Raw genomic sequence first — 72,089 nt, forward strand, 5'->3', positions numbered from 1 at the left:
ACTGGCACTGGAGGAGAGAAGGGAATTTAGTTGACCCATGTCCGTATAGCTTTAAAACCAAAATATTTGCATATCTTGAAGGCAGTTTCCCTTCAGACAGACCCAAATGAAGGGTCTGGATCCAAACACCCCCAAATGAAGGACCATCTGTACTGTAGCTCTGTTGTAGCCTCTTCACAGAAAAACTGCCAAAGGATGCTCAGGATGTAGCCCTTCTGCCAGGTGCTGTCAGCAGCAGTGGATGCTGGGTTCGGATGTCAGGAGGTTCCTCCTAAAGTTAACAAACACACATACTGCGCAGATCCCCAGGCGAGTGAAATGGCTCCCCTTGGTGCTCTCAGGCAGCAAACTTTCCTCTTTTGCTAAGGCCTAAGTTTGTGCATAAAGCAAAGAAAAAGCTGCTGAGAAAAAAGAAGCATAAATGGGGAAACACAACCACAATAACAGATATGTCAGTTTATAATGTTACAGCTTGTAAACAAGATGTATGTAAACTCCCCCTCCATGCACGCACACATATGTGCACACTGTATTTTGGGCAGCAATCCTTTTCCTCACTTCTCTTACCCTCTGGCAGGAGTGTTCAGTGCATATTGTCGCTTTAATGTTTCTTTTTGCTCCTCGCCAGCCCTTTCCCCCAGGCACCCCACCAGGAGTTGTTGATGTTGACTAATAGAGATGCTGTTTCTCTACCACAGGGTTAGACTCATGTTCTCCTGCTCTTACTCAGTCATACAGATGCCAGGGATAGGAGTGCTGGTAGAGACATGTTTTCCCCTTCTCCCAGCATCTCCTTCTGACTTTTCATTCTCACCAAAATGCCAGACTTTGATTACTTAAAGGATCTGCCAGCCAGTAAAACCCATTTCTTCTTCCTCTTCTTATTAGTGAGATGTCAAGCAGAGGATCCCCCGTGACAGCCAGCACTACTGCCAGGACCTGATACAGAGCTGGGGGCTGCCTGTGGGTGCCAAGCTGTAGCAGAGCGAGCAGAGTCTGGGGCGCTCGTGTTGGCAGGTAACTCTTGGAACTTCATTGCCTAAAGACATAAATTTCAGTGTGATTCTTAGGTGTAGGTATTTAACTACTAATGATTTAGGATCTTGAACAATTTTAAAATATTCTTTTTAATGAAATCTTTGCAGTTAACCTTTAACTGCTTCCAGTTCACAGAATACTTTACAAGAAAGGGCAGGAAATCAATAGCTCTAAAAAGCAAAAGCAAGAGCCCTAGCATCAGCATGTGCCATATCATACTGGTGTGCCAGTGCGAGCAGTTGCCTAGAGCAAGCAGGAGGTGACACAGAAGAGCCATCCCTCTGCCTGGGTTACTTTTGCATTATAATCTGGCTCATAAGCAATCCTATAAGGAAAAGGGAGGATGAAGGTTGGTTTCATCACCAAGCCATTATCAGGGGAACCTGGGGCAAGTGATGTTTGTCCGCACAGGAATCCCTAAATCCATTGATTTCTGAGAGCTCATTAGTGTGAGCAAGCAAGATTTTGACCTGCTTTTGGTGTTGTACTGGTCCTGGAAATTGTTGTTACTTTTGTGACTCTACTACAAGTACTATAAAACAGGAAGATGCTTAAAATTAAGCTAGCTGCTTATCAACCTCAATTTCTATGCAAACAAATAAAACCCCCACACCCCTATACACCCCCTGTTCAGTGAACTTTCCTGCTTTCCTTTGTTCAGCTTTTCCATGCTTTTGTCTTAGATGTTAGAAGGTTGGACACAAGGTCATTCACTAACCATTTCATGTGGATACAGCAAGTCAGTTCAGGTCTTCTCGCCCTCCCCTCAATTCATCTGAAATCTCTGCTGTGCAGTAATGGGCCTGAAAACACAGTCATCATGGTAAAAAAATAAAAAAATGCTGCAGTTCCACAGGAGTGCTGGGAAAGGATGTCCCCAGTGGGTGTCTGTGCAACTCAGGATGGGTTGTTTGGATGTTACATATTACTTAGGCAGTAGATTAGCATGAGTTTGAACCCTTTTAAGCAGAAGCTGGGAAGGGGTTAGAAATAGTTCTGTCATCAGTGACTACAGGAACTTCTGTTCAGCCTTTGCTGCTGCTTAAGGCCTAGGACATACTTCTTCTGGACCACAGGGAAGGGCAGTTCAGGGAGGGTATTATTCACAGGTGTCAAAAATGCCAAGCATGTGTCACTTGCTGATAGCAATTATTGTGGTGGCAGGGCTCTACCCAAATATTGCCATGGATATGGACTGTGATCTCCTGTGAGTTTTTCTGCCCAGTTTCTGGAACTGACTCCTCTGTGTCTTAAACAATTATTGAAATCTATATGCTCACTTTCCCCATCTGTAAAAATGGGCTGACTCCCCTCACTAGCATATTTGGAGAACAAATTAATAATGTCAGGCACTCAAGAGGAGAAGTTTTTCAAAGTATATTTGCTCTGCAAAACTGCTCAATATTGTTATTATTTATTATTCTATGGACTCATCACTCTCAGCTCTCTTCTGCCAGAAGCTGCTTTGAAAGATGGATAAGTTGCACAAAAATTATTTTCCTTCAGTTTTCTTTGTGAGAAGGTTTTAAATATGGTGTGGGGAGGGGTGTTTTTGTGAGGGAGGGCAAGGAAGACAAGCTGCTGTGATGAGATGGGTTTGAAAAGGTGGAACCAGGGAAAAATAACTTCTAACCTAAAGTTCAGACTGTTGTATTACCAAATTTTTACCCAGATAAAAGGCACAAATACATAAGAGTATAAACAATCCTTTTACTACCTGCAGATATATTTATAACATCTCGGTTTTCTCTCTGTGCTGTCTCGCCCTCCACACTGATACAGCAGATGTAAAAGGCAGGGATAGATGTGAATAGCCCTAATTACTGTTTGTGAATTCTGTGTTTGATGTAGCTGATAGATACCAACGTTGCTCCTGTCTCAATCTCTACTTCCAGTGACTTTCCATCTGGTGCAGCTCGTGCTGTATGCTCCCTCAGGTTTATGTGAAAACTCCTGTGAAAGCAGAGTCATTGATTTTTGTAGGTTTAGTGCCAGAGCAATTTTAGATGGCACAAGGCTGATTTCCTTGACTTTCGCTTTCCTGCTCTTGATACTTCTGTGTCAAACTCAACACCTTTCCCAACACTATCCTCCTCCTCATAATAACAAAGTACTCAGCACCTCCTCCTCCTCACTAGCACTGTCAGCAGGAGTGGTGGAAGGGTGCTACAGGCGACTGTGTTTGTTTTGACAGTGCCAACTTTCAAAAGAATCTGCTGAGTTAGTGGGAGGTCTCTATGTGTTTGTGTCTCTAAACATAATCGTTTAATCCCGTTTTGGGGATATTTCATCACTGCGCATCTCTTGTGCAATGGGAGTGGTAAGTTACAGCCTGGACTTCAGATCCCTCCTGTGTTACGATAGCCATCGTTGTGAAGAATTTGATCTGCTGCAGCTCTCTCATCTCATAGACAGCTAATGACATGGAGGGACTTTTCCAGGTCTTCCAATTAGTCTGTGATAATGGAATAAGTAGTGGGGAGATTATTTTCCCGTGCTATTGTAAAAAGTCTGCTGAAGGCTCCATTTTGATTTTACGTATATGACCATTTATCACAGTAAAACGTCTAAGTTAATATGCATGACCAAATCAGTGAGATCAGGATCAGACCCTGAAGCAGGGCCATTTGGGTTGCAGCAATGGTGTTTGCAAACACACTGAAAGGCCAAAGTGATTTCGCCTGAGTTAAAGGATATCGTTATAGACAGATTCTCACATTTTGTCTTTCAAGTGTCAGTGACGCAAGGTGCCATGATTTATGACGTGGCACTGGAATCCCTGATTCCAGTCTTACACTGCTGATGTGCAGAAGATGATGTGCAAAGTGTTTTTCCCAAGCATTTTATAAAACATAGTAGGCAGGGAATGGACTATCAGAGACTGAAGTTCAGACATTGTGACTGCCTGCTCACAGAAAGCATGTTAAATCATTGTGTTAGTCCTCCAACCTCTCTCTCATTCCACTTACAGGTCTTATCCCTCTTCTCTGACCACATAGGGAGATCAGAGTCCTAACCCTGTTCCTCTGAATGGTGTCAGTTACATGCATAGAGCAAATGCCTTCAGCAAAATCTCTGTTGCAAAGGAGACCATTTACATATAGCGAGTGAGGCTATTTAGGTAGGTGCCAACCTGAAAGCTCCTTATGTCTGAGCTCTTTGAGGACTCAGACCTTGCGAGATACCAAATATAAGTGGATAAATGGCTTTTGCATGTGTAAGTCCAGTGGCCCCTTCATACAGGTGATAGAAGCAGTCTGGGAAAAATGGAGACTCTGCCCAAACTCTTTTGAAATAAAATCCTGCATTTTAATTGGTGAATTTCCTGCATTTATCTGCATGCTATTGTTTCTTTTTATTTTGCAGCATGCCTGCTCAATTCATGAGACATTTTTGTTTCGTTTCCACAATGTGGAATAGGCAGTGAACTTAGCTTTAGAGCTATAAGCCTTTTTCTTCCCCACCCCCAAAAAATCCCACCTGCTCTCTCTTTATATATTACCACCCTGCCTACGGCTGAGATAGGGATGTAGGGAGACAGAAAGTGTGTTTGTGAGTGTGTTGTTCATGCTTATATTCAAATGAACATGACATTATCTTTGAACTTAAAACCACTTCTTTGAATAAGTACATTTCTTACATGGCACAACAGTGTGCCACAGCTTATAGCAAAAATACATCTGCAGAGGGAACTTAAGTTTAGCCTGTGGAGACTGAAACTGCCTGTTTATCAGTTTGTGCTTACAGGGATGAACCCTGCAGTGGTCCTTCCCAAAAATAAAACTAAGGCATTTGCTGCTCAGGGAGTTGTCGGCAGCTCTGCATGCAAGGGGGCTAGGGAGGGGGAGGACTTCCAAAGGGAAAGGCTGCAGCTCAAAATTCAGTATTACTGGGGCACAGCTCTGCACCCAGGCAGTGCAAAGGGTGTGTGATGTGAGGGGTTCGCCGGTTCTTCCTTCCTGAAGTTTGATAGCAATTGAGTCTGTTCTAGTTTCAGGCCGGGACTATTCTCCCTCCTGACATCCCCACTCCTGTGCATTTGACAGTTTGTGGTCTGATCATCTGTATGAACTCCTCAGAGACAACCATACACGTTGAGCCAGAGGACATATATCTTTTGCTCTCTCCTTTTGTGCACTGAAAGGATATTATTTTGAAAGTCACACTACACAACAGCCATTTCAGAGGGTGACTCTTAGCTCCTCTGCAAACAGAAGAGAGCTTTGCATGCAATTTAATATAAAACAAGGTTATGTCTTTAATTAAATTATTTAATCCAATTTTTTGAGAGAAAAGTCTTTTTTATGAGTTTAGAAACAAGGAGGCAAAAATTCTGGGGTTTTGTTTTTTTCAGTCTTGAATTTCTTCAGTCTCCTTGCATTGCTCATTTAACTGGTCTGTGTTTATGCTTCTCGTCTGTGGAAAGGGGATAGCGCTTATTTGTCTATAAGGTTTTGGGTATGTGATATAGTCTTATTTAAAAATTATTCTGTGCACTGCCAGTTGTAAGAATGAAATGTAAGCTCCAAATATCTCTGTATTATTAATTTTGGCATTAGCAAGACATCTAATTTTTACAGCTGAAGATGGCTTCTCCTTTTTAACACTAGTCCTTCCCATTTCACAAGGTGAGCTGCGTTATGCTCTCTGAGGGAAATGGCCTGGAATTCACAAACCAGAGTTGCATGGCAAAAAAAGGGACAGAGAAATTAGGAAGAATGGCCAATAAGCCAGGCATATGCACTACATTTTTCTTTCACATTTCAGTCATGAGTCACACTGTGGTCCTCCTTTCCAGATGAGCTGACCGAGGCAGAAAGAGGAAAAGTAACTCCGATCACATAATAAGCTAGAACTTGAACAGGAATCCAATTAGCTCTTTTGTTTTAACGTTAAACTACGTTCCCTTGACCTCAGCCCACAGGTAGTGTTAACATCCATGGCTATTGTCAGGCAGTTGTATGAATGTGTTACAAAATTAAATAATGTGGCATTGTGCTGTATGACTAGCACTTACGCACTAAATTATCACAGCTCTTCCTGACCTTGGCAGCATCACAGGGTTCATATTTTCAGAAAGATGAATTGTTCTCAGAACAATTTCTTCAATGTTTTAAACACACACACTTTTATTTAACCTTATGGACACACAGTTTTTACCTTCTTGTACTGTTATGATTTTAAAAACACCAGTCCCAATACAATGCCAACTGAAGTCAATAAAAGGGCTCTTATTGACTTCTGTGCTCTGGTACTTCATACTCAAATGAAACTATAGGATTTGGGCCTAAAATAGGAGAAAAAGATGAAGTGTAAAGCTTTATGGACTTGAAAATACAATTTTCTAGCCATGTTTTCAAATTCTTGGCCACTTTTTTCTAGGGACTAAGAGCAGCAGGGCAGGACACAGTGATTCTCTTTCAAGGCTCAGCATCCACTTGCTAACTTGTAGTATTTGTGTAATCTTCTCAAGATTTGCTCATAGTTCGTAGTACACTATGAAGAGTTCAGAGCAGGAACAAAGGATCAATTTGCATATTTTTTAACATGAATATTAAGGCCATATTCAGGGAGTTATAAAGTCAGTACAGAGAAGCAGAGCCTCCTTGTCTATACTGCCTGCTACTGACGGCTGCTGATGGTTTTGCTCCCCAGGCAATACAGTAAGCCAAACTTAGCACTGGGCAATTTGAACCAGCCATTGCTCTCTTTAATTTAGACAGCAGGGCAGAAGATGACCTCTGCTTTTCAGACCATGTGTTGGGTTCCTATACAGTACTCAGAGTGTTTCTTCTTGTGAGAGTTTTGTTACAGGCAGCAGGTACAGAGGCCATACATGCATCATGAGTGTCAACATTTCCAGAGTAAAACTTCCTATCAGGTATTACCATGACTCAAGCAGTCTCCATGGACTATACTGCAGCTAAGGGCTCTAGTTTACATTGCATGCTTGTGGCAAGTATGGCTTAGCTCTGTTGTATAACGTACAAAATAGTGACTTCAGCCTGTTCTGATGACTTACGTTGTCCACATTCAAAATTGCCTTGTACTAGACCTCTACTGTTTTGGCAAGCCATATTCTGAGAGAAAATAATTTGCAGACCAGCTGCACCTTTGGTCTCTGGGTTCCTGTATGTTCCCACTTATCCAAGGGACTGGTCATAGCATAGGGAGTTTTTCAATGCTGTGTCCCCTGTTCATGCATAAACCCATCTGAAATGTCCATGCATAAGGCACATAGGTGCTAAGGAATCAAAAGTGTTGTAGTATTTTTAGTCAGGATTACAATAAAAATGCCATGCTATGCACAGTTCTTGTCTCTGCATCTCAAGAAGGACATAGTGCAGTTAGAAATGGTCCAGAGAAAGGTAAATAATGCAGTTAAAGGGATGGAGTACTTGCATTTATGAGGAGAAACTAGAGAAGCTGGGACTCCTCTGTTTGGAGAAGGCTGAGAAGGGGAAAGGACTGAGTTTTACAAAGCTAGTGGATGATAAGGTGAAAGCAGAAGGACGATCCATCAAATCCTGCAGTATGAGAGCTAGGAGGCACTCTATATTTGGTAAGAGGTTGTCTGAAAACAGATAAAAGGAGGGAACTTATTTACAAAGCTGTTAGTGAACTGGGATGCAATGGCAGTTGTGGGAGCACACAGTATCAACAAAAGGGGATTAGGCAAATTCACAGATAATTGATACATAACCTGATACCGAGGGGGATAGGCACAGATACCATACCCTGTAATATCCCTGATCCAATAACCACAGGCACTGTGGGGATGTGAGAGGTGTGGATGGCAGGCAGTGGGTAGGCTTGTATGCTCTCTCCTCATCCTAACAAGGTTGCTTTTTAAACCATGTAGTTTGTGGTTTGGGGGCTTTTTTGTTCATTTGTTTTTCACAGACTGCTTATTTAAATTATATAACTTACTGCCACAAGATATAATTGACTCTAAGGGAGGAATAGGTTTAAAAATTACATGACATCAAAGATTCAACATGAATGTAGACAAAGATAACGGTCTATATGCATATATATATATTTATTTGTTTAAATGAAGGGATATCAGCTCTCACGGTGGGTGCATGTGCAAGCAGTAAGATGTGTGTGTTAAGAACCTCAGGTCCCTGCAGGAAGTTACGCTGTTATTGTTCATTACAGTGCTTCCTACGCATTGCTTTGAAGCATCTCCCGTTGGCCACTGTCAAAACCAGAATGGATCATTGGTCTGACCTAGTGCAGTAATCCCTAGGTTTATATCTTTGTTAATTAAAAACTGCTTTTGACTTGCTGTCTTGTGAATAGAGATAAAAAAGAAGAAATCAAATCATTTAAACAAGTTATTAATTTAACATTAAAAACAAAGGAAAGGAGTGGAGAATACATACTTGTAGCCTTTTCTTGGAGATAGTTTTCCAGTGCAGTGTAACATAAACAGATTAACTGCAGTGTTTATTCAGTGTGAAAAAGCAGTTCCAAGAGCCCCAGGTGCTTGCCAAGTCCATAATTGTACCTCCTTAAATACTTTCATTACTTGGAAGTACAATAAGAGAAGCAGAGACACATGCTTTCTATTTTCTTGTCAAGAAAACACCTCCAAGAAATTAAACTCTATTTTCTCTAGAAATTTCCAGCAAGATTCCCCCCCCATCTTGAAGAGGAGGGGAAGAATGCCTCAGAGATGATGGCAGAAGAACACCCCCTTGGAGTGATTTCTATGTGCAAAAAGAGGGACTGAATTGAAACAGTGACAGTCACTTCTATTAAAGTTTCAATAAATTGTGGAGACCATTAAAGGCTGCGGCATTTAAACATGGGTCTAGATTCTGTGTCCTACAAAAATAACAGCAAATAAAAGAGATGTTGTTTTCTGTAGAGTTTAGCTGTACTGCTGTCCTCACAGCAGAGCTAGACTGAACCAGGGAGTGTCCAGAGATCATTTACTCCCTCACTACACCAAAGCCATCAGTCCTCAGGTATACAGTGAAGACACCTCAGAGAATGGCTCCTGTGCTAATGTCCATGCAAGGCTTTAGCTGTCCCTGCAGCTTTGTCTCCACTCTTAGCTCTCTCTCTGCCCACTGGCTGATCCATGTTGGCCATGGTCAAGTAACTTCCGTCTTTTGTCCTCTCCCCTGTCTCCTATGCCAGAGAGAATCACAGAATCCTAGAACAGCCTGGGTTGGAAGGGACCTCGGAAGATCATCTGGTCCAACCTTTTGTGGGAAAGGGAGCCTAGCTGAAATTATCTAGCACCCTGTCCTATTGCACCTTGAAAACCTCTGGTGTTGGGGACTCTATCACACCCCTGGGGAGGTTGTTCCAGTGAATGATTGTTCTCACTATAAAATTTTTTTCTTATATCAAGATGAAACTTCTCCCTGAGCAACTTGTACACAGTGCCCCTCGTCTTCTCCATCTGGCTCCTTGTGAAGAGAGAACCTCTGTCCTCCCTGGAGCTGCCCTTTCAGTACTGGAATACTGCAATGAGGTCCCCCCGAGCCTCCTCTTCCCCAGGGAGAAGAGACCTAACTCCTTCACTCTTTCTTTCTTTATAGGGCAGGTTCTCCAGCCGTTTGATCATCTTTGTGGTCTTCCTTTGGACCCTCTCCAGCTTGCATCTTGTTTGAATTGTGGGGACCAGAACTGGACACAGTACTCCAGGTGTGGCCTGACAAGCACTGAGTAGAGGGGGACCATCCTGTCTCTCTCTCTCCGCCTTTGCCCCCGTAATGCCCCTGTGGATGCAGCCTGGGATCTGATTTGCCTCTGCTGCTGCAGCGGCACATTGCTGACTGTCTACAGCCTGTTGTCCACCGGGACCCCTGGGCCCCTCTCAGCGAGGCTGCTCCCCAGCCTGTACTGGGCCTTTGGTTATGTCGTCCCGGGCGCAGGACCTTGTGCTCCTCTTTGTTAAACTTCATACGCTTCTGGCTAGGCCGCTCTTACAGCCTGCCCAGCTCAAAATAAAAAGGGGGGGGGGGGCGGCGGCGGGCGGGGACCCTTGTGGGCGCTGCTGCTCCATCCCCCCGGCCTCCCCACAGCCGCCCCGGGGCCGGCCCGGCGTCGGGGAGAGCCGGTGGGGCTCCGGCGGAGCCGGGGGGCCCTCGCCGGGGGAGCCCACTGCGCCGAGGAGCCCGGCTGACAGCGGCCTCCTTCGGGGGCTCTCCGGGGCCGCTGGCGGCAGAGGAGCCCCGAGGCGGCGGCCCCCTCCCGCCGGCACACCGCAGCCCCCGGCTCCGCCTCCTCCCCGCCCCCGGCCGCGGTGCCAAGAGCGGGCTGAGGCCGCGGTGAGGCCGCGCAGGTCTGCTGCGCCTGGCCCAGGACGCTGGGGGGGCTGCCAGGCCCTCCGAGATGGTGCCCACCACTATCGCTGCCTTGCCATCCTCTTCCTCCCGGCGCCTTTGCCCCCAGGCCAGCCCGAGAAGCCGCCACTCGCCACGGCCTGCAGGGCCTTCATGAGGACCTGCCGGGTCCTCCTGCCACAGGGGCCGCGGCTTCTCCTCCATGGGGACAAGCTGCTGCCCTCTGACCCTAAGTTACAAAATTTCAGCTAGTTGCTACAGTATTGAACCCAAGAACTTGGGCTTGTCAGGAGCATGCTGTCTTCTGGAGACGTGTAGATTTTATCTTGAAGACATCTGTGATAGCTGGTTCCCATGGCTGATGACCTTACTGCGTTTAAAAATACCGATTCTCTGGGCAGTCCAGCAGTTTAGCCTATAAGTGATATGCCTCTTCTCTTTTAGCTTTGCCTTCTGTTTCATTAGTTGAGAAAAAAGGCAAGAACCTTTCCCAAGGCAGGGGCAAGTGCCTTTCTTCAGCCTTGACCTAATGTCCTGGTGTAGAGCTGTTGTTCTGCCCTCCCCCTCAGCTAAGGAAAGAAATACTAACTCGGAGTGAAATACTAACTTGGAGTGCAGTTGAAGTGTTCCTTCTAAATGCATAATGGTAAAATTGGGCATCATTAAATGCCCACAGGTCATCTGCAGATAAGCCTTGGTGTAATCTGATCCTCAGCCCTAACCAGGCCTTATTGTTCAAAGAATATGGGCAGAAGTTTTGCTCTGAGGGTTTTATGTTTGAAGGAATGCCTTAGTCAAACAAAACTCTGTGTTTCTGAGCTTCTCCCTCCTGAACGCCAACCATATGTAGTCTAACCCAGCTCTTTGGGGAAAGGCATGTGGCGGGTGAGATTTCTTCTTCATACCAGTCCAAAAAAAAAAAAAAAAAAAAAAAAGTTCTGCTTCAGAAATTGCATCTGAACACAAGCGTAACAAGAATTGCTCATCTCACAGTGAGAACAAGCCCGTACAGTTACAAGAAATTTGGTCTTGAGAAAAGCAGTCTGAATATCTTATTTATTCCTCTCATATCCCTTTATGTCTCATCCTTGATTACATATCTAAAAAGAATTTCCCTCATCTTTTTTAAGAGAGGTTGTGTTGTCTCTCTCCAACCAGTTTCATATTGCACTAACCTGTGGTAATGAAAAGCGATGCTTTCTCAGTGCTCAGTGGTAGGTGAAAGAATGATATCCATCCGATGATCCCAGTAAGAATTCAATTGTGTTATTATACGACGCTTGGGGATATACTGAACAATACGCACCTGAAATCTTAAAATTCCTCCTTTCTCACTGAAGGGGGGAGGTCTTTCTCTCAGAGGAACTTGGTTCAGAAGTAGCCCCCGCAGGATAGGCGAGACAGTGAGGTTCCCGGAGTGTGTTTGTAAGGAGACATCTCCCTTCCCTGGTACCCTCGGAGCCTGGCGTATTGTGATACGCTCCAGTCACAGACCTGGAAATACAAAGTGTGAGAAGACACTTGCCAATTTTATTTCCCTGAATCCAGCAGCCCTTTTTAATGGCAGAAGAATGTCTGCATTTCCACATCAGTTTAATAGTTTGCCTGTAGATCACATCCCTTCCTATCACAAAGAAATCATTTTATCCTGCTGTGTAATTAATACACATGTACAGTGTGGCAAACATTTTCCTGTAGACTGCCTATTCTGCCTGTAAATTACAGGAAATCCTATACAATACACCTGGGAGCCCTGCAGCTTGAAATTACAATACAAACCGTCCCCACCTCCTCTTGCTTGGCCAGCTTACCAGTCAAATTTCGAAACTCTTTTTTGTTTGGATGTGTAATACATTCTGATAGTGATGAACTCACTTCTATTCAGCTTAAAATTAATACAGATTTTAATTCCAAATTGAAACCAGTTTATGGCTCACAGAATTACTACAAAGGGATGAAACTGCATGGAGTTTTCCAGTTGTGGATTTTGTTCTGACACACATGCAACATACAAATTTGTAATAAAATCCCTACAGTTTAAGGTATATTGGCAGTAAAATTGATGGCTAAGCCTTAGTTCTGTGTGATGTCACATCTATATGAGCCCTGAGATAGTATTAAAATAGCAACAGCTGTTACTTGGTGTAGACACATAGACTTTTTAAAGGGAGGCTCCATATTTTCCCTTCCTCACTGCTACTCTGTGAATCTCAGTGACAAAAGAGCCTGCCAGGAAAACGGTAGTGCCGAATGCCAGAGCGTAGTGACCACCAGTCCTTATTAGTTTGGTGCAGACTAATTACAGTGCATTACCTTCATTTCATGTATTTTTGGTATGTGTGGACAGAGGTTTTTCCGCTAGCATGGGTTGCAGAAAATACCTCCAGCCTCTCAATTGTTTATGACCTCCATGCTGCAAAATGCGCAGCTTTAGCTCTGCTGTTGAATAAATATTCCAGTTCAGGAAGGGTACAGGAGTTTGGGGAAAAGATAGCTTGTAGCTCTCCAGTACTCTGTGGGCTGCTGATGGCTGTGGTAAAAGCTGCTTCCCCAGAGTGCCCTGCCAGACTTAATCACATCCTTACAGGTGAGAGAGGTAATTCAGTCTCTTTGAAGCTCTCTCCTGGCTCTGGCTCCTTCTCTCTTAAACTGGGAATGGCAATTGCATCTGTTTATTTGCAAACATCAGAGACTAGCAAATTTCCATCACTAAGAAGATCTGTTAAAAGCAGAAGCAGGCCAAATCCCACTTTCTCTTTCAGCAGGGTAAACCTAGTCAAAACCAAGGTTCACACTGTATAGCTGTTGAGCTGCCTTGAAGTTTGGTGATGCAGTTCAAAAACATGTTCTCCTGAAAGCGTAGTAAGAGTAGGTTTGTATGCAGCTTTCCCGGGTAACTGTGCTTGGTGAAGCAGTCCCAGTTGGTATTCCTCCCAGGCATGGCTGGTCGATTTGGGTGAGGAAGCAGGGAATAGTGGAAAAATAAAGTCTTACAGGTTGAACCCAACTATGCATTTTTTGCTATTGTATTTTTAACTTCCCTCCATCAAAGGGTACCCTCCTGGCCCTGGGCACTTTAGCGAGATGTTATTCGCAAAGTTTGAATAGGCGTTTATAAATGCATAGGAACTCGGCTGAGCAGGAAGATCTACTCAGGTCTAGGCTTCATCAGCGTCTCAGAAAATCAGAAACACCAAATGCTGTTGCTTTGTAAGGCTTCTGATGCACTGGTGTTACTGGAAGCTGTTACTTTAAAGCCATGATGTCACTGTAGAAAAATATGATGTCAGGGCCGTAAAAGAAGGAAATAAAACTTGCTAAAATTCCTTTTCACATGTGGAAGTTTCTATTTTCCATTGAACAGAAAATACTCTGTTCTCTTCCCTGTGACCTTCACCTTCTTTATAAATACCCCTGCCAAGAGCGCTAAGGGTACACAGGAACCACCATTCCCCTTCTCCCTGTGGGAATATAGCTACCTTTTATTACTAGAACTAGTTCTTTCTTTAATGGTTTTGCAGTAAAAGTTAAAAAAAAGAGTGTGAGAGAGAAGAAGAAAGTGGCCCTTTTAACTACTACAAGAGGTATTAAATAGTCAGCCAACCTCTGGAATCACTTCTCATTTTCCATGAAGCTGGGTAAGGAGTGTTATGGAGTTTTTTGGGTACAGTTTATTGGAACTTCACAGTAGGACTACAAAAATGTGGATACTCTGGTTGTTTTTGTTTAATAAGACTCAAGGCTCCTGGCTCTACCTCATTTTAAAGCCTTATTGCCCCTTAAATTTTCTCCAGGGTTCGAGTCCATGGTTTAAAAAAATCATTCACATGAATATCATTTTGTCTTATCCTGCACGGCACTGTGTACCTTTCATATTTACTCAGCTCAGTGAAACTATGTGGCTTCTTGTAGGGTCTTCTGGTGATGTAATGAGTGACTTATATGTCCTTTTCATAGATCACTTGTCCAAAAACCTGGGAAATCAAAAGAAAGTTTGAATCAACACCAAAAGTTACAGATCTGGGCTGTGACTATGTATCTGCAAGTTTGATTTGGGTGGGTAGTTGCAAAAAGGTAAACCATAGTTTGGCTTTCAACTGCTTCCTCCTCTTCTGGTAATGATGTAGTCACAAGCTTTGAAATTTTGGACTGTTTCCATCCTTTGACATGACAATGGCTCTCAGCTCTCACCAGGAGTGAGCAAAGCAATTAGGAACAGATGAAATGACTCAAGGTCCCATTAGGCTTAAACCGAGCCTCTTCTTAGGAGTTTAAATTTGTTGAACTTCAGTCTTTTTCTTTATTTCCTGTCCATACTTTTTTCTTTCTGGCTTAATGTCCCCTATGAGGTTCTGCTACTGGTTCTGCCACTGGAAGCAGGGATATTTAAGACAGTAAGAAACAGGTAGTGAAATAAGAACTGCAGAGAAGCCACATTTTGTATGTCTGAGAGTCCCAAATAAATATTGATATTTCCTGAGCTTATCTGAACCAAATTCAAAACCTTTTGGTCTCGTCCTTTGCTAATTCTTATGTTCCCTTGGTAATGCTGAAAATGGAGTAATGTTTAATCATTGTTTACTCTGTCCTTACTTGCTCTGTCTGAAGGCTTATTTCAGACATGGGCTTGACACAACTCTGTTGAAAAGCTGGTTGAGTCAGAGATATGCCTGTGGCTGGCACCACCATATCACCTGTTTTGGGGTGTTGGGAGTTTGAATCACAGGTTTGGAGCCTCACCCAGCTATATGTGGTGCCTAGAGCCCCACCAGACCTCCTTCATTTAGTGAAAACAGTTTATAGGCATTTACTCAAGGACTAACAAGACCTACTTCCTTATGAAGGATGTTCTCTTGAAGGTGGAACCAAGTTTTGCATGCTGTGTTTGAGATCGGTTTGTTTGGGCAGTCTTTCAAGCCCTATCCTAAGCCTCTCAGATTTTGTCACTGATGAAGGCTGACTTTTGCTCATATGTTTGTCTTCTTCCCGACTGGGTACTCCTCCTTAGTCCTGCACACCATACCTGTCAGACATTGCTGGGGAGACCACATACTCAATCTGTTACCCTACCCAAAAATTTCACTAAGTGTTGAATCCAGTTCTGATTTAGAGCTGCCACTGGAAAGGGAACAGTCTGGGTTGTGTTCATCCAAGGAAGAGAAATTAGCAATTAATGACAGAAAAATGTGATACAAAGCATGCTTTTGTTTAAGAGTGGTTCAGTGTTTGGTAAACCTTGTTCTCACACAGGTTTTTGGGGCAATATTTTAGACAGAGCTTCTTTGATGATGCTGTGGATGTGAGATTAAAAGAACAAGTAAAACAAATATTTTTTTCTATGTGTTACTGGTTAGATTATCTTGTTTAAAATAATACTTTTATCATCTAGCTATTTTTCTAACCAGCCTAGAAATGCCAGAGGCTCAGCAAGCTTGGTAGTTCTTCTGGTAGGTGAAAGAATCATGATAGGAGTGGATATTCCCAACCTCGCACAACTCTAATTAAGAGTAATTCTCAGTAATGGACTTTGGCTGCAGGCTAAATAAATACCACTCCTGAATATTTTTCTTAAATCATCTAGGATTGTGTTAATTGAAACTCTCACATCTTCTAGATTGAATCCAACTCCGTATTCTCCAATTTCTGTCTTCTTGGGTGTGTTGCTGAAGTGCATCTGCTAATAGCAGCATAATTAAAAGCATGGGTGTATTACCTTTCAAATCTTTTGTTACAGGGGTCGCATATTGCCTGGCCCCAAAAAACTGTCTCTGAGCTGAAACATGGCATGCAAAGTTGCTGCAAAAATGAGATCTTTGTTTCACCAATTGAAAAATAACTACCTCTAGTCCTTTCTGACGTATTGGCTGCACCTCTACCTGTTGCAGAATCTCAGGCATAGGACAGCAATGAAACCTATTTAATATTAACATTACTCTGCAACTTTCAGAGGACTGAATTTGTAGGCCCTCATATTTTCCTCAGGCAAGCTTCTTTTGGGGGTTTATTTCTCAAGAAGGGGAGGAAGTAGAATGACTGAAACCTGTTTTTGATTGAAAGACTTTAAATGAATGGCAAGCTTGAGAGGAGAGGGACACCTGAGACCAGCTCCTCAGCTCCTGCAACATTGCAGAGCACTGTTGGCATCAGTAAAGCTGTTGTTTCTCTTTCCTTCCTTTCTTGGATGAATTTTAACTTCATTGTATTGCCGCTGATCATCCATAAAGGACCCCTACTGAATTCACAACTTGCAATATGTTCCCAGTCAAGTGCAGGGAAACAAGGAAGCACAGTGATGGTAGGTGGAGAAGGCCATGAAGGAAAGGCAGCAATGTCAACTTTTGTTTGCTAAGTGCACTACGTGCACACATACAGAAGGCTGGTGATTTTGGGGAACCAAATGGAAGGGAAGAATGACTAGTCCTGCCCAGCAGAAGACAAATCCACCAGGAAATCAGCAACATTCTCAGGTTTCTTAAGTGTGCTTAGCACAGGATTTGTATGAAAAAAAGAGATTAGGATTGAGTTTTCAAAGGCATAGGCAATGCGTTCCCCACCTCAGTTTTGCAGAAACGCATGTTGTTCCACAGCCATTGGCATATGCACATGCAGACCCGCTTTTGTGCTTACAGGACCCATGTTAGGCAATGGCGGACTGCACGTGGATGGTTTGCCTCCCTAGGATAGGACTTGCATTTGACCATTCACCATGTTCGTGTCCGTAAAAATTCTGGAGGCAGATTTGGCTCCCAGAAGCCTGTCTCTTTTGTGCTCTTTCAGAAGAGCAAATCCAAGGAGCAGGTTGGTCTCTGGGGAGGTTCTTGCAGCACAGAAAATTGGCTCATGGCATGAATTCCTCTAACCACGCAGTGCAATGCCACCAGCACTCCTGGGGTCACCTAGGAGAATTGGGCCATTTCTAGCCCAGCGAGCTAGAGAGACTGCCAGCGGCTGCACACAGGCCAAATTGGGCCTTACCTGCCTCCCGGACTGAGGGTGTGAATGTGGGAGGGAAGTAAACATGGCTTTGCCTAGCTCTTCCATACAGAAGCATGTAACACAGCTGCAGCAAAAGATTCAGCCCTAGCTCCTTAGCATTATGGCTGAAAATTTTCCATCTATGCCTCAGCCAGAGCAAGAAGCTACGGAATAACAGGGGCTCTCGTGTATGCCTGAATGTCAGGCATGACAACAAGAAGTTAAGGATACTGCTTAAACCATACCTGAAAACTTCCTTGCTTTAGTGAGTTCAAGTCAAACATTGACAGGTATTTGATCAGAAGGTGGACTGATTTTTTATTATTATTATTTTTTAATATGGTTTAATTATATTGACATTATATTGGGGGTTCTGTAACCAGTGGCTTGAAAATTAACTGAATTATGAAAGCTGAAACGTTGCTAGCAGCATCAGTTAATGACAAGGTCGCCACCACTGTCATATTCAAAAGAAATGTCACACATGAATGAGGCTGAGATGACTGCACTGTCCCATGGTTCCAGGTAGAGAAAATGAAGCAAGGGCTCCTTGGGTACTGTTTTATCTCATGTTTGAATCTAATGCATTCTTTTTTCAGCTCATTTTGGTTCTGCTGTGTTCCCTCAACATATGGAGTCCCCAGATATTAAGCCGTAACATGGAAACTTTGGGGGCTGGGAATTACAGATCATGAATAGATTGAAAAGTCCCACTAAATGCTCCCTTGGGTTGTTTGTGTAAAGATTAATTTTTGTTGTTTCTGCCTTTTACAAAAATCAAGTAAGTCTAGAATTATTTTTGTCTTACAGGCTATGATAGGGATCGGACTTTTAGCATGCCCTGTACATCAGCACACAAATGCATAGAGATGCATCTCAGGAACCGACTCAAAAAGGTGTTGTTAATTGAAAAGGGGAAGTGTAAGAGATCTTGTTGGAGATATGGGAAAAATTAACTGTTAAGTTCTTGATGTTTGCACACTATTTAATTTAAAGCCTCGATTTTATAATTTTGTGTAAGTCAAACCAGAAGGTAATGATATTGCACTTGACCCTGTGCTACCAAAGTCAGCGAGAGCAGGATTAGTCCTGGCATTTTTCAGCTGGTGACAGAGTAACTAGGCGGGGAGATTACTCAGAGCCTACTCTCTTGTCGAGCTTGCTATTTGAGCTACACTATAAGGCTGAAATTAAGCAGTACTGTATTTGTCTGCTGTGTTTTTGATAAAATGAGTTAGTGGCAAGTTTAGGAAAATAAGAGTCGTTGCAGAACTGAAGCCATACTTTGACCCCAAAACGAACCTCAGCCATAATTAGGGCGCACACCTTGTTGGGAACAAACTGGAACAGTAACCCAGCTGGGTGAATGTCTGATAACTCCGTAAGCTGCTTCAGCACAAAAGTCAACAAGCTGCTTTCACTGGCTATTTAAGTTACCAGCAGATAGGTGATAACAATCAACTGGAGGGCCTTAAAATCTTAACCCATGCCGGCTATTTGCAGAGTGAATGTATCTGTCATTAGACTGAAAGAGGTCAGTGCACTTCGCTTTTCTTCCCCCACCTCCCAGCACGAAGTCTTATTTGTTTGAAGCCCTCTGTGAAGCTGCAATACATCTGACACTCTGTATTAAACCTCCCAGCTCATTTCCCTTTCCAAACCTTTTTGGGACACCAGCACACAGACAGATGCTGTCAGACCTTTCCAGATGAGTGTCAGGTAGAAAGAGCAATCCAAAGGGAATGCTGTGGCAGACTCTCACCAAAAATTTGGAAAAGTCTAAGAAGCTTAATACAGACCCTGAAGAAGGAGCTGAGAAAATGGTCAGTGAGGATGAAGAGTATAGCCAGGGCTAGGGAAAGAGGTGAGCAGCAACTTTGGATGGGAGGAGAGGCTGTGGGAAAGAGATGGCAGAATAATAAAACACTGTTTAGGTACAGAAGACAAAGGAAGAGCGTATTTTAAATAGAAAAAAAGGCTTGGAAGTGACATGGTTGAACTTCAGAAATTTTGTTGTTTGTTCCTGAGAACTCTAGTGGTGAATGTTCAAGGCAACTTTAGTTGAATGCTTTGTTGGACCTCCACAATGTCCTGGTAAAACCATTGAGATTTCTACCCTGAAGACACTGCTTATTTACTTATTTACGTATCTTCTTTCCCTGTCACTGTGCAAGGGTTAGAGCAAAGAATGGATGTTTTCAATCTTCTCCGTGAAGTGAAGTACTTCTCCAAACTGGGAGCACCTCAGAAACTCATTTATCAGTATGCCAAGGTTGGCATGGTTGTGCATTTACTGCCACCCATTTCCACGTTTCCAGTATTTGCAGTGGGAGACAGGAAGGTCAGGATGTTTAGAAGATCTTGTGCTGTAGAAAAGGAGCCAGACAATATAATAAAAGATAATTTTACCCTCATAATAGTAATAATAATATGAGTTATTAGTAATAAGAACTAATTATTTAGCTGAAAAATCCTGTTAACGCTGGATAGAGCAATTGCATTTACTCTTTATGTAAACTACTTGGGTTACTGTTAACTGTTCATTAGTGCATCTTAGAGGTCTGAATGTTTCAGTCTACAATGTTAAAAACACGTTTGTTTTTTTCTAATAATAACTAAACTGCAAGGGTGGGAGTGTTCCCTACGAATTTGAGCGCGCCAGCATTTCAAGAATGCAGCCATTTCTTTCAACAGACAAATGCATTTAAAACTGTGGCTATCTTTTCTGTTGCTACCCACTTCCTCACCAATTTTTGTAAAGAGCTGTAGTTCCAGCTTTATCTAGATTTTCTCTGAGCTTTTGCGAGCAGGAGCTATTGCTGTAAGCTGAGAAGTGTTAGAAGCTGCCCCTTGTATGATAACAAAGTGCATCTTCAAGTAAAGAATTTGGAAGATTTGGGCTCATAAATTGTTTTTATCTGAACTCTCCAGTCCACACAAACCAATATTTTTTCATGTTCAGTTACTCTCCAGACAGGTATATGGTTGCAGTTCTCAGGCTTATAAAGGAAACACAGTATACAGTGCACTGGAAAGGGATATAGCAGAGGCAAACGAATCCAAACCACGTGTGTAGGCATATGTGTGTGTGTGCGCGCGTGCGTAAGCCTGTATGTCTGTTGAGATATTTATTTGCTTCTGAACCTGTGTTTTTTCACAAGGGGTTCAAATTTGGTCAAATCACAATGTGAAATGTGAAAGGTGAGCTTGACTTCAGCTGTAAGTGGGATCTACGTGTCTGGCAATTGCCAAATACATCAGAGAGCTTTCTCTGCTTGAAATCAGCTCTCTTCTTCCTAATGGACAGGGAGCTAGAAATCATGATAAGAACCCCTTCCACTCCTGGGTTTTTATGGGTAGTCTCTCCATAGTTAATAAATGAGTTGGGCTTGATGGAAGTGTGTTACAGTGTTTTGGTTTTCAGTCCGCTTGGGGCCCAGGGCTGCATTCTTCTTGCTCCCTAGACTCCCCTTGAACTAAATGGGAGGTGTGGGTGAACAAGATCAGACCCCTCGTCTGCAGGCACTGAAGCCACATGCAGCCTCCAGTGACCTCCCTCACTTTCCACAAACACTAAATTCATTGCTAGTTTAAAAAAAAAAAGTAAGGCACTTCAGCTTCTTTTCAAAATAGAGAGAAACAATAGGGCACACTGTAGTGAGTTCCAAGTCTTTTATCTTTCTACAGATTCAACCACAGTATTGATTCTTTATTGACCTAAACTGTCCTAAGCGTGGCTGTGGTTTTTTCTCATATAGTCTACGGGAGAGTTAAGGCAGCTACTACTTTAATATTGATTTTTGTGAAAAAGGTGCAGGAAAGGGGGCAATTTGTGTCTGCAGTTGCTCTTCGCTATAAAAGATACCATTGTTAGGAGCTTATAGCATTATATCAAGGGTCTTAATCTGTAGCAATCTTTTTTTACAACTTAGAAATAGGCTTGGGCAAATGTGTTATTGGTGTTAATGATATTTTGAAGTGAAGAAAATTTGTCAGCCTTTCCAAGTAAAATGCTCAACTTAACCATTTGAGAACTTGACAGGTTTGTTACATCTGTTTGCAGGAATTATGTCTTTTGTTACCCTGGAAAAAAAAAAGAAAAAAGAAAAAAGAATGTCCGTTTGAATAAACAGTGATAATAATGTTATCTGAATAAATCTTTAATAAATTGAAATTATTACTGCAGGCTTAAATAAGCAGTAAGTTTTGACAAGAAGGGCATTATCATCTAATTATACTTACTTTATGAAAGAGAGGGGCAAGGGCCAACCTGTGAGCTGTCTTAACCACAGTAATAGAGTGATTGCCTCTGCAGACTAAAGAAGGAGCCATCAGACAACAATAAAACACAGCCAGCACGCTGAAAATTGCAACTGAACCCCTGATTCACACAGATACACCATCTTAATTGTTACAAAAACTACCAGAGCAGTATGATAAGTGCATGGCAGAACAGCCTTTGCTAAGCGGATGAGAGAATCCTGTGCCAGATATTTTATGGTATTCTTAAAGGTTTCTTTAATTATCAATTAGTCACTACTGTACATTAGCTTCCTATTGGCTAAGTGCTCGATATAAGGGTCTGTATCAGCATTTGCAAACAGGTGTAAAGATGTAATTGATACGTAAATTGCTTTCTTCCTGTGGGCACCTGGTTTGCTAAGAACACTTAAGAAATTCCAAGACGACACCTGCTAGCTGCTTTATTGGTGTATATCTCATATATTCTGCTGTTAGTCTGATCCACTGTGCTGAATTATAAAGAGCTGTGCCTACTGAAACATGTTGCTTTATTCATACAAGCCATGGGCAAAGCTAGGTACACTAAATGGAGAAAACCAAAAGTATTCACATGCCCTCCTGATGTATTATGTGTGAGCTGGTACATGTGGTATTCCTCTAATACCTACTATTTAATTTTTTCCTTACAGAGAATCAATAAACAGAAAAATCATTATCTGCTAATATCCGTAATCTTTTTGAACGTTTGATTTGTTTGGCAAATAAGGTAGACTTGTTTAAAACCTCCACTGGCTGCATTTATTTCACAGAAGGCAAAAAATTTTGATCATAATAATCTGCCAGAATTAAGAAAGTAGCATAACTCTTGCTTGTCTTAGGTAACTTGGATTTGGAAGTACACTCTCCACAAATCAAGTCTCTTGTGTATATACACATAGTTTTGTTTTGCATATATATAAAAAATATTATATTTTAAAACTGTTAATCTAGGCCCTCTCCTGCATGTAGTTATGATATATGTTTATTCATATGCACCTGACTACATATGATTCCCCCCCCCATTAGAATCTTGTCTTATTTAGCATTCAGGATATTTCAAGGATGAAACAACACTGCAGTAGAGACAGGCATTGTCCTTAATCCTCTGCAAAAATCAGTCAGTCATTTTTGGCTCCTCCTTTCTAGGCCTGGATCACTTTTAGTCACCCTGTGGAGATGAACATGAAAGCCTAGGAAGCTTGTAGGCAGTAAGAGAAATACCCAGCCCCATCAGAGGGCTGCGAGGGTGCAGGGAGGGACACCGTGCTCTGTGGGAATGGCACGTGCACAGACTGGTAACATGAACGAGGGCACAGCATTGGGAGGTAGTTCCAGAGCTATTCACAACAAAGATAAGGATGCGGAGAAAGTAATGACTTTTCCTCTTCTTTGTCTTTTGAAGACCGCTCAACAGCTCTCGTGGAATTATCCCAAACCACTTCAGCTTGTGGCACATGTTGGGCAGGTACATTCTGAGCCCAAACTCGTAAGCTTCCTGGTGTTATAAGGGACTGAAATGGCCTACTAGGCCTGTGGCACACAACCTTCATAACAGGGAGGGCTACAGTCTCACCTACTCCCCATCTTTGTTTCCCATAAATATGTCACATCTCACTTTGTCTCACAGGACTCTCAGAAGACTAAAAATAGAGACAACGCATATGGATGTGTGCTGGGAATGTGGCTGGTTTTAGTTTCCATTCCCTTCTCTGTTGCAAGGGCTAAGCAGCCTTTTGCCTCTACACAAGGGCTGGGGCCTGCTGTTCTTAGCATAAATGAGGATGGTTTGGTAAAAACTGTGAACAGAAAGGTCCTTAAAAAGGAGATGTTCAGACACTTTCTGCTGAAGTAATTGAAAGTGCCCTACAGTTATTGTACACACAAGGTGTAAATTTGCATAGGTGTTGATGCTCTAATGCAGCCTTTCATGCTTATTTTATAATTTTGTATATAATTCCCTATAATGTGCCAACACTGTAACTGATATAACTTCATGTCTTTTTTCACTTGTGCCAGCAAGCTGAACAAGTGGGATGAGGTTACAGTAAACAAGAGGGAGATTACTAGAGATAGAGATTTTAAGAGTCCACAAAAAACAAGAGCAACAGAGAATCTGAGACACGAGAAGCTCTCCATAAGAATGCTCAGAGCACAAAGTTATATCACCCCTTGGCATAAATACGTACAGACAAAAATGACTCACTATGTGAGTCAGAGAGAGGAGGTTTTATTTACACCACAGAACTTGGAAATAACATTTCCACTGATTCTATTCTGTTCAGCAATTGTAGATACAAGCAAAAGGCTGTTAACACTTCTGTATGAATCAAATTTTTAAAAATCACTCCGCCCTTCAATCAGAACTGTTTTCTCACTTATGTGAATTAACCTACAGAACTGGCACATGAAATAATTTGTTTCAGTATCTATTACTGAATATGTTTTGGCCTGAATCCATAAAAGCATTTAGGAGCCTGACTTGTACTGAAATCACTGAATAGAGAAAAAAAAGTGTGTTATTCCTGGTTACTACAAGGAACTATAGCACACTGCTCTTTTCTCTGGGCAAACATCAGATATGACTCCATGGCCAGGATTTGTGACAGTGCTGGGGCTCTTCCTGGCTGGTGAAGGGAGGCACCTGCCTGGGCATTTGTGAAATCTAGTTCTTGGAGGTCCTTGTATGCTAGGCGTTGCATGATGTATACTCTGTCAGGGGAGCAAAGCTGGTAGAAGAGAATTGGCATGTAATGTAACTGTGAGATACCATGGGACTGAGTGACCCCAGTATAAAATACACCCATTTACTCTGAGAGGGGAATGGAACTGAAATGTATTCTTTTTTTACAACATAGATAAATTTGTGGTAGAAAGAAACCATTTTTTGGTGAACTTTTTCCTCTAGTAAAACTTCTGAGCTGCTGAAAAATATTTTGATAGACATTTTGTTGCCACCCCTATCAGCCTTTCATATCCTACAGCTCCCCACGCCATTGTAGCAACTTTTCATGATGGCCAGCCCAGCTGTGTTTGAATGGGTGATCTACAGGTGGTGAAGTCTCCTTCTAATTTCGCAGCTCCTCTAATCCTCTGTAAGAGAGTGTCATGATGAATTTGTTGTTTGAATTTGTGACACACAGGAATTCGCACATTTATTGATGGAACAGAATGTCTTTTTTTCTATTCTCGTACATATGGACTCTTGACAATTATTTTTTCTAAACAAAATACGATGTTTGGGGCAAACATTTAGGACGTGTTAAGATGCCAGGTGTAAAGAATGGGTGAAAAGGTGTGATGTCTACAAAGAGAGACAGTCTATAAAACAGTTAGTCATGAAAATGGCCAAGGTAAATAAGACACTGCTGAAACTGTCTTAGCCCCCACAATTCTTATGTGTGGGTTTATATACGCCAGCAGAGCCAAGTTAACCTTAATTGTGTGTTGTTTAACTTGGCTATAAATGGCTAACCCTTTTTGTAACTTGGCTCTGATTGTAGGTATCACGCCTTTCGATTACTGACCTTTCTTGTCTAAATTGTTTTTTTAATACATATTAAATATTTTTGATCTAGTTTAATTTCCTAGGGCTTTTTACAGTAGAAAATATTACAGAAAATATTTCTGCTGATAGAAAGACATATTTTAATAGAAAATGTCTTACATTCTCAATGGCTAGACAGGTCAGTGGTTTTTAAAACCTGATTCTTTTTGAAGGAAGTAGTGCCAGAAAAACTCACTAAAATTTGATGTGCTGTTTTTCCTGCGCATTCATTGGCAAAGCAAACAGGAATGCAACATTGCTGCAATTCTAAAATAAGAAAAATATTTAAACTGTAATAACCAATCAATAATTCTTCTTATTTTCTTTTCAGCATCATATTTCTTAACAGAGGCTATAATATATGTCAACAGTTTGCTACCATGATCCTCTGAAATTCTGAGAAGATAAAATGTTTCTCTGTTTGAAGGTAGCATGTTAAAACTGTGTCCTATTTAATTGCCTTTTCTGACAGTTTTATCTGCACATTATATGTAATGGAATATTATAATTGCTGGTTAGCAGAAGGGTTTTATCAGTTTTGTAGATTCGATAACTCAAGGTGTATTGCTATCCACAGCAGCAGTGGCACACACAATCTTGGGACTTGGCCCAGTTCTTACAAAATTCAATTGAAGGGCTTCTGTTGACATCGGTGGATCAGGTCTTTCATGATGAGAGTGAGGAGTAATTATTTTCTGCATGTGGGGTGTCTCATCAGGAATTATGCAGTTGTGAGTCAGTTTGTTCTGGTGGTTAAGTTTGCACCTAAGTTTCCGTTATAACTCTGATTTTGTCTCATACTTTAAAATCCTCAGAAATGCCACACTGGACTAAGGGGAGTAAGTTTTTTTTATCCGATGAGATACAGGTTAGGTGGTCCTGGAACAGTTCCCACTAAAGCAGGGGACAATATTACAAAATGTACTACCATTTACACTAATTAGCAACTTTGCTGACAGCCTCTGGTGAGTAACTCATTACTGTCTATTTGTGTGCTTGGCTTATAAATCCCCTAACAGCCAGACTGTGTGCACTGTTGTAGTACAATATTGTTGTGGTATAAGACCTTTTTCTTGAGCATTAGCATGTCTCCTCCTTTCTCCACGCATAGTGCTTGAAGTATAAGTAGGTCAGTGGCATGGAGACACAGCCCCTAAGTAAGAAGGGCTTCCAGTATTTCTTTTTTCCCCCTCTTTTGGTCCTGAAGTAGAGATGAATAAAATCTGTTCGTTTCTGGCTCAACTCTTGCTGATGCTGCTTGTTTCTCAGCACATTTTAAATTTTCTCTGATTCGACCTTCACCCTTGCTTGTGGGCATGATATCACATATTTTAGCATACTTTTTTTTCTTCTCTCCATATCTACGTTAGTCAGGCCTGTTGGAATTTTGAAGTACTTTTGCCACAATTCAACAAGAATGTTCTTTTTCAATTTCTGTAGGTAGATTCTGCTATTCAGTGATTTTCCCCCATCCTTTATCATAGACTATGTCTTTTCCGTATGGTAATGAATCATTCCCCCAGGAGGAGTATCATTTGCTCAATTCAATGGACTTCTCACAATGCAGATACATACATTTCTTTCACCTATCATTTTGATTTTAGTTTTTCTGCAGTTTATTGGCTTCAGTCTATATTTTCTTTGTGATCTGTTGCTAAAGCTTCCTTTCCAGCTCTGGTAGGTATCTCCAACTATATTGAAGCCTGTGCTGCCCTGATGGCATACCTACACTTTCTGCTTTTCTCTGGAGGTGTTATTTACATATTCAATTTAGTCATTTCTACCATACCCTCTCATGATTCCATTTAGTATCTGTTCTGAGCCTCTAATCTGGTTTGGTTTAGTTTTCCCCAACTTGTCTATTTAGCAATAGAAGTGCTGACAATACTCTATCCTGTGAAACTATTGTTGTAGATCTAATGAAATAAAGATGACAAGGATGAACAAACATCTCTTAAGTATTGGGCTTGGATGACACTGCACAAACAGAAAGGAGTCTCAGTTCTACATGGCAAATTCTGCTTTGTATTTATATAGTGACTTGATGATGGGGGTGTGCCAGAATGAAAGTATGGTAGGGTTTCTTTCCAGTGTTATTTGTCTTGTTTAAATAAGCTTTTACACAAGAGCTGAGATGGGCTGAGGGTTAAATCAGCTGATTACAAACCAGAATTCCTGTGTTCCTTCCTTTATTTCTGACTCATTGCAAGACTTTGAACCAGTCACTTCAATATTCCTTAGCTGTGGTTTCTCTTGTTTCCACAACAAGCCACATGTTTTTATCTGTTTCATTGTCTGCTTGGTGAGACAGATCCTGTATCATCACAGTGAGGAGTCCACACCACTGGCATCTGTAAGAGCACGTTTTGGAGCACTGTGAATCTCGTTAGTCAAATGCCTGTAAATTACTTAACTGCTCTTTGGGTGAAAGAGAAGTTATTATCTAAAAACAGTTTTGGTGCCTTAAAAATAACTCAAGACTAGCACCAGATTCTTGAAAATAACAAATGGCAGAGATTTTACTTAAGGATCTCCCCATGGGTTTAGCTAGATGAGCTTCTAATGAGCAGGTCTTTTATTTCTGGGATATTCTGTATCTGCCTGCCACAATTATTCATGTGCAAGTCCTAGAGCCAAATTCTGCCCTTAGATGCATGTTTGCTTCTCCCATTGGCTTTCTTGAAAGCTGCAGGCATTTTTCCTAAACCATCATTTGGCCTCCAGTTGTACTGTGGTCATATTTGTCTGTCCAAAATGACTGTGGCTCTCCATTTATAATCTTGTAATTTGTAATCTTTATTGAGATACTGCTGTGGTTTTTCTTTCATTACTGGCATCTTATTGTAATATTGATTTTTTGTTAAATGGAACTGCATTGGTAATTTTGGCTGGCAGCTTCTTGTTTTTGCTTTCTTTTGTATACTTTTTGAGGGTGGGAGAGTATTCCCTGCAGTATATTGAAGCTGATTTCTTCGATCTGACTCTTACGTTTTATCTGTCCAAACAAATTTAATTTTTGCCTAATCTGTCTATGCAGTTCCCAGTCACTATGGTATCTAGGCACTAAATCATAGCCCTCTTCTGAGTGTTTTCTTCTTGTAACGATGCTAACTTCCTTTTTGAGTGAGTGACCTAGTCATTGTCATGCTTTTGTAAACAGTTTCTTCTCTACCTATTGATTTTAGTCTAACATTAGTGACCACCCACTGTTTCAGATTGGGAGAGAGGATAATTGTTATATAGGCATCCACATGCATACAGACACAAACTCATACACCTGCTCTCACAGTGGACGTCATCTTCTGCTGTTTAATTCTCATGGAGGCTTATAACAATGGGTCTCATCTGGACTGGGGCGAGGCTGAGCCTGGAGGACGGGCTGCCTGGAGTGCAAGGCACAGTGAGAGAGTCATGCATGTGTTTTGGGAAATTGTATAGCATTCACCAATGCAAGGAGCTGCAGATGGAGGGTAGACTTCCTGTGCTATTGGGAGGTGATGCTGGCCTGCAAAATAGCTACAGAGTGAATTATAGGTGTTCCTGGCTCTCCCCTATCCTCACTTCCTGGCATCTGTATCCACTGCGGTGGCTGCGAGGGGATGGCACAGGAGCACTGCCAGAGCATTTGGCTGGCAGAGCATAGTGCTTCCTACCCTTACAAGCTGCTTTGCTGCCACCTCCTTCTTGCAGTGCATTTCCTGGGCTTAGCAGTGCTCCCTTCCCTGGCTGTCCTGGTACAACTGCTGCCATGGCCTGGTACCAAGCTCCCGAGCTCTGCTGCTGCATCCCTACCGCCTCCTGTCTCCTGCAGCCTCCTTGCTCACTGCTCAGGTGCCCACTCCTCTTCCTCCTGTTTTCAGCCACATCCTTGAGAAACTCTTTCAGGCTTTTCCCCACTGGTTCCCCACCCTGCACGCTGCCTTTGATGTATCCCAAAGTAACTTCTGCATGCTGCCTGCCCCGGAGGTGTGGGAGGCTCCTCCACTGCCACTCACTGACTCCACTGAGGCAGAAGCCCTGAAATACATTTAGGTGAAGCAAGTCTGCCATTCAGCACAGCAGCTCTCTTGTATTTCACATACCCATTACCCATTGCTTAATTGCACAACAGTTCTCTGAAAGACCTCCAAGCACTTAAGCGTAGTCATCTCGCCCATCACGTGGGGCAATGCCAGGCTGAGGCTGAGTCCTCAGGGGAACTCCATGGACTCAGCACTTTTGCAAAGCAGAGCACTTGTTCAGTCATCTGGAAAGGATTTAGACGCCTACAATTTGGCATTAAAAAGTGCCATGTATGTATATGGAGAACGCAAATCTGAGAAAACCCCCAAATATTTTGCATACAACTGGCAAGTACCTGGTGCCAATAGCTGTAACCACCTCTGTGTTGTTTGGTGCACACTTGCTGTGACAAACAGGACATAATGGATATGCTGCTGTTTGAAAGGGGCAAATCCAGCCCCTATTTCTGAAGAACCATTGCCTGTGGTTTTTGGTCAGGAAAAAAGGACAAAGCCCTCTCAAATCTGGTAGTGCCCCTGTATACCCAGTGCCCAGGAATGCAAGAGTCCATCCCCTGTCTTGCTTGCGCCTCTCTTTGGAACATGAAGGCTGTGCATCCATGTGTGCCAGATGGTTTTCTGGAAAGCATCAAGCCAGTCACTGCTGTTGGTGTTTGGTTAACAGACCTGTACAAGAAAGTGATTCACAGGCTACAGATTTATTGTCAATTTTGTTATGCTTAAGGCAGGCAGTAATTTCAGTTTTCACTGCCATTAGCTAATAATAGTAATTAATTAGTAAATTGTGCCGTTGGGATCTCAGGGTGAACTAACAGGGAAAATGTGAATTAAAAAAAAAAAAAAAGGCCACTAATGTTTCTGAGTTTCCTACCACAACCGAGGGTTTGTGTCTATCCCATCCCTCCAAACTTAATTTCTGAAGAACAACTTACATTGCCCACAGCATTGTGTGGGGAGTATTTGAAGCAAAATGAGAAGGTACACCAAAAAGCATCAGAAAGGTGCTAGGAAATTAAGGGAATCGTAACAGAGAGTTGTGTTACTGTGCTAGCAGCTGGAGGAACAGGGCTGAAATCTACCCTGGGTGAAGTTTCAGCCTTTCCCCTGCCGATGGTGAAGGTCTCCTTTTCTCAAGTGAAGAGTGTGACATGAGACTTGCTGCTGGCAGCTGCTGCCCCACACTCCTTCCGATCCTCCTCTACGTGCCTTCCACTGCACCTCAGTTCCACATTTGCCATCCGTGATATTAAGGGCTGAGCTCTCTCTTATAAGGAAGTGCTGAGTGAATTAAATCTACATTCACATTATTCCTCCCTTTTCAGGATCTGAAAACCTCACATTAAACTAGGAGGGGAGGGGAGGTGGTTTGTTGTTTGGGTTTTTCCCTGATTTTATTGACTTCCCAGTAAGGAAGTTTTGGATATAACACTAAGAAAGAAGAAAACACTAAGATAAATCCAGGGTTTTCAATTCAAGGTCATTTTGAACCCTTTATCTGGCTGCAAAAGAAAGTGGGGGAGAAGAGAATTAAAAAATGTGAATTAGACTGAGTCATTTTCACTATGAATTGTTTGCAGCTGTCAGAATCAGATCTACATAGTTCACTATAGCTCAATTTCCTTTCCAAGTTAATAACACATTGAACAAACATACTATACTAGACTCCTTTTTTTCTTTCAAATAACCTCACAGTGGATCTGCATTCCTGGTATAAAAATGTCTCTATTAGCTTAGGCTATTTATAGAACATCAGAGGGCTGAAAGATAGTTAAAAGTTAATCGATTACCATCAAATAACAGACACTAAAACTCAGTGTATGAAATGCCTTCCTCTACTGAATAAATTAATAGCAAGAGGAGAAATGTACGATCCTGATTTACAGGCTGGCCAGAATCAATTTAACACTCTCCAGTGCAGCTCATCAGCATTCAGAACTGTACAGTTCAGGTGGTACTTTCAGTAGTTGACCCTGTATCTGATGCGACGGGTAGGCAGAAGGCAATATGCTTTGCAGGGAGTACATAAAGGGTTGAGGTGTCCAGCTTCAGCTGAAAGACCTTTGGAAGGACCAGCTCCTGGGATCTAATAACTGCTGCTGAATGGCTCCTCTTGACCTGTCCAAAGGTGGCATTGGGGGATTCACAGATGGAAATTACTCTTTCTACAATCTCCATGTCATGATCTTTTCTTTCTATTGAAATAGTTGAAAGCAATGGTGGGGAAGTGGCACCACCTGTGTGTAGAAGGTAAAAAACTTGGGTTTACAAAATATTAAGATGCTTCTCTAATAATCTTATTTGGTACAGTAAAATGCTGCTCTGGCCTTTATACTCTGTGGCTATAATCATGCCACGGGCTGTGAAGAGAAATAAAATGTTTTATGAAACCAATGAAAATAATTATGGAGGGAAAAAAAAAAAAGCTTTCAGGAACATAAGTTGTTCTTCAGGTCTGAAAAGAAGCAAAAGAACTTAGTTCCCAGATTGCTGCTTCTCTATCATATCTGAAGCAGGGCTTGTGTCCCCCAAAGCTTCTGTTTCTTCTAAGAGTGCCAGTCAGTCTCATAAAAGATACTATTTCTTTGTGGAATTTGCCTTTTTACCAAGGCATTATTTCGAGCAACAGGTTTGGCAGTGGGCAAAGCTACCTGGTGGTTTATCACTTGCAGGCACCACAGGACTTTTGCACCAAGACAGGCACAGCTTGGGTTGATGCTAGTTTAGGGATGGAATTATTTTTGTGACTTTTGGGTACATCTAAATGTAGGGTAGTTTGTTATCATACCTTTAGAGAAAGTGGCTAATGGATATGATGGACCTCCCATTTTAGACATACCCTACAGGGAAGAAAGGAATTCGATTAAATAAAGAACAGCGTCTAAGACAGGATGGTGAGTTTAACATCTGCCCCTGTTGATTGCTGACAGACTGTAACACACAGCTTACAATGTAGGGGAAGTCTTTATTTCCTCTTTTATTGCCGAATATGAACATTTCCAAACAAAGGTGACATTTTTGTATGTCAAAACAAAGGTAGAACTGCATAGCCTTTGAAACATCAAATTCAGATGGAAAATGAGGATTTGGCATGGCTTAATTTGGGCTTTATTAATGCCTTTGGGGTAGAGGGATGGAAGACAGATTAGGGAGATCAGAGCTTTAAAAGTCATAGATCATGCATTTAATAGCTCTAATTCTTAAATACTTGAAGGGTTTCATAAAGCCATTCTCTTCAATTGCAAACTCTTTTCCGCTTTTGACTGTTGCATCTAGACCTCCCAAGTTCTTAAAAGGAGCTTGCAGCTGAAAATCTTTAGACTCTTCCCATACAGCAGTGATCTTGCACCAACAATATGTATGCAGCCAGCATCCTTAAAAGGATCCCATGAGGAATACACATGCACACATAGACACACACTTTCATTCAAGGTGCATATTGTATTATTTTAGGTACTCACCAAATGGGATTTAAAGCTGAAAAAAGAGACTTTTTCCATTCAGTTACATTTTGTGAAGGGCTACAGATTTAGAAAGACTGGATTTAAATGAAGTTACTACTAGATTTTTAAAAAAATCAATTCTGGTGTTATAAGAAATTGATGGCTAGATTTCAAGGTGAATTTTATCTAAAACTGAAATATTGACTAAGGCAATATTAATACTTTGTTCTGTTTTCTTTGTTGAAAACCGCCATTTTTCACCACACTGCATTTTGTCCTGTCCACGATCTTAAAATAATTTGCCACACATTTATTTCAATATTATAGCGCTATTTTTAAACTAGCAGTGCAAAGCAGCAGGTTTTGTAGTAGCTTTTATATAGTATAAGGAGTTTTCTGTAATAAAATCAATATCATAGGATAAATATTCTGAGCTAGAATAATAAGCTACTGATAATTTTGCCCATAATAATAATTTTTAGCATGGCTGTGCTTTTCACAGTGTGATTTTTCTGATTGTATTTAACACGAATTAAGGTAAATTCCAGAAGGTAACATAGCCTGGGACACTGTGACCAACGTGGATGAAATAGCTGAGAGCAGCATGAGAGCACAGTGTAGGGGAAGGATATCAGTAAGATACGGAACTCTGAAAATAAATGATTAGTCATTAAGGGAATGTGAAAGTCGAGGGTAATTTATGACATTATGGAAATAATAACATTAAATGTCTCCCCCCAAACATTTTCTTTCAGGTTATTTAAAATCAAAGGTGCTAAATAAGATAATTTTAGCTGCCTATATACCTTTTCCACAGTGTTTTCTAAGACCAGGCTGCGCAATGTTTATTCATTAGACTAGACCAGGCTGTGCAATGCTTATTGCTTAGACTGCACTCTCGCAGTTGCATGAGCTCTAGAAGAGGTTTTTCTACCCCAGCCATTCATTTGCACCACCTCACCACAGACCACTGCCCTCAGGTGTGCTGATACAAATGTCTCCTAGGCCACCTGGTACCTGAAGTGGTTGGGTTTATAAAATAGGGGATTTGTTTCAGCCTTTTTTTTTTTTATATACCTTTGGAGAGTTCAAAGTTAATTTCTGAGATTAAGGGTTATAAACAAAGGGACTTTTAGAAAGTGCTAATCTCAACCAGAAGTTGTCTTCAGGCTACCCAAAGATGAGTGTCGCACCATTTCTAGGGATTTCTGCCAAGGGTACTGGGCCAGATTCTGCCAGAAGAAATATGGCCCAGCAGGTGCAGTACTTGGATTTGCTCTTTAGTGATGGAGACACTGGGCTTCAATGTTTGAATGAAGTGTGAGCAAATGGGATGACCAGCTGTCAGCATCTGCAAAGCCCAGCAGTGCTCAATGTCCTCAGGGAGGACATGTTGGGTTTGGACACTCAGCCTCACTATTTGGGCTACAGGGAGTACTGGGGCCAAAAGCCTCATCATCTCCTGTTTGTTTGGCTGTTGTGCCAGTGGTGGTGGCAGCGGGGCAGTGTCCCCCCTCAGCTCAGGACGTGGAGCAGTCAGAGAAAGCAGCCGCTGACCGTCTGGCCTGTAATGTATTGAAAAGGCAATTCCAATAATTCATTTTACAACCAAGTGATCATTTATCCTACTAGCAAAATCTGTTCAACGCTGGTTGTATAGGTTATACAGTAATAAAAGTTCAAGTATCCATAAAATTGCCATTGAACTGTAAATTAATGTGAGGTAAAGTTGTTGCCCAAGGGAATAAGCAAGCTTCAGAAAGTTGTGTCCTAAATTAATTAATGCTGAGTTCATCTCTGCCTAGGAAAAGAATGGGTTTATGCTGGTCTTTGGCTGTTGAGCTCAGGGTTTTGTTTTCAAGCAGAAATTGCCATTGTCATCTCTGCTCATTTAAACAGGACTTTGTGAAATCAGAGAAAAAAACAGGATTTTTTTTTTTTTTTTAAGTTATTGCTACATCTGTTTGAATGGGTAGAGCCAATCCATGCCTGCACCACTTCAGGCACCTTGTAATGGTCAAGAGTTTCCTTTTTGCTTAAGCAAAAGTATACATTTGCACTTCATGGTTGCTGATCTCCCTGACCATCATGGCTTGGCTGTCCTCTCACTAACCCCTCCCTTAAAACCTTTGTTTTGGTTTGGGGTTTTTTTTTGTTTCTACTTCACTGAAAAAAACCCAACAGTGGTACTTATAAAGAGGTCAGTTTTAATTATTATGGATAAGGATTAATTAAAAAAAAAAAAAGTACTTGTCCCATTGCCTTGGGAATCAACTGCTTTTTTTAAAAGGTGGGTGAAAAAGCAATTGGGGTATCCAGAGCTACATGCTGCAGTGTGGTCTGCAAAACATCGCTGCTAGATTTGTGCCGTTTCCACAACTGAGGAAGCACAGAACATAGAGGAGCCGTATAATGAGGTATACATAAATTGTTTGCATTCAACAAGTCCTCCACAATGCTTAAATTATCGGGTTCTGTTGCAGCACTTGGGAGTGGTTTGTACAGGGCTTCAGAGCTGCCATATAGACCACCGCTCTGTATTACCAGAAGACTGAAAAAGCTATCTCCTAGATCTCTTGCTAACAAGCTTCAGAGATTTGTATTGAGTAGCTGACTCTTCTCTGCTCACAGCAAGAACCTTTCCACAGAGTTTCTATCACGGGCACTGATGCCAGCCTGCCTGCCGGTGCTGTGCTGAACTGACACAATGGCAAACAGCACTTCCCATCAATTACTAACAAAAAAGAGTCACCATTATTCCCTATCACTGATCAAGCACCCCTAGTCTGCTTGACACAGGATAAAGGCTGAGGCAGCTGGAGCAGGACCTCCACCACACCGTTGGTGGCAGCAAATTCAAAAATAGTTAAAATGTTTTCTGATTCCTCTTCTGCTTTTTAATCCCTTTGTTTTTTTCACACACAAGTTGTTTTCAGTGCTTTTCCTGACTTCTCATTTTTCCTTCCGATCTCTTCCTCTTTCCGTTTCACCTTTGCTTTTTAGTTTTCCCCCCTCATTCTTCTATTTTTCTTTCCTTTCAGTCTCTATTTATTTATTCTGCTTCACAGATTGTCTCTCTGCTTGGTTTTCTTTTTCCCCGCACTTACTATATTCCTTGTGTTTTTGCAGCTCTAATGCTAGCTTGTCTGCCAAAGAATAAACTCCTATTTATGGAAAATATATGCAGCTATATGCACTGCTAAAACATCTTCAGACTGTTTGCTCACAGTCATCCTGCAGAGACAGCATGACACTGTTAACACAAGAACTGAACAGCTACTACTACATTTACCAAAATTAGAGCCAAATGGCACTTAAGCACACACCTATGCAGTCATACAGCTTCTGCAATATGCACATATAGGTTCAGGTTCATCCACCTGGATCTATCTTAAATGAACTGACCTCTTTCCTCCTCTCCCAATGAAACAATGCAGTTTGGTTTTATCTGGAAGACTCCCATGGGTTAGACCTTTAGATGTAATTACCCTACTCTTCCCACACCATTCAATTTGCCCAGGAAGGGATAACAATTAGTTATGCCCTCCAGTGTAGGCCAGTGGAAATACCTGAAGTGGTCCATTGTCAGGTCAAGTTATACTTTTAAAGCACTCTAAATTTGAAGCTGTGAGTAAAAGGTATTATAAGCTGATTTCTTGGGACATATATGAAATAAAAAAGATCAGTATATTGGGGTGGTTTCATCTTGTGCCTCTAGATTAGTGTCCTAAAGCAGCAACACTCCAGGTACAATACCTTTTAAAACATTCTTAGGTTTTCAGCATTGTTTCTTACTGAAGTACGGTAAATAAAAGGGGAGAATTTCAAAGGCACAAAGGGTAGTTCTTCCATTGAAAGTCGATAGAAGTTGTGTGTCTAATTCCCATTTGTGCCTTTGAAAACATGCATGTCCCTGCTTTGCCCATGGCTTTAAATCTCATGTGCACACAAACACAAGCCCCACGTTCCTATTCAACCTTCCACACACAATTTAATTTCCTTTCAGTGTCACAAACTTTCTATGGTAGCTGAAATATGTCAGGGATGTTTTTGTCAAATTGCTGAGACCAGGTTCCTCAGCTCCCACTATGCACTTCTGGGGTGATCGGATCATGATGTTAGAGTCGCATAAGAGCTTATTAGCAGCTGTTGCAGACACTTTCTCTGTGCTCTAAAAACAACAACAAGAACAACAACTCAGCTGGGAAGAGCATATGCAATAGCCTTTTAATCATTGCTTCAACTCACCATGTCATGATGCGTAAGCTTTCTCATCAATGAGGCTAGGAATACAAAACCAGAGAACTTCTTAAATATTTCAAACTCCTGCATCTTGTGAAACAAATTTATGCTACCAGATTAAAAAAAAAATAAAAATCTCTTGGATCAAAAGTGTCTCCTTATCAGGAAATGAAGGACAGGAACAAAAATACCCTCCTTCATCTCCTCCTCTTCTTTTCCCACCTCAAACTTGATGATAAAATTCTGTAATCTGACAACCCGCTGCAAAATGATAGCTGAGTATTTACAAATGGGGCTTTTCTATGCGAGTCTGCAATTAAAAATCTCCCCAACACCAGCCATCTGAAAGCTAGTTAGGCTCTGTCTTCTTTTTGTCGCTATCTGTGCTGCCCAGCTTTGCTCTCCTCCTTTATCTGCCACAATTGCGAAGCCAATGCGAATGGCCACGCAGAGGGGTACATAGGCAGCTGTGGGATGCAAATGCCAAGCTTCAGAGTCTGTTTATTCAGCAGTGGCAGGGAAGTCTGTTGCTGGTCACTAGGCTGGAGATGTGCCTACAGGCTTGGTGTTCAGCTGTCCTGCTTCTCCACAGCCCGCTTCATTGAAGTCACAGTGATGAATTTGTTTCCTTTCATAATAACTCAGACAATAAGGATGTTGCTAAATTTTTATGGACCCAAAAGGCAGGGCTGTTGGTTGATATTTGTTTGCAGTGGAGTTACGATTTGTATGACCACAAAGTTGCCCCTTGACTTAAAGTCCAATGTCGCAAATTTGCATGCTTTGCAGTCAGTGAATGGAGCTCGGCAAGGTAAAAGTGGCCAGCAGATGTCTCTCAGGATATTCCTTTGCAGACACTGCTCTCCCAACTCCCTTTCTTTCCTGAGGTTCCAGAAACTGGGCTTGGTGGGTTATGAGAAATGCTGTATCTTACCCCTTTGCCCAATCTCTGCAACTATTACAGCCCCAAATACACAGCTTTGTAATATTGAGGGTTTTTTTAAGCTACAGCCTAAATTAAGGGAATGTTTTATAAGGATTAAAAAAAGGCAAGAGAAGGCAGATCCTTTGTGTCTTCAGAACATTTCATGTTTGTTTACAGCCTTTGAGAAAATGAAACAATGTCACTCATGGGGGCATACAATGTTTTAGATCACTTTTGACTGGGAAAATCATTAACATTGCTGGGATTCTGCTTCATTTTGCATGGGAGAATTGGTAGATGGCAGGAAAAATATTCTGTTTGCAGGTGCAGGCTGTGTCGACATGAGGCAAATCTGCTAATCAAGCTGTACCTGCCGAGCTATGCTGGCAAATTTTTCCTCGGGTAGGCTTGGCCTAAGTATGAGCTCTTTTCGTTAGCTGGCTGTATATTATCCTCTGTATTTAGATGGAGAAACTGCAGCCGTGAGGATAAGTGGTTGCTCATGGCACTGAAGGAATTAGTTTTAGAGGTGGAAGTGGAAGGCTGGAGTCCCCTGGTCCCAGTCATGTTCACACCCGACCGCTGCATTTTGGTTTGGATGGGGTTTAAAGCTCACCACTTAGGTCATACAGAGAATGCATACAGTATTATCATTTAGCAGGAGCTCTCCATTGGCATGATCCATGTCTTTCAGAATACAATAGTCCATCACCAATCCAATCATCTTTCTGTGACTGAGGGGTTTATGCAATTATAAAAAAGTGGATGATTTGAATGTTCTGTCCCTCTTGTGGAATTATGTTTGGAATTTATCCGACAAGACAAGGAAGGGATTTTGTTTGTTTTGTTTGATCATTTCTTATCACAGAACTTTGTTTGACTCAAACCACAATGATACAAGCATTCAAACACCACCTTCAGATGTAATATTGATTTATAAAACAGCAGTGCACAGCTGCTAAGCTTCACTGTTTCATACAGGAGGTCTTCAATTCCCAACAAATTACTGGCATTTCTACCTATTTACAAATTAATGTTTCCTGTGAACCTTGTGCATTTCATATTATTCTAGTCTGCTTTCTTCAGTTTCTGCTTAGAAACCTTGTGTGAGTGTGCATTATGCAGTGATAGGGCAGCTTTAGAGCATCAGTTAAATTGGAGTTAAATAAAAAAAATCTAGATCAACGTTTATCCTTAGGCAAGTTATGCACTGAGTGAAATTAAACCACTATACGTACTTGTAGATTGAAGAATCAGAGGTGGAGGATGGGTCAGAAACACTAAGATCAAAGTTTTTCTTCTTTGAAAAAAATCTCTTTGAAAAGCCCCCATGCCACCTATTCTGCTTGTTAATGTTTTGACTGGAAGTGTCTGGCAGTGTCATCATCATCAGAATATTTTTAAAGACTTTTTTTTTTTTTTTTGAGCTGACTCTAATAGCAAAGCAATGTATCCTTAGCAGCCTCTGTTATATGTCTCTTAAGGGAATATTTTTGTTAATTGCAAATATTTGATTGACAAACATGGGATGCAATTAGTAGGCAGGCACAGTAGGAATGTGCAGTGAACTGGATCTCTGAACCAACAGATCTCAACTCTCTCAGCTTGATCTGAAATAGGCTAGAGCATTTAAACCATATGTTTCCCTCAAACTTTTTCTTTCCTCTGAAAATTCCTTATTTCCCTCAACTAACCTTCTTTCACTCTCTGCACCAAGGGAGCTAATTCATCTACTATGATCACGTCAAATAAAGGCAGAAAATTCTACACAAGCTTCAGACTTATGCTGCTTTTTGACCGTGGCAGTAAAAATTAATGTGGACAAGACTATACATGCCAGTTGTGCCTTACAAAAGCCCTAGGTGAAAGAGAATACAATCTAATTTAACTTTAGACATTTTGAGCTTAATGGTCTATTTAAACAACCTGGTACCATCTGACTACATTTATCAATTATATTTCTTTTTATTTATACAGAGTACTGTCTTTCTGGAAAGGCTATAATTAAAACTTATCTAGATAAATTGTGCTCAGATTCTGTGGCACGAGAAGGAATTCAAAGGATTTCAGTGTTTTTATGTGTTCTTTTTCATAAAAAAAAGGTTGCTCTTAAATCTTTAAAAGGAAATAGATTTTCATAATTAGAATAACTTAATTGCAATAGTTTTCATAATTACAGCTAAGAATTACCAACAGGCAATGCAGTGTGGTCTTTAGGTTAAAGTGTTGACACCCCAGAAAAAAATTCTTTCTGGGTAAGCAATACCTCTTCTCTCAGGGAAAGGATGCTCATTCCCCTACTTCTTATGGTAGTGGTCATTGGTGGGAAAACTGCCTCTGAGGAATTCATCAGTTCTTTGGGTTTTCAGGTGGTTTCTGCTCGGTCTTTGTGATGTCATAACCATCTCTGCAATAGCCCCGCATGAAATCACATGCCAAGCATTGTTGAGCTTAGTGAAGAATGAGCAGCAGGAGCTTTGTGCACCTTCAGATCTTATGCAGGGAGATCTATGCTGCACTACATGCTCCAACGCTGAGGCACCTGCAGAAGCTCAGGTGGCAAAAGCAGCCCAGTGTGGTGGCTCAGAGCAGGTGGGGGATGTCATTTACCCTGCTGAGAAGCTTGTTTGCAGCTGTCTTGGGTACATCCACAATCAACTTCGGCGTACAGTGCCATGTCAGGAAGATACTTTTTTACAGCTAAACTGCAATATTATTTTTCTTAGACACTGAGAAGTATGGACCCCATTTGGCAACTTCTTCCAGTCTGAGTAGGAGTGCTTGGCATGGGCGAAGCAACAGAAGCTAGACCTACCCTTCTGCATTAGTATTTGTAGTGTGGTTTATTGTATTGTAAGGGAGTAGTCTGAGGAAAATGGAGAGGTCACTCTCTCCTCTCTATTATTTTTTGTATGGCATCAACCAATCTTACCATAACCTAATTGTTATTTGTGGAAGTTCCAAATCTCTTTGAGATCTCTGGCAGTACTCTCATGAGTAACATGAGTTTGTATATACCTACATCATCACACTCCATTAGAGCATGCATATTTATAAAATCACATGAAGGGGCTAATGAAGCTTTGCTCATTTTGGAAGGGCCCGATCCCACAACATTTACTCCTGCTGGGGACTACTCATGTGATTAAGGCTGACTCACATAAGTGTTGCAAGATCCAGCCTTTAATTTGCAAATCCCAATAATGGTATGTGTTAATCAGACACTTCATCAGTGAAAAGAGTGCTAGATCCATAGTAGCTGTATGGTAAGGCTATAAATACAAGCTAGATTTCTTAAAAACTTCCTTACAGAATTTTGTCCCTACAAGGGAAAATGTTATCTTGCTGCCATCTGAGTCCTGAATGTAAAATTTCAGATTTGTTGTAAGTAGCCCCACAGAACTAATAAAAAAATAATTTCCATCTGTAACATTTCATGCCATGTATTTGTAACCCTCTTACTGAAGCAATATTTAACAGGGGCATTTAAAAAATATTCTTTTTAGTAGGTTTGATGGTATTTTTACATAAGGGCAGTTAATAAAGGTCTATTGCAAACCCACAATAATTTAGACAGACCTTCATGATGAACAACTTTGGTATGGCAGAGTTACTTTAAATGCTGATCCAGGTGCATGCTTGGACTTGTCAAGGTTGCCCTTAGTGAGGACTGGTCCCCTACAGATAATTCTTTTTTCACACTGGAGCCGTTGTTGTGTCTCTCTGTTTAAGCGCTTGTCAGAAAATGTCCACAGTTAGGCTGCGCATAATGTATACTGTCAATTTGTAAAATTTTTCTATGTGACTGTGTTGAAAGAGGGACTTTGTCACAGGTTTCCTGTTCACAACTCCACAATTTAAATTTTAGTGTTTTGTCATGTTAATGTAATTCACTTAAAATATTTAAATTGTCCTTAATTAATTGAGGAGGGAGATTATCATTGTGGTGAACTTGTAGGCAGCGCGTGGAACATTACTGACACCATTTTGGTGAATACAGGTGATGAATGGTGTTGACATGAACGGCTGCAGTTACACAGTGTGCGTATACACAAATTATACCGCCATGTGCGTTCCTCTGTGTTATGAAAGCCTTTTGTTTATATATACCCAGCTATACATTTACACATTATGTAAATAAACACACATATGCCCATGCAATTTAATTGAATATATGGCTATGGGTTAAGAGGCATGTTACTCTGATGAAAAACATCTTATGGTACAGAGTAAAAATATTTCCAACGTGCTTTTGAGCATCCTGTAGAATTTAAGAAGGAACTGCAGAGATTTCTTTAAGGTGGTGGTTCAAATCATTTAATAGGAGGGCATGGTATTCTTCCAAAAGCTTGAGGCTGTTGAATGGCAGTCTTAGAAACCCATCGAGTTTCATCTTTATTCAACTCCTTTTATTCTTATTCAATTGTGAGCTTTTCCATTGATCTTTGGTGCATGCAAAATGAAACATTACGCTGTGAGTTTTGTTTCAAATAGGTACATACTTTTAAGGCAATGTGCAAGAAATTATGCATGTGGATTAGTCTTTCCAACCACAAATCCCCCCCAAACTGACCCAAGCATCTCAGGGTGGAACGAAAAGTTGCCCCAGGTGCATTCAGACAGCCTTGGAGGTGCAATATGGCTCTTTGATGTGCTGAGAGGGAGGCACTTGAGCAATGGGCTACCCGTGCCTCCTACCCACTCTTCCAGGCGGTTGGTGCCGCCGTGGCATGCTGTGCCCGGAGGGGCCTGAGGAGGTGGTCTCCCACTGGAAAAATGCCTTTGGAAGCTGCCGGAGGTGGTGAAGCCACTGCTGAGCTGCACTGGGAGGGAGCTCTTGCTGGACCTCCATCTGGGGTTGCGTTGCATGTGGTGCACCTTCTCCCTGGTCCTCATCTGGGAACAAGGGGGGCCTGTGGGGCAGTAGTATCTGTTCATCTTGGTGCAAGGCATCACAGGCCATGACGCAAGGTGACACGTCTCACTCTGGCAGAGCCCAGTTGCGTGTGTCTGCCTCACAAAGAAATCTCTTCTTTTGCTTTTTGTTTGTTGTTTTTTTCCCCCCATCTCATGCACTCAGCTGGGGTACCTCTCTTCCAGCTGTTCTGTGACACCGCGCAGCCATCAAATGTTGGAAACCAGGATCAGAGAGCAGCAGTGACAGACTCCCTGGTGCAGGCAGGCCCGGTCCCAAATCTATTGTTCGTACGAGAAAGCTCAGCAGAGTGCCTTGACAGGTTTTTAAAGCACTAGAGAACTTTACCAGGAAGTTTTCTTCCTTTTCTACTCTTTTCCCTCCCTCTGCCTCAAGCCAGATGCAAAACGTGTGCCGTTTTAGCAATTAACAAAAAGGGGAATATTGTTGCTTCTGAACACACGTATGCACACATACACATGGATAATCAGGTGTGTGAGAATCAGCAGTCCCTCTGCATGTGAGGGCTTACACTGTGATGCTTTGTAGTATTGCATTCAGACACAGTGTTCTGAGTGTCTTTGTTATCATCGCCTGATAAATAAACAGCCCTAAAATTACAGAACTTATTATGGTAATTGAGTGAAGAAAAGGAAATGCAAACCCTGCCTCACTATCTATTACATTGCCACTGCTAAAGTTGCCTAAACCTGTGCTACTCAAATGATATTGTAATATTAGCCTTCTTTCTTTTTTCACAATGATTGTTTTCTGTCCATCTCAAGCTGGATGTCAGTTCATTTAGATTTACATCAAGTAGTAAATTAAAATAATCACTCAGCAAACACTCTCAGCTCAGTTTTCTCTTTCAGTCAGGAGTTGCAAGAGATGCTTGAAGCATTCAAGCAGAAAATATTGCTGTCTAGATATTTGTCCTCTGGGTGATAAAGGAGGCATTGTCTTGGGACCCACTCAGGCCTCGGAGCTGATAGTAGCTGTGCATCACAGCTGTGAAGTGCGCTTTGTTATGTGTCTGAGGATTAGGGTTCAGGACCTTGTTTTTCTTGAAATACCAGACTGATCAGAGCTGCATATGTTCGGGGGAAAGCAGAGGTCGATGGTTCTCTGTCCACATTTTTACTAGATTATTCTTGGACAGAACTCTGGGAGAATACCCTGCAGCTTAAACCATCCCAAGAGTTTTTCATATTCTGCATTATAACCATCATGGAAAAAAGGCTGTAGTTTATCTATCTGCATTTGAAACAAAAGACTACAGCATCACAGACACTCTGGGCTTTGGACCCATGCTGGAACAGGCTGAATTTTGCTCCTTTGTGTTCCATTTACAGTACAGCTGCCCATTTAGAAGCACAAATGCACCTTGATATAATAACCAAATCCAAAGAATGTCTGGCCTTAAGGATAGCACAGTCAATCTTCAGATCGACAGTTAATCTCAAAGCAAGGTTAGAACTGGGGTGGTGTACAGAACAAGAGGTTGGGGGGGACAAAAAAAAGGCTGTTCTGTGTCTCTCAGCTGCCTGTTTCAGAAAAAGAGGATGTGGATTTCTTTTTTCTATTTAAAAAATTAATCTGCATCTTCTTTCCCACCCCCAGCAAAACAAACAAACAAACAAACAACAAACCACAAACATTTATTTTGGCAAAGATGTGTACAGAAGCACTCTTAGTGAAGATGCTGTCACGAATTAAGGTAATACATCCATTACAGTCAGTGAGTTGAAGTCTGAGTAAAGACTGCAGGATCTGGGCACTATCTGCTCAGCCTTTGTAGCAGCACAATATGGGAGTTTGTGGAATTGAGGATTTGGGGCCAGACTGTCACCTCACTTATGTTGGTGTGATACCACAGAAGCTAACTGGATTTTACTGATAAACAAAGGACTATTTGTTGCAAGTGAATGTACATATATATATTGCAAAATCAACTTTCAGTATCAGTCTGAATCTATCCCTTCCAGAATGGGACCCTGATCAATAGGCAGGATATTGCCTTTGAAATTTTTAACGTTAATCATATAACCCTACTGATGGGATGGAAGTGAGAACAGCATTTGCCCATATGCAGTATAACACCTAAGGATTGGTTGCACGTATTTCTCTGCTTGCAAACATGTCAGTATGCACAACTTTTAACCCCATCAAACTTCTGCATAAATTCTGAGGGCCACCCCATACTTCTTCACTTTTAAAACTAGGCCAGCATGGAAAATGGTTCCTTCTGTCATTCAAAATACAGACTCTACATACCAAAATTGTCTTAAGCCTCAAGTCTGGAATTACCTCCCTCCCATGGAGTAGGGCATCTGCTCCACCCCTTTGGAGCTAGGGGAAAGGCCTGAGTAATGTCTGCAAAATGAAGCCTGGCTTTAGTCTTTGCTCAGTTCTTCCCATCCACCCTTCTGCCATGGAGCGATCCCTGCCCAGCATTGGGCCTGCACATCCCTACTGTGGCTCCTCTTTCAGGCTTCAAGTCGGTGGGGTGGCTCAGGTGCTCCTCTCTCCATGGAGAGGTGAGCTTGGAGCTGTGCTCCAAGGCACCCTGGAGGTGATTTGAGACATTAGCTTGAGCTTACTGGGCTTAATGAATGGTGTGAGGTTACCATCGTGACAGAGCACCAGCTCAGGCTCAGCAGTAGACCAAACAGCTCCTGAACATGCTCTCACCCGTCCAGTCTTTTTATGGATGTCATTGCCACTCAGGGGAGACTTGGCAATTTTCAGTTTTGGTGGTCTTGGCAAGAATGATCCAGAAGTACTTTTTCTGCCTAGACAAACTGGTTTCCAAGTGACAAAGAAAGAGTGACTGCAGCAGGATGTAGATTGAGGAGCCTTGGTCAGAAATCAACCTGTGTAATTATTGTTTGAATTAAGCTCTAGGCTCCCAACATAGTTATCCATTTGTGTTCTCATCCTCTGTGTTGCTAAACATCCTCCTGCTCCACTGCACTGCCATGTGCCTCTTCTAAGGGTTTATGCTGGAGACAGGATGTGCATAGACCAAAGCGGTGCCACGTGGCATAGGGGAGAAATGATTTCTTGTTACTTCACTGTCTGCCTGGCAGAACTGATTTGCTGCATTTGTGCATTTCTGCCTACAGAAAGCTACATCATATTAAGGCATTTATCTTTGGAGATATGCTAATAGCAAACTTTCAGAAAAATCATAGAGTAGCAGTCAGTGTGTCATTTGTTTATAAGTAGTCTTTTATATTTAGGTGTTTTCCTTCACTTCTACTTCCTCCTTTCTTAGGAAATGACCACAGGGTACTGACCTCTGCTTTTGTTCTCACAGAAATCCTCTTTCTCTGTTTTATTTGTCATGTGGCTTTTTTTTTTCCTCACTAGATTTTTTAAATGCATTTTGGTTTTTTTTTTTAATGCTTTGAAAAGATCTGGTTTATCTTTTCTCACTCATGGTAGTACAGCTATCCAACAGTCCTCTTTTCTCCTTGAGTTGTTGCTACTGATGGGGTTCCTTTATTACAATATTTTCCATGCATTTTTCCCCTTCTTTCCTAAACCAGTTTTTCCTCTTGTTTGTCTGTCTCATACTTCTTTTCTTCTTCCTCTACCCTGGCAAGACATATTAGAGGTGCCACTTACTTTTTCTCTCTAATCCCCCTCCGCAGCCCTCAGCTCTGCTTCCCCCTGCCCTGCGGAGACTGATACCCCTGGTGATGCTTTCCCAATGCTGCTGGGCCTGGCTCCGTTCCCTTTTTACCATACCTCTGCTCTCCTCTGGTCTGTCACACTCTGTAAACAGCGTGACACGAGCACTGTGCACAGAGTGACAGAGCTGTGCTGGGAGGCAGAGCACTGTGGCATGATGGCCCGAGCTGCTCGCACTGCCCAGACACTGCCAGCAATGCAGTACTGGGCAAGGAAGGACATTGGCAAACAGCAGGAACACTGCTTTTCAGCAAGGTCCGCCTCACTAAAGTCAGGGAGCCCTCTGATGACTTTTGGGGATTTTTAGCTAAAAACACAAATCAGGCTCCTCTCTCAAAGCTGGACAACAGAAGGGGGAATTCCCTTGTTGATTATGTTAAAAAAAGAGAAAGACAATTTCCTGAATGAAGGAAAAAGAAAACCTGCTGGGGCAGAAGACAGCTACAGCCTCCAGCTCCTTATGCAAACTCACATCGCTGAAGAGAGTGGGAGGCAGAGACGTGAAACCTTCTCCTACTGGTACCTATTCCCTCTGCTTGAGTGAAAGAGACAGAGGGGCCAAGATATTTCAGTGTAAGGTATTTTGCAGGTGTAAACTGGCATACCAGTAATTACATTATCTTTATGGATTTATATCAGCTGAAAATCAAGTCTCAGAATTTTATCTGATTTGAGTTCTTAATGGAAAAATGTATAAGCATTCACGCAGGCATATCATGACGCTTACTGAAGTTACTTGAAGCATACATAATTTTCTAGATATCTCAATACCAATATGAATGTGGAATAGCTGAAATTATCAAAATATTGACTTAAAACCCTATGCAAAATGAAACACTTTTGTTTGTGAGTGGAGTGGCTTGGGGTTTTTTTGCTGCTGTCACCAATTACTGCCATCAGGGCCCAGCATAAAGCCAGGCACTGGAAGGGGGAATTCCCTTGGTTCTTTGCAATAAAAATAAAAAAGAAAACAAAAAAGAGAGATAATTTCCTGACTGCAGGAAAAGAACTACTGGGGTAGAAGGTTACCAAGGCCTCCGGCTCCTTGTGCGTAGCTGAAGAGAGTATTCAGAGAGTTCAAACACAAGTAGGAGATCTCAGAGTGCAGGAAACAAGCAACATAGTACGAGGTGAGAGAATTAAGCACAGAGCAGGAGGGCAGTTACCCCGTCTGCATCCATTCCTGGCAAAAGAGGTATCCCACAAATCCTTGAAAGAGACATCTTACAAAAGCTTCATTATAAGCTCTTGCTAATTTGAGAAATGTCAGGAATGGCAATATTATTTTCCACTCAGTTGCAGGATCTCTGTGTGTGTATCTGATTAGATGGTACCTTCTGAAAAATGCGAGCAGTCTGTGGTAAAGTCTTCGTACGGCACCTGACAGAACGACATCACTCCAGTATAAATAAATGAGATTTGTAATGTCTTTATTGTATAACAAAATCTCAGTATTGTGGCTGCTGCTATGAGACATGAAGAACTATGCCTGTTTTCTGCCATAACAGTTGTGGATTCACATTAGGATAACCCATTCCTGGTGCATTCCTGCTGGAGATGGGCTGAGATCCACAAGAATCTCTGAATTACTTGCTCTAGTTCAATATTAGGAAATACTGGAAATATGCAAATTGTAGGCAAAACCAAGTGCCTTGCATTTGAAGTTTTCCTCCCTCTAACAACACAAATATTGTCTTGATATTCTTCTAGAGCTTGCTTGGTGATAGTGGGATCTCACGGTGGGTTCCCTTTTGCATACAAAGTCAGCTGCTTTCTAAGTAGTGCCGTGCATATTCCAGACTAAAAGGGCAGCTGAAAAGACAGACTTAGCTGCAGCTGCTACCTGGAAATCCAGAGACCGTTGTCTTCCTTATTTCATCTGTCGCTAGTCAGCTGGAAAGCACAGTGACCTGTAAGTAATGTGGTCATCCCAAACTCATGCTGATAAAACCTTTACACTACTGCCTCTTGCCTTCTCTCCCTTTCTATCCCTCTGAGATGTTCTGATCCAATCTTGACTTCCTTTGAGGTAAGGCATTCTGTCTTAATGCCCAACCCCCTTGGAGAGTCAGAGAGAAATGATTTTGAGTTGGTTTTTTGTGGTGTTTTTGCTTGATAGACTTGTCTGCAGAGCGTTTATACCAGTGAGAAAGGATATGACTCTATGACCATAACCCAGGGGCCCTTTTGGACATTGTTGCTCTCAATTAGTGGCTGCTGTTGAAGGCATAGCAGAAGAATTTCCAAATCCCAGAATATCAGTTTGGTCCTATGGGCAGTAAACCACCAAGTGTAGCTTAGAGCAGCCTAGAGTTGGGAGATAGCAAAGCTCAGTTGTTCTTTGCTCTTCACCTTCTTGGCAATACTATGTGTATCCTGGCTGCCACTAGGCAGTCAGTCCACTTGGTATATTTGTAATCCTCTATGTTTGTTTGTGCCACTAATGAATGTTTCTTGTTTATTCCTTACAGATCAACATGGTGGATTTTATGGCGGATCTCTACAGCTGAGGGACAACTGTCTGTGAATTTCCAGGTAATTGCCATTTCTCTGCTTCTTTCATGAGCTACTCTGGATGTTGTGACCTTTTCTTTGATTTTAGGCTGCAGTCCTCTCTCCTTAGCCCCTAAATTTGTCACCTCATGATCAGACTGTTGTCCTGAGTTGCATGTTAGAGTTACTTTGAAATGTAAAGTGCAGGATGTTCTGGCTACCCACTCAGTATCCAGCTGTTCTATCCCACCAGTAGCGTTTGACCAGAAACCTATAAACTGCCTATTCATATCTGAGGGGATTTGCTTGTATTCTATAAAGGTATAAATGGTTGAACACTTACTGGATTAGGAACTGTCTGTCTGTCTGGATGATCCTGCCATAACTGTGGTTAATGAGGAACTCAGTGGCAAGGCAATTTTCTTGTCCTGAGAGAAATACTCTCACTTTTTGACTGGACAGAGAACTCATCTATTTCTCACGTTTTTAAAGGGCTGAGACTTACTTTGGATTTTTGTAGTAGATTTTAAAATGTTTCATGCTTACATTAGCTTCATTCCTTTCTTTGAGAAACTCAAAATTAAAGTAAGCAAGCGCTACAGTAGAGACCTACAGAAAAGAATTGGGTGCAATGGTTTGAGGACCACTATATCATGAACACACTAAGCCCCAGTCCTGCTGTGATGCCAAGCCCATGGTAGTAGATTTGTGTACTGCCTGACAAGGTTGATCAAGGCACAGCTTTAGCAAGTCAGATAAAAGCAGACTGGTTTTCAGTTTGGCACTCAGCCATCCTTGTTATGATAATGTCGGTATTGTAAGCTCCTTGGGGCAGGGACTGTGGCTTTCCATATGTCTTGAGTCATTCCAAGATTGTGGCTAGCATTCTGTGAACCAAAGCTAATAAGTCAAAGCCAGTTTTTTCTCATGCGCTTCAAAACCTACTCCATTTTGAAACGAGAAAACCGCGTACAGCTCACTGCAGGCTTTGTCAAATTATTCCTCCCCTTCACACTTGGACTCTTCTTCATTTTCCACACACTTAATACTCACCCAGCTCCTTTCTGTAACTGGCAGCTGATCCAATTACACACTAGAGGTAGAAATACTGAAGTCTTACAGTTCAAATGTGGAATGATATGCATAGTCACTTTGTCACTCAAATCCTTTAAAAAAAAAAAAAAAAAAGAAAAATCAGACTAGCTGGCCATAATTAAGGGCAGAAAATAGAGCACACAGTTAATATCTCCGTGGTTTTCCAATACTGGGATGTCACAAATACTAATCAGGAAATCAGAGCCATGTGGCTTCCCAGACAAAACCACTGGCTTTTCACTTCTGGGGCTACAGTTCAAATCCAGCTTAAGGTTCTAAATTAAATGAGACCCTTAACCTATGCCAGAACACAGCTCCTCCAGGTCAGAGCTGAGGTTATTGGCAGGTCAATGTGATAGAGCTTGTATTCTGTTGCCTTCAACACACTTAATTGCATAAACAAAGGAATTAAGGTCCAAACCCTGCCACAACGCCAAGAAGCCAGAAGTGTATGGGCATCAGCACCCAGGTACAGAGGCAGGGACAAAGGAAAAACTGAATTATCAGAAAGCATGAATGTAGGCAGGGTTGGGTCAGTGCACTATAGGTCTCGCTGCTGCTTTCTGCAGTGAGGCACTTCATGGTAATGGACTCATCTGCTGCTCACAGGCAGTAGCATCTCAAAGGAAGGCTAAATTTGGGGTCAGACAGGTGGTGCTGTGTTCTGCCTGAGCTGTTTTCTGGGCTCCCTGATTCACTTTCCATTGCATTAACAGTACAAAACTGTAGCCACAGTCGGATGTGGGATCCCAATGGCACCATCAGCATGTGCAGCTCTTGGACTGTGTAAGTTGCCTGTGCAAAGTTGTGCCAAGAGAGCTTTTTTTTTGTTATCGGAAAGGATCTCAGTCATTTATTAGGGATAATAATGAAGGCCCAATAATAATGACCCACTTTGAATTAGATGTAAAGTTAGGATGTAGGCATCAGGTAGCTAACAGATACTCCTTGTTTGCACTGTTGGCGTTTGACTGCTGTGTGCGTAGTGGGCTTTTTTGTGTGCCCCCTTCCAGAATTACATTTTTGGAGAATTCTGGTTCAGGTTCTCAGCTGGATTTTTGTTCAGGGTTTTGTTCAGAGAGCAGTTTGCATTCAGCAGAACAAGCTTGTGAAACTGCATAGCAGTAGCAAAGGGATCTACCACATTACCAAAAATGTAGGAACCTTCAAAGCCTCCAAGCTCCTCCAGCTCCCACCAGAAAGCTAGAGCTGAGGATCCCATATGGCAAAAAAAAAAGCAATAATTAAAATCCCTATTTTGCCCAAAGAATTCCTTTGTTCAAGGTATGTAAATGTCTTTGCCTGCTTGTAAGTTATTTCATTTTTGGTAGTTCCTTAGCTCAGTAATCTGAGCTTGGGAAAAGAGGAGTCTGAAAGGAGTGTTACTCTGAAACAAAACACCTGTCTTTCAGTCAAGACTAAATTGACAAGCAGCAATTTAGTTGTCTAAACTCAGAGCTTTCAGGATTTCAGACTACATAAATGTCAAGATGCCTAGGTAGGGCTCAAAGGTGAGCGACAGTGTAGGCAAATATACATTGGAACTTCAATTATCCAAACCCTGATAACTCTCAGTTACCTGAAGTTTAAACATGTCTTCCCTCACTCTTAGTTTCTACATTTTTTTCTGTAAAATCCCTTTGTACTGAATTGCCTATGTCTTTGCCCGGCATAGCCTGTAAACTTTTAAGAGCTCGTCTGCTGAGGAGCTTAGTGTGTCTGCCAGATCACAGCATCAGCAACCCCTTTCTGAGGGAGCCTGTAATTATCCCTTCATGTTACCTGTTACATTTGGATAGAAGTATTAAAATAAATAAATCATTGTTTTCATCTTTGTTGTCTCCAGCTACATTCCACTTCTCTATAGGCATGGTGTCACTGAGGCACCCTTCATCCTAATAGAAAGTGTGTACATGCATTGAAACACCATTCTTTAATGATTCCTGGTAGGGAGATTGTGTCTTCTAATTAGCAGCCAGAAGATAGGATGGACTTTGCTAGTTAGCAGAATTCACCATCAGTAGGTTGGATTTCATGGTCCAAATTCTTCCCTTTGTTGCTCTCCTGTAACATCTTTGACATTGACTGATATCCAAGAGCCAAATATGCCTTGATTTCCATAGTTTTGGAGCTTAAAAGCTGCTGAGATCCCAAACAAGACCCTCAGAGAAATTTTGCTATACATGTTCCCGACTTCAACACTTTTTTTCAATACATCCCAGTTACTTTTGAGGAGGTTTGTTGTGATTTGATTTCAGAGAGGTAGCAGTTCACATTTACAGGTCCCTGCACCAGCTATAGAACTAAATCAAAAAGTTTTGAGTGGCAGAAGAAAATGGCTGGCAGGAAAGCATGTGAGGCCTCTTCACCTCCTTTTGCACCTTTATATTTTCCAGCCTTATTTTCACCCCATTCCTGACTTACATTTGCCACTTTAAGTTTCTCCCAGCGCTTTCTAACATCTTCTGTTCTCCTGTCTTTGGCAAACAAGTTGTGAACGGAGTCCCTCTCCTTTTCTCCTTGCTCTTCAGCAAGTGTTTTTCTCTTTATCCTTCAGGGGAGGAATCTAAAACAGAATAAGGATAGATTTTTTGTTTCATCCCCAACAGCAAGGACTCTGGGGAAAAGAGCATCTGAATAAGCCAGTATGATGGGCAGAGCATTCTGCAAAATGAGAGGTGGCATACACTAATCTGTGCCGTTGTCCCTTTTCAAATAAATGTTCATTAGTGGCACCGTGGAATAAAAGCTACTGTACAAGTGTTGCCCGCTCCGCAGTGGAGGATTTTTGGGTAGAATGAGGCCCCTGAACAATAAACTGGCCCCCATGAGGAAGAATAAGGGGATTTCTGGCCAGGTCAGGCAATGGCTGCCTTCCCCTTAGCTGAAGGCAAAGAGCTTCATCGTACCAGAACAAATGGCATAAGACATGGAGGATCCAGTGTTGCACAGGAAAATAAAATCCTTTTCTCCATTGAAAGCAGAGTTGTGCGGGTAAACTAGAAGGCAAAATGCAATCCAGTTTCATCTGTTGGTTTGACTGGGAATGGGAAGAAAAGAAAACTAAATGGGGATATTAAATCATAACTTTTGTGGGTAAAAAGAAATCTCATTCTCCTGACAGCAAACTAATATTGCAAAGAAAATATAGCAACAGAAGACAGAACAGACAGTGCCCATTTCAATATTTAAGAAGTTCTAGTGTCTTAGGTGTTCCATGGTGATCAAAAATTGAAATAAATTGAAGTTGCATTTTAATTGAATTACACAATAACATCAATTTAAACATTAGTAAACAGATGCAATTTTGTGCAGTGCTTTAAATTACGTTTCTCACATATGCATTTAATTTAAATTTATTGAGATGGTTATTTATGTTAATAAAATAATTAAAAGTAGTTATTTAAGAGTAACTATGAAATAGCTGTGTAACTACCTATATTAATAAGACAGTTAGTTAAGGGATAATGTCTATTGCTTTATAGTGTAATTGCAATAAACAGCTGCTGAGTTTGATTAAGAGCTGAAGTGGAGCTAAAGTGTTTGAGCAATCTCAAAAGCTATTTGTTGTAAGTGTACTACAAAGCAATAGCGATTATTCCTATTATACAAAAAGCCATAGCATAAACATTAAAATATAACTCCTTAGTATGATGCTTTTTTCTTGGGTTATTCAAGCATCTCCATGTGAATGCTGGGGCCAGAGAAGGAGAGCTGGGCCTTTAGTGGAGGAAGAAGAGGCTTGGGCGGGGGCAATAATTTTGTCAAACACAGTTTTCTTCATACTCAGATTCACCTCTGTGTGAGAGTACACCTAAGTGCTAGGAGGGGCACAATTTGTGCTTGCGACCTGTGTTTTCTCAGGGTTGGCATCATTCGAAAATCTCTAGCTGGATCCCTTTCAAATTTTGTAGAAAAATTTCAACCTTGACCCCAGGTCTGACCTAGGGATTTCTTCAGCTTTTTGTTGGAGCATGAAAATGAGCATATAGTAAAAATCCTTTTGCAACTTTGTCTATCAAATGGCTGCTGCCACTCCATAACTCCATCATTAACACATGAAGCAGACACTTCCTGGGCCCCAAGCGTATCCTGCTTTATGGCACTGACACATACCTAAACCACAGACCATTAATTTCAGTAGGATCAAGTAAGCAAATAGGCATTACTTGTATTGCCGTTGTTATTTACAAACTCCATATTCTCCTGCTTCTGGGTGGTGGACTCATACATAAGACATTTGCCTTTAAAATTTCTGCTATATTAGGGTCTCACAAGTTTTGTAGCAAGTCAGAAAAGAGTTGCTTAATTACTTAAAAGCTGTTTTATTTCACCTTTTATTTGAGAGCAACTTTGCATGGTGAACTCTGACACATTGATTGAGGCACAAATGGACATGAGTAGTCAACTGCCTTTTGCTGCTCCTAGTTCATGCACCTCTGTGGCTGTATTAACAGTGAAAATCTCACAGAGACCAAAAAGTGCTATGAAATGCTGCCAAGCAAAATTTTACCACTAGAGATCTTGCATATTTATGGTTTCGTAGTGAACTAGGTTGGCCAAGTCCTAGAGTAAGATTGTGGGGGGCTGGGGGGTAAGAAAGTGTCCTGGGTGTCCTTCCGCAGGTTCTGAGCTCCTTCACACATTATTGGCACTTGGGAATCACTCAAGAAAGTTCTCACTTTCAGCCAGACGCAAACGTCCGTGGGAAAGATGGGTGAATCTGTCACTGCTGTGAACCAACGTCAGGGAATATGTACCGAAGTCCTTTTGATCAAAACCCACCAATTCATTTGCATCAAGGTTGTAGGGATTTTGCATAAAAATGTAAGAAGTTCAAAAGGCAGAAAACAGGTGTTAGCAGTACAGTTAAACTAGTTTCCTCCTTTTACACAATCTATCCTGAAAGAGATAACGTATCTTCAGCTAACCAGTCATGTATAATATTTTGAAAAAGCCAACAGGAAAAGGCAGCTTGGCAAAGTCCGATGCACAGTGATTAATCCAAGTGCCAATTCACTACTAATCTTCTGTGGAATGGTTTTGCTTCTGGTTTATTAAGGAAGCAGACATACGGGTGGCTTGGTACTGAGGGTGTGCATGTACACGCGTGTGCATTTGCAGACAGGCTGGGTAGATTCATCTCTGTGAGAGCACCGCTGCTGCTAGGATCTTCCCAAATAATCTCTGTCATTTGCTGAAATGGAGCGTGGGACCTGCTCGGTTCTGACAACTCCTACCTCGGGAGGAGCTTAGGCAATGGCAGAAAAGCCCACCCAGTGTACTCGCCTTATTAAGCTTCTGGGGCTTGCAGGCCTTCCTAACTCTGCCCTGGGCAAAAACTATGTAACAATGGATAAAAGACTTGGGCCTCCCAGCTTAGTTACAAAGGATTCTCTTCACTCATCCTCTTAGTGAGAAATCCAGTTGAATGCTTTTTGAAATCTTTCAAATATTAAAAATAAAATAAATCTTCTTATTCTGTTCCCCGGTGAGATTCTCGACTGCAGTGCCATGTTGTCATACACTTCAGGTACTTTAAAATGTCGAAAGGACCCCCTTCAGTGATGTGGCTGCAGCCAGGTACACGGAGAAAAGGTTATTCGATTCTTTGTGTGCCTTCAAAAAGTTAAAGGAAAAAAAACAATGAGCCCTGAGAGGGGGAAGATAATTGGGTGTCAAGCTGCAGAAGGGTCACTGCTACTACCTAGCTTGGTTGGAATCCGTTTTGGAAAAGAGCTAGAGTAAGTTTATTTGTTTCAGCCAGAGAGAGGGAACTATTACTGTTTCACCTGGACAAATGAATCGTTGCAGTTTGTTGCTCAGAACATTTACTGAAGAAAATACTTGGCAAATCAGTTGTGAAAAGAACCAAACACTGTTTTCAGCTGCCTGAGAAACTGGTTTGCTTTCCATTTCCTTCTCTCCTGAAATGTTATCTGCTCTCTTCCGTTAGTGCCAAAGTCGGCCTGGAGATGCTCTACTCCCTCTTTGCACGTGCTTTTCAACCCAGCGGGGACAAGATGCTTCAAGACACTCTGAGGTCACTTACAGTCCAAAAGAGTTGAAAAAATGAAAGCTGTCCTTGTGTGCCATCATCAAGGGGATCATCAAGTGACTCTGTTACTCATGGTCTTAGAAGTCAGTTTTCCTTGCATAGAAATCTTTGACCAAATACATTGTTGTTATTGCTTTGTAAAGAAAATTCCTTTGTGGGAAGCTCTTGCAAGGAGCAAAGTGATTTGTTGTCTCTGCCTTGCAGTCTCTCTCTCTCTCTCCCCCCTCCCAAGGAGCTGTTGAATATTCAACAGCAACTGATTTTAAACTCTAAAGTCTTTGGTTCTTGTCAGTCATTTCAGATCATGCTGGTGTGTTCCTATACCACCTTGAGTTAGAGCACGTGAGAACCTGAATTTCTTAACAGTAATTTTTTTCACTGAAGTATATGTTTAGATTCATGTAAAAAACATCCACTTGCCTTGTTAGGTTTTTGTTGTTTTTTTTTGTTTTGGGTTTGGGTTTTTTTGACATCTTGCTATCTCTGAATTTAGCTTTGCTTCATTAGTCAGGGAAATAAACAGCCACATTTCTTATTATTCACACTATCACAGAGTGTATTCCAAGCCCATACATATCCTGTAGCTTGTTAAATAATTCTTTATCCTTTAAGAAATTCCCATTAATCTCTGACCAAGAAGAGCAATAATAGGTTAGTTAGTCATCATATATAAAAATCTGAATCATTTTTACAAGTATCTTTAATGGCTTCCATTAATTACGTGTCTTCATAAAAAAGCTACCCCTCTCAAACACAGCATCCTTTCATTCTTCAAGAGTATCTAATTTCTGAAATAACTGAAATTAAGGCACTGATGCTTTGTTTGGGCAAATTAAGCAGAAAAAATATTCACACAGCTCAGGCAGAAGGTACAGGAATCATGTGTTCTATTAACTTGTCAGCTACCTTGATATTATTAGCAAAATTTTACAAGTCAACCCAGTGGACTTCTGTGATTAGTGTTACACTGACAACAAAATACTCCATGTGGACTGGGTTGTGATTTTAGCTGCAGCCTGGGTGAAGATGAGACGTCTCCCCTGCTGCTCTTGGCTTTGCCCCACATGTCCTTGACTCAGGTTTCATGGTGGTTGCGTGGTCAGCATGGCTGTTACCCAAGGGCACGGCACAGTCTTCCCGTCCCATCCCTACCTCCTCATGCCTGCCTGACCTGCTCTGAGGAGTGTTGTGTTTCCATGTGCTCAGCATCATCGAGGGTTGTTTTTAGGGTCAGATGATGTTTTAGCCTGTTAGTTCTCTGACCAAATGCACGTCTTCGAGTGGGCAAAAATGATCCCATCAGGGCTGGGTGGACAGGCAGGACCAGTCCTCTCAAGGGCAGCTCAGTCTTCTGGTGGATTAAAGTGGCTGTAAAACCACAGCCAGGATCATTACGTCATTCATTCCTTTTTTCTTGCTCTTTGTTAATTTAAGTATTAGTTTGCTACCGTAAACACACAATAAAAGGAAATGTTCATTGCCATTAGGGCTGCACTGGACAATGTTTTCAAAACTCTTTCAAAAGGCATCTCCTCTGTGTTCATCTGTCTTCCTTGGAAGACACCAGAGGCCCTGAGTAACGGATAAAAATTTTCAAGGTCAAATGTGAAACAGAGACCACCTCTCACCCTTCATGGCCTCTTTAAACCCTTCCACAGTCCATAGGTTGAGAAACACTGAAAAAGGAAGAATGGTACCAAAGCCTCTTCCTCCCCTGTTTTATTTCAGGTCATGTAACCTTGCTCACTCTTGTGGAAAGCCTGAGGACCTTCAGGAGGGGTTTAAAGAAGAGATTTTCCTCTCCTGTTCAGGTGAGTAGTCATGAATTAGACTCTTGGGAGACTAAGGCAGTATAAATACATAAGGAAATCTTTTGATTACACATAGTGTTAAAAGATGCTAAAAATACTTCTACTAAAGTTAGTGCTGGATTTTTATGTATTTACTTATTTATCTTAATTTATGATATTTTTTCCCCTTCCCTGGGAAGCAAAGACTATCAATAGATAAGGGAGACAATTCTGTGTTTTTGTATGCAGTATGAGTCCAGTACTTGGCCAAGACCCAGATCTATTGTGGCAAGAAAGTAATAGATGAACTAACTAGGGACTCAGACTCTCTGGCTAGCATCCAAGAAACATTAAAAAATGTAGTACTGCACATAACAAGTAGGAAGATGCATGCAAATGTTGATGTCTTATTGAAAACTGTTAACTTATTAATATGTTGGGTTTATAGACATGCATTTGGATTTTAAAACCTGCTGTCTAAGTTCATGCCCTGAAATTACTTGCTGAACTATATGCCTGAAATAATATTTAAAGTAGTGCCACATTGGTGAGTTAGCTCTGAAGAAAATGACACTTCTGGATCCCTAGGGCTAGACTGTTTCTTTTGGAAGCATCAGCTCTGAGGTAGTGGCAGTGGTCCAGTTCAGCTGTCAGGAAGGTTTCTAAGCAATGGTCCCACTTTGTTTCTTCACCATGTCTTCCTCGCCTGCAAAGAAGCAAGTCATGCATATGACCCTTAGGACCTTGTCATATGGGTAGGAGGGTTCATTTTCTATAGGTTCATGTGAAAGATGTGGGTCAAGAGCTTTGTTGGTTCCCAGAGATCTCCTAAAGCCTTTTAGAAGGGAGATCCTAAGAGCACTAGAGATTGAGGATCACTGGCTAATATAAGATTTAGGATGACATTGATGCCAATGCCTAGAACGAATCTTATTCCTGTGGGTTTTCTAATGGGTGCAAGATATGGCTCATATTATCACATCCATGTTACTTATGACTTCAAAGTCTGGAGAGCATTACAGTTTTTCATGTAGGTCTGGTTTGTCATCCAGCCCTGGTAAGATATAAAAGGTGATTCAGTCACTTGTCTTGCAGACAGTTAATCCGCTGAGCAAAGCATCTGTGATTACACATAGCTACTGGCTGGAAGAATAGGTGAGGAAAGATGCTCAAGTCTCTACTTCTGTGTGTATTTACGTGCGAACCAGCTGCAATCCGGTTCTTAGTTAATGTCATACAACCGGTAATGCAACACCAGAATGTTTTTATCTTCATTGCCAAAGGTGTCCTTGCCATTTTCCATGTCGATCTGAACATTCGTAAGGGTCTTGCGTGCAAAGTAGTTGTGATCACAAAAGTGCAAAGAAGTATATAGAAACAAACATGCTGGAAAAGTAGGTGAGCTCCAGTTAAGGCAGTTCATATGGAGCAGACAGAGCTGTCCTGTGAAACACTACAGGAATCTGAAATGGTAATTTCTTTCTACCACAGCAATAAGCAAACAGGTTCAGTGATTGTACTTTGCACTATTCACAATAATAACTATCGTCACTGACATTCACTACAGGTGTCAAATCCCTGGGTTTTATGCTTTTACAGTAGTATTTTGTCTCTTTCCCTCTAGAATTATTATTTTTTTAGTAGGGAATAGCTTAATGTTAGGGCTAACAGGTGAATGGTGGGACTTGGGTTTCAATTTTTTTTACCTGACCTTACTTACGGCCTCTTCCCATCTCATTCATGCTCAGAGCTTTGTTTGAGCTGGAGGACCAGTTTCATAGTTCTTGTTGTACTAAGTGAGCTTGCTCATAGAGTGTTTTTTTTCTAATCTCTCAACTCTAATTGTTGCATGCAAATTGTTTAATAAATAATGTGGGACAGAAAAAAAAAGAATAGATATTAATTAAGAAAAGGATTTAGGCTGACTCAGTCTCATACATGAGACAAAAGGTTAAGTAAATGCCAAGGCTGCTATGCCTCTTCAAACAATGAATATTAGTTTTAGAATCATTAATGTCTGCTTAGAAAACAGAGTCATACTGGAGACTTCTATGCCAAAATAACCAAGGCCAGGGCTGTTTCTTTTCAATCTGAAGCTAAATTATTCTCCAATAGAAGGCTAAATGTATGTAATTAACAGTGCTAGGTAAGACAACAGGGAATGGCACTTGTAATATGTAGCCAAATTGAGATCAAGTTTTTCTTTGAATCTGGTAACTTGGACATTTAATATGCACAACCGAGCTCTGCAACAGAATTAGTGAAAAGAAGCAGATAATTAACTCCTTCACTGCTTGTCAATGGAGATCGAATGATTAGCCCGCTGTTTACTGATTCCTGTCTTCTAAAGTTGCTAGATCTACAAAAACAAAGGTTTTCTCAAGTGCCTTCCATACACGGGTAAAGATTAAGGCAGTTGTATAGTCTTTATTAGAAAGAGGATTACCACATCATATTTTTAAAGAAAACTTCATCCTGGGAAAGATTAGTTTCTCAGGGTGGGGGGACTTGAGGTTGGAACAAATGTGACCATATGAGCTAAAAGTGCATACTCTGTTTCTGTGTTGAAAAGCTTAAGAAGGCTAGGCTGAAAGGGTCAATCATATATTTTAAAAAATAAATAGCAAAAGACTTTTTAAGCAAGTGGGTGACTCTCACCAGTATGAAGGCAAAAGTCAAGGTGCTTATTAAAACTTCCCAACACCCCCATGTGCAAAAAAAATGCTCTGTGCTAGACAAGACATGTTACTTACCACATTAGCATCACCCATTTAGTGAGTGTACCTAATAATAACACTTAATTCTCATCCAGTGATCTCCAAGAAGATGAATATATTTATTCCCAATTTACTGAAGGGAAGCGAGGTAAAAGATAGTGGAGTAACTTGCATAAGGCAACTGAGTTGAGCAATGGCCAAATGGGTCTGAAGCTCAACTCCTGAGTCCTAGATAGTGCTAAACTGTGAATCTCATGGAATTTGATTGGGATATCTCTAATGTACAGTTTTTGACTGGACAAGAAGCCCAATCAGATTGTCCCTGTGTTTCTAGGACTAGTTTGACTCTGGGAAGTTGAAACCTGCAAAGACAAAATATATTTTTGCTTCTATTTGTATCTAAACTAAGTCTGCACTTCCTTGCTCTGAGTTCTGCTTGAGCGTAAAGCAAAAGGGCATCATTTTCTGTTATATGTAACACAGCCTTTTCACCTGTTGAGAAGGTTTTCAGAGCAATGCATTTGGTTGCAGCAGTGACTCCCACTGAAGTCAACAGCCACATGCAAATAAATCCTCAGGTTTGAAAATGGTACACTTAAATAGTTCAAGTTTTGTTTCTAAGGCTGAAGTGCATTACAGCTCTCATTTAACTGAGTAAATACTATTATGCTGAAGTCCTTTGCATTGTCATCAACAGGAAGAGATAGCTTTGCTCTAGGGCTTGTTTCAGTGAAGGGTCTGTACTGGAATGTGTTGTATTTACATTTAATAATTGTGCCATGTCTAGAACTCCCTCTCCAATTTCTGGTGCTTGCTGCTTTCAAGAGTGAAAAAAACATATCTGGAGAATGGGCCCATCCAGGGACACATGCTCAAGCCCAATTCTGAGCCTTATACTTTCAGGCTTTTTACCTGCTACTACTGGGAAAGAGCAAAGATGTGGCCGAACACCAGCTTCTTGCTTTCTGATATTGAGCTCCTCTCTTCATGGGTGGTTTATTAGTTTGTGCTCGGGCTTGATCCTGTGTAAGAGACACATACTCGACTGTAGGAAGCTAACATATGGGATCTTTTAACTATCCATACTAAAGTCATCTTCATTAAGACCATTTGGAAAGAATCTGTGCATTTTCTACTTGTGAATCTTTATCTTTTCCTTTTGATAATTTTATTTCTGGAGATCAGGGCTCTGGACGACTAAAATTTGCTCTCTCCTACCCTGCTGGCCTGACTGCTGAGAGCACAACTGGACTCCAGCAATCTGAAGGTCTCTTAATTGAGGCTACCACAGTGGTCTCAGTGGCATGCAGGATCTGAGCTGACTGAAGCCACCTAGGAACAGCTTCCCTCTGGCTGCAGCAGCCAGTTTCACCACTTGGCAAATATTTGATTTTGAAAATGATTAGCTTTCAATTATTTCACCATGAGTTCATGCCAAAAGGCCAGGTATGGCTTCGCTGTATTTGCTAAAGGTCTGGCTCTGGCACCGTGGCGTGGGAGGATCACCTGTTAGGCGAGGCCTGAGGTCAAACTGTACCCTTGCATTCCTCGTACAGGCAGTGCTGCCTCTACAGTTGGCTCTGGGACAGTGTGGCTAATGCCATCGGAGAGAAAATCTCTGGGTTGCTTAGTGTTATGGCACAGTCATACTTGTGATTTTATCACTTATGGATAGACCTCAGCACTCTCTGTGTATCCTGACAGGCACTATCTATTTACTCATCCTTCCACCCATCACAATTGCCCTTGTGGCAACACTGTATGACCAACTTGGGGCAGGCAAAATGGCCCCAGGCCCTTCCTCCTCAGGTCACTAACCACAAAACCAGGTAAGATTAGTGGTCCTGGTGCCATAGTGATAGGGGAAACTGGGATATATAGGTACATAAAGTTGTATGCCTCACACTAGTAAAGGAATCCCTAAAATAGTAAAGGAGAAGGGAACTAAAGCCATATTTGTGTAAGACTGCTTGCTCATAGAAGTATTACTGTTAAGACAGCTTCTCTTGTACTTTCGATACTAACGTGCTTAATGTGGTGGTGGCTGTAAGCACGCAGCAAGCTCAGCAAGTGCCAGTAAGCACCGGCAACCCTAAGCCACTGCTGCCCCAGCTAGAGCCAGTCCCACACTGATCTTGCTGGCTGCTCCAATCCTCTCTTCCCTCCTTCCAAGCTGCTCCAGGCCTTTCTCTCAGTGCCTTCGCAGCCAGCTCTGATGTGTGCTCCCTCAGCTCCTGCCTGCACCTCTGAGCCCCTGCCTTGCTGTCCCACACAGCCACCAGTGCCACCACTGCTCATCTCTCCCCCACCGCTGTGAGCCTCCACGGCTCCACTCTCCTGCCTCCCTGCCAGGTGCTACCTCTAACCTCATCGAGCACCCTCAGGCACCCTTCTTTAATCTTTTACCTTTTCTTCCTTCCTTTGTGCTTCCGCTTCCCCAGATGAGCCTTGTCCAACTCCCCCAGATGAGACAGCCGTGACTGGCATCTCTCTCGACACCACTGCTCCTCCACCCTAGCTCCTGGTTGGACAGGATTCAGCCGTCACATCTCACTGGGGTGCAGAGGTGCTTACGTTGAGTTTGGTCTTTCCTCAACAGACCTCACCCAGTTTTGTAGTGTAACTCATCCCATCAATCAGTGTATGTCTGAGTGCCGACAGGCTGGACAGACGTTCGGCTCTGCTCCTCACAATGTGTAATCCCCAGCACCAAGGCGCCAGGACACCGTAGACTACTGGGTTCCACTCAGGCATAATTCCATCATTACCATTGATTTGTTCACTCACTCTCCCCATGGTGCTTTTAATCAACTCTCCATCTTTGTGCCTTCACACCTTTACGCTTTTCATGATTGGCTCTGCTACCTTCTGCCTCTGCAATGAAATAGTACCATAGAAATCCTCCTGCCTCTTACATACATTAACAATTCCATTTCTTCTCTCTCTGGTCCAGTGAAGGGATCTCCCTCTCCCACAAAGGCACCACTGTCTTTGCAAAGCACTCTGATAAGTGCACGGGCAATAGCTTCTATTCATTATTCCTCGAAGTCCAGTACAATGGGTTATAATTAGTTACTGGCCTCTTTGGTTTACTCTACCTTCAAAGGCTCTTTTATAGTTTAAATGTTAAGGGAGAAGCTGACATTGATTTTGACTGTCTTTCCATAGCATTGTACATAGAAGATAAAACTAACATGCAGGTAAAGGGATAAGTAACTCACTAGCCAAAAAAAAAAAAAAAAAGTAGCAAACAGGGTCATCATCACATTCATTTCATGAAAGTAGTGTGGTGTTGGAGAGAACTCATTAGCCTTTTTGTTCTGCATTATCACCATCATTTATCAGCAGCTGTATCGCATGTCACAGCTACTATCCTTTCTGGCATCCAGTGTGGGACCAAAGGACTCCCAGAGAACGCTGAGTTTCAACGCCAGGGTTGCGCCGCATGATGCACTAGGCACTGTATTAATTGTGGCAGATAGAATTTTTTCCAATATACTCCTAAAGGGACACTCAATAAAGCAATGCAGTGTGATTTACCAACTCAAAGAAGCATGGACAAACAAAACCACATCATGGGCCTGTCCTTCTTTCCCCTAAACCTTTGTTAGTTTGTTAGCACTTAAGAGTATTGCAAGTTGTTTGAAAACAAACCAAACAAACCTAAACCCACAAGTGAAAAGAACAAACATTAGGCTAACCAGTCCACACAAACGTGCCAGCTGCTTTCAGTTAAACACTTCATTTTAGTTATGTCTCAAGTTATGCTGGCCTGTTAAATCTTTAAAGAAGTCTGCTGCTTCTTTAAGCTGTGACTCTCTGATCACTTTTGTGCACACATACACAATTCTCTGCTGCAAAGCAGAGTTTGGGGAGTAGTTTTAGAAATCAGCTAGGAACTCCTCTATGAACCTAGTCCTTTAATTATCAGGTGATAATTGTCCACGTCTTGCATCAATGCAGAAATATGTGGGAAGGGAGAAAACTGCAGCCTTGTTCAAGCAGCTGAAGTTGCAGTTATCAGTTCAAGCCAGTGCTTTAAGAAAATATCTCATGTATAAAAGCAGTGCACATCCACCATCCCATCAAGAGAAGGGGAAACACTGTTCTTAAGTATTTTGAGCATCAGAGCAGGATGTGCGGAGGCTGATCCTGACCCTCTAGACTTGGGCAAGTCAGTTAACCCTGTGACTCAACTGCTGGGAGCAACAGCATTTGCTTACCCCACAGGCAGATTGCAAGGATTAATTAATATTTGCAAAGTGCTTTGAAGATGAAAAGTAGCATGTTAAGTACTATAAAGTAGTATTAATAGTGATAACAAACTGATAATTTTGGAGTATATGAGTCTTTTCTTAACCTTTTCTGGCAAGACCTTTCATTGCAAACAGCTGGACAAGTAACACCACTACAGCCAAAGTGCCTGATCCCCTCTTTTCCGAAGCACTGGGGTTATGCTGATTGAGCAAGGCACTAAGTAAGTACAAAACACATCCCATTTCACCTTTCAAATAAACTATGCTGTGTTTTAAAACATGGTGTGACACAGTATACTTTTAATGTAACAAGCTAATATGCCTGGGATGATTCTAACTGTTAAATGTGTTAGAGTGGAGCAAAACAGCTTTGGAAAGGTTCCAGCCCTTTGGGTTTGAAGCATGTGCTTTGCTCTCTTGTCAGCTCTGAATGCATCCCCAAATTTTCTGCATTTCCCATGTGCTGTGTTGTTGGCTGCTAGCAACAGCTTCCCACTTGCCCGCTCCTGCTTTGCTCACCCGGCCGTGCCACTATGGCTTGCATGGTCATGCACCACGCAAACACTTGCTGTAAGAGGTTCACCAAACTTTGAGCCTCTTATTGAAGTGTATGTTGTCTGCACTGAACAGGGAGAAGTGCTTTGGCTCTTGGCAGTCTCCCTCTGTGTGCAGCCACATGTGAGAAGGTTGAGGGCAAGAAGTAGTGATGTGTAGAGTATAGGACTGGATGTTGCCAGTAATGGCTCCTACAGTTACCCATTTGGATTTTATGCCAAGAAAATCAGGCACTGGTGTCAGCCGCAGTCAAGAGGAAGTCTGTCAACGTATTTAACTTGAAACAAGAAACAGTTTCAGGCTTGTATGGCCCAGGTCTTTAAGGCCAGTTTTCTGGCATTATGAAAAATGTTTTTCCTCTGAAAACTTTGAGATCTAAGAATTTTGTCTGGAGTGTAAACAGTAGGACTCTCATGAAGAGTAAAATTTATTTCTTAGCTTGATAGGGTCAAGTAACTCTAACTGGGATTAGCTAATGTTTCACAGAACCTGATGTTTTTGTGGCTAGGGAATCCCTTGAGGAAGGAAGATATCCATGTTTAATGAAAAGCACCTAATAAAATTAGATACTGCTTCTGAGCTTATCAAAGGAAAATGGAAAGTAATGAAAATTAAAAGTGCAGCTCTGGAATCTTGTAAAATCCTGACAAGATAGCGATCTGGAATTCACTGTCCGTGATTTTTTTCCTTTTTCTGCCCCACCTCCCCATGTAAACGCAATCCTGCACACACAACCCCTGCTTCTTTCTCCAGTCAGATGACCTCAGTTAAGTCTCATTTTCTCTCTCAGCAGCCCCACCTCTAAACCCCCCACCAAAACTCAAACAAAAACCAAAAAGAACAGCATCAGGCAGGGGTAACTTGCCAAATCCCAGACTTTCTCTGACGAGTTGTTGCTGAAGACGGGAATCACCAGCAAAACAAAGGATAAGCTCCAAGATATCAAATAAAGCTGTCTTATTCCCTTAATCTTTTTCCAAATTATTAAATGAAGACCTGGGACATTTCCAAAAGAGCAGGACTTCTTTTATGAAAGGGAAAAGGCTTGTGGCTTTGACAGTTTGTTTGTGGTCAGAAAGTAAACTTAGGGGCCAGTATTCTTCATGAGTTTTACATGAGCAAAATAGGAGAAAATAAAAGGAAAGTAGAAATAAGAAGGAATGTGTTGAAGAAGGGGAAAGCATTTTCATCACTGCTAAATATTTTTAACTATTTGCCTCCCTCTTTGCGAGCAATTAAACTTTTCACCCTATGAAAGACTGGAAATAGGAAAGGTTTTCTGATTGTACTGTGTCCATTTTCTGTGTTCCTGGACTATTCTTCCTTTGTGCAAGCTTTATCAGGAAACTTGCTTGCCAGAGACACCAAAAGAAATACTTTGCATTATCCTTTTCTTTTTTCTGGGACTGTCCCAAGATAGCCTTTACCATACTGAACAAATGGGGAGGAATACATAATGTCAAAATACAGGTGACAGTAGTGATTTTATTATTGTCTGGTGTACAACAACAATATAAAATCTAGCTGTCCAAAATCTGGAATTTGATCACTCTTTTTGGTTCATTGCTGATGCACCCTGATACCTGAAGTTCTAGCAAGGACACTGCTCAGGCTTTCTTTTTTCTTTCCCCCCTCCTTTTTTCCCCCAGGTTGCTTTAATCTGTAATATCAGCAATAATCACTGTGGTATTGTTGCCTAGGCATTCTTGAAGAGTCAGAAGTGGACTGTAATTGAAGAGTTCATTACCAAGATCAGTTGGCTCCTTGATTACAGTGGCAAGGTGAAATATATATCCTCACCGAAAAGCAACTGCTAAACCTTTAGAGAAGTCACCCACTTTTCACTCTTTTTCATTAGGACCCCGACAAGCTTGTCAGCAAAATTAAAGGTATGTCATTCACATCGTGCATGCATTGCAAAGGACTATAAACCTGCCAACCTCTGTGATGAAATAAAAGGGTTTTATTTATGATTCATGTAGGAATATGAGGTTATTTTTATTCTGTCAGTACACTAATAATCAGACAAGAGCTAGGGAAATGAGAAGGCAAACTGACAGGGAAGGTTCTGATGAAGGGGAACCCTCTAGGGTATTTTGCCCCCTTTGTAATCTCTTCCTTTTTAGTGCAAGGTTATAAGCATGGCATAGCATGGTCTTGCAACTAGCTTGGCTCACAGGAACAAAGAGAGTAACTACCTAGCAGGACTTGTATAATTCCACAAGAAGAAGAAAATATATCTACCAGAGAGGTCTGCATTGCTGCAGTGATGTGAACAGGAACTTCCAATCTGGTCTTCCAAGAGCATAGTGAGTTGTAAAGATACCCTTCTTTTCTACTTGCTTTCCTACTGGGCAACATAACCAATCTTAACAACAGAAAAGAGACTGTAAACCTTATACAGAGCCATTACAAATTTGTTACCTATTTGTTTTATACTAATTTTTACAGGACCCAAAGCAGGGCATTTTTCCGAGCGCTCCCAGTCTAGCTCAACATGAGATACAGCAGCACAGTAAAGGGAGGATGGGGAAGTAGCTCCCTTCACAGTCCCTGGTCAACATTTATGCTAGCAGAGTAGCTAGGTAGCAGGCTACCTTTCAAAATGTGTCTTCCGCTAGATGTTTCAAATGTCTTGGCAGTTTGAAGCTGCTTTAGTTCTGTCCCAGCTCAGCAAAGCTTCTGGAAGTGCATTTTGTGCTTGGTGTAAGCTGTCATTCATAGCACAAGCACAACCATGACTACAGAAACACTCCTTGTGAGTAAAAAGGTATCACTGTATTAGCTGGCTGGCCTTAAGTTTGGTAGTTTGCTGAACAGTGGTGTGCTGGCAGGAGAATACAGCCTAGCAAAATATATGCAGGATGAAGTGAAACAAAGTTCACTGGAGGAAGGAAAATAATACTAATCCTTCATTCAATAAGAAGTGAGTTAAGTACATTTTGTGTGTTGAAGAAATATAAAAGCAAAGGGAAGAAAGCACACATATAAAGGTGGTGTGACTGCCTTCCTCTGTAAAGACAACATATGGGGCATTTAGGTATTAATAATACCAGGAGTTATACCCAAGCTGCTAATATGAAAAGCGCCCCCTGGTTTAAGGTTCCACTGAGTTTCAGGGTGTTTGAATTCCCTCTAACCGGAGAATTCCCTTGAAGTAAGGGATGATGCTAACATTTTCATGGCTTGTTTAAATCGTTGAATAGACCTGCAGAGGATAATAACCAATGTTTGAGATGGGATTATATTCACTCTTCAGCACTGCGATCTCTGCGATAGTTTTCCATATTCAGATTTGCACCTCACAAAGGTTTGAGAAGTTTGGATTTGGTTACATGGGGCTGGCTTTGTAAAGATGAGTCATGATCCAGGTATCAGTGATGCACTGAGCAGATATAGTCTGGTTGTTGGACTTAAAGCTAGTCTCTGTGATCATTTTGGGATACTCCAGAGTGACACCTTCCAGACTGTTGTTGCTTGTCCTATACCATCCTACTGATGCTAAGATTAGGGGTAATTTGTAAGGCATGTGTTCCTTTTAATGGAAAACATGAATCACAGAGGGCCTCAGATAAATGTAGAGACTGACTGCACTGCTGCAATGTTTTACCTGTTCCTTCTCTTAGCCTCACGGTGCTTTCTGGGTAGTAATTTGCTTTCTTTTCCCATGGATAGACATGGAATCAGCCTATCTTCTTGGTATTATGGGGGGTTTGTTTGTTCGTTTTCAAACAGCTACTGCAAAAGGATTTATAACAATTTGAAACTCATGATGGCAAAATCTGCTGCCATTAGCAAAGGAGCTTCAGGACAGAGGCAATACTTGAAAGTATTTTTAGTGCTTTCTTGAAAATTCGTTAGATGTCAGGGGCTGGAAGTGGCAGGATCCTGCAGTTTGCAGATTACTTGGTGCTCGTCCTTTCTGAAAAGCTAGCTAACTGGCAAGAGTTGACTGGATTTTTGACTACTGTGTAATGTTGAAAGGACACAGAGTAGCCTCAAGGTGTTGCTGTCCCTTTAAAAACCTCCTTTATTCTGTTGACTCAGTGATTTACAATAAAGCATAATTTCATTTCTCTCAGCTAATTACAAACCGCTCCCTTCCAAACTCTTGATCTTTCACACAGCCAAAGGCATTGCTAGCAAATCAGACCCAAGATTTAGGAGGTTGCGATACTGCACCGCTATTCTCATAGCAGCCGAGTACTTCTCCTTGTACCTCTCAAGCCTGCCATTGTGCTGGAAAGTAGAGCAGGTAACTACTTCATCAGTCCGAGATTTCATTCTTGTGGAGCACAGAGGTTCATTATACTTACTTTATCAGCAGTAAGGTTTACTGCCGAATCCATGAGAGATATTCATGTGAAACATGAGCAGAGAGAGAGGCATTGCATCTTTTCATTAATAAGCCCTCTTCTGGGATCCGGCATTAGTGAGATTCAGCGGATCATAGAGCACAGGGGTATCATTTTTACATGATTACTCTAAATTCTTAAACCAGAGGCTTAAGAGAGAGGCTTCTCACAAAGGCAGCTGTGGGAATTGTTAAATGATTGGCATAGCACTCACGATGGGCTGAACCACTCTGGGTACCTCCAGTCATGGGGGGTACCAGCAGGCATTTTATTACCTGCCATCAAGGGAAAAGTGGAAAAGAGAGAGTGTATCAGACCGAGAAAGATGTGCTAACCCTGTGAAATATCTCTGTAGTTCTGTCTCTCCTCCTGAACTCTTGCCGTAATAATGATGCAGGGCTTCATCACACCATACAGCCTAAGCTATTCTCTTCCCTCACCATATCTTCTTTGTGTCTAGGCTTATTTTTAACCTGTCTGATCCTACCTTCATTAGTATGGCTACTAAAATAATCGCCTTGCAACCTCCACCCCCAAATAATTAATTTTTAACTGAGCAGAGAGTCATTTAATTCCACCAACATGATACTTCTGAGATACATTGTCTACATGTGAGAAACTTTGGGTGGGTCAGAGGATTGGTACACAACTAGCAAATCTTTGCTAGATTGTGAGGTTGATGACATTAACAACAGAGAAAGGCATCTGTGGATTCTGGAAACCTCCATTGTCTTCTTGACATCACTACTTGTTTATTCTGTGATTTCATGCAATTCCACCCAAAAAATGTTGCCTTGCACTCCCTCTGTCCTAGCTGTTCAGTCCTGTCCTGCCAGGCTGTGTGGAAACCAAAACCAGGAAGTTGATGTGGCTGAAATAAAACCTTTTTTTTTTTTTCTCCCTGGATTAGTTTTCAGATGGATAAGTTCCTCAATCAGTTCCAAAATACAGATGCACAAATGCTTATCCCAGCGTGAGAAAAGGAACCCCATAGGGACTGAAGGGACTGGACTATTTCTGTCATTGACAGCCAAAAGTGTTGGCTGAGCTGTGGCTTCCAGTCCCCATTTAGAAAATTGAGATAATAGTAATTCCTTATTTCTTTACTTCTTGTGTTAAGGAAAACATTGTCAACATTTGCCACATATGTTTGCATTTGTCCACAGAGCTAGATCACAGCGCAGGTGTTAAATCTATGCAAACTGTGCACAGCTTGGGTAGGTAGATGTGCAAGAAACAAAACGCTCGTTTCACCAAGAAGCACTTTCAGTGGGAGATGAACTTGAGAATCAATATAGTGAGTGAAAAGTGTGATGCTGAACTGCAAACGATGACCTGTCTGTGAAGCCTTCAGTGTTCTCTTCCTGAGTCTATACCTGCCCTAAAGCAATTGCTCTGATAGGCAACAACTGCCAGAATCTTCCCAAGGTATTGTTCAGTCTGAAATATGAATGTGACCACTGCTCCATTTACAATTTTTTGTTGAGTGTCAGCAGTAAAATCCTTCCTGAACTATTTCCCCAACATGTTGAAGTCCAGTTGCGAAAACCTCTAGCCTCCCTGTCAGCCTGATCCTGATTGCTAATAGCTAGAGAATGTTTTGAGCTCTGAAGTTCAAAAGAGAGAAGAGAGGAGGAGGAGGAGGAAGAGAAGACAACCACAACAGGCCTATGAAACCAAGCAGCCATATTGGAGATTTCTGAGGTATCATGCCATAAACTACTCTGAGCCTTGGTGTAAATCCATTAATTTTCAGGGGTTTAGTTACAAGTGATTTTAGGCAGAGATGTTCCTCTTTGAGAAGACTTCTTTCAATCTAGCGCTTTCTACAAGTCTGAAAAGAAAAACAAGAATCAAGAAGGCGAGGTCATGTGGGGGGCTGAATAATCCAGATCAAACAGCAAAGAACACCCGATTAGAAGCCAACACATTTCTCTTTTCAGTATGTCTGAAATTGTTTGGCAGACTTAATTAGAAACAGGTGCAAGCTATAATATTTATTGCAACAATGCATCATTTTTGTCTGTTGCCAAGGTCATTGTTCTAGCCAATAGGAAGCCAGCTACCCACAGGGAGTATAACTTAGTCTATATGGATAAAACGTGAATTGCTTAACCCTTTATCTAATGGAATGAAATACAACATTGTACAAAGTGCAAGGCTAACAGAATAGAAAATCCTGTGAGAAATCTTTCATGATAACAGGTTCCAGTGAAGTAAGTGACATCACCAGCTGAGCTAATAGCCAGCCTTAGGTAAAATGGAGTAAGTAGAGATAAGGAATGAGAAAAACACATTTTTTTTTTACTACTTCTCTTTCAAAGGCCTGGGTTTATGTAGAATTTGCTGCAGTAGGAGGCCATGATTGCATGTTATCTAGCGCCTAC

At 41.6% G+C, this 72,089-nt stretch overlaps 1 long non-coding RNA gene across 1 annotated transcript; it reads left to right on the forward strand.

Annotated features, from left to right (window-relative positions):
- The first annotated feature begins 909 nt into the window (after window positions 1-909).
- Window positions 910-57,839, forward strand: LOC128141451 (uncharacterized). Its single transcript, XR_008235043.1, has 3 exons — window positions 910-1,017; window positions 48,855-48,918; window positions 57,758-57,839. It is a non-coding gene; the product is annotated as an uncharacterized LOC128141451 (long non-coding RNA).
- The last annotated feature ends 14,250 nt before the right edge of the window (window positions 57,840-72,089 follow it).

This window comes from Harpia harpyja, chromosome 4 (genome assembly GCF_026419915.1).
Source record: "Harpia harpyja isolate bHarHar1 chromosome 4, bHarHar1 primary haplotype, whole genome shotgun sequence".
In the NCBI taxonomy this organism is placed as follows: domain Eukaryota; kingdom Metazoa; phylum Chordata; class Aves; order Accipitriformes; family Accipitridae; genus Harpia; species Harpia harpyja.